General features: G+C 37.4%; 2 protein-coding genes, 3 non-coding genes and 1 pseudogene across 5 annotated transcripts; 1 reads left to right on the forward strand and 5 right to left on the reverse strand.

Moving 5' to 3' along the window:
* Positions 1 to 6033: 6033 nt before the first annotated feature.
* Positions 6034 to 6105, reverse strand: TRNAA-UGC. Its single transcript has one exon. It is a non-coding gene; the product is annotated as a tRNA-Ala (tRNA).
* Positions 6106 to 8398: 2293 nt separating this feature from the next.
* On the forward strand, positions 8399 to 8472 carry TRNAN-AUU. Its single transcript has one exon. It is a non-coding gene; the product is annotated as a tRNA-Asn (tRNA).
* Positions 8473 to 9862: 1390 nt separating this feature from the next.
* TRNAA-CGC lies at positions 9863 to 9934 on the reverse strand. The gene has a single exon. It is a non-coding gene; the product is annotated as a tRNA-Ala (tRNA).
* Positions 9935 to 28425: 18491 nt separating this feature from the next.
* LOC122731424 (olfactory receptor 480-like) lies at positions 28426 to 29370 on the reverse strand. Its single transcript, XM_043971528.1, has one exon. It carries the CDS (start codon positions 29362 to 29364, stop codon positions 28426 to 28428), a length of 939 nt encoding a protein of 312 aa, XP_043827463.1. The 5' UTR covers positions 29365 to 29370.
* Positions 29371 to 55380: 26010 nt separating this feature from the next.
* LOC122731439 lies at positions 55381 to 56321 on the reverse strand (annotated as a pseudogene).
* Positions 56322 to 66712: 10391 nt separating this feature from the next.
* On the reverse strand, positions 66713 to 67725 carry LOC122732049 (olfactory receptor 480-like). Its single transcript, XM_043972243.1, has one exon. The coding sequence runs from the start codon at positions 67658 to 67660 to the stop codon at positions 66713 to 66715; it is 948 nt and encodes a 315-aa protein (XP_043828178.1). The 5' UTR covers positions 67661 to 67725.
* Positions 67726 to 72089: the final 4364 nt, after the last annotated feature.

The following is a 72089-nucleotide window of genomic DNA, read 5'->3' on the forward strand; positions in this document are numbered from 1 at the left end:
CACAAGATTCAAGAGAAGCACGAAAAGGTAAACAGGAAAAAGAAGTCATAAGGGATATCAGAAGATTAAATGGGTGAAAGAATATAGAGAATAGAGTAAATTATATGAAGAGGGAGTAGGGTGGAGAGAAATTCAGTTAGCAACAGTAACTGTGAAAAAACTTTTTTTTTAATTAAAAAAAAAATTTTGCAGGGCAATGAGGGTTAAGTGACCTGTCCAGGGTCACACAGCTAGTAAGTGTCAAGTATCTGAGACTGGATTTGAACTTGGGTCCTCCTGAATCCAGGGCCAGTGCTTTATCCACTGTGCCACCTAGCTACCCCATCTAACTCACTTTTGAATGGAGAGATGCAGGTCAAAACAATTTTGGAGTACTACCTCATATTTATTGGATTGGATAATAGGACAGCAGAGGAAAATGACAAATGTTGTAGGGGATATGGAGAAAATGAGACATTAATGCACTGTTGGTAAAATTGTAAACTGATTCAAACATTTTGTAGAACAATTTGGAACTATGGCCAAAGGGCTATAAAACCATGCATAGTCTTTGACCTAGTAATTCCACTACTATGTCAGTATCCAAAAAGAGATAAAAACCAAAATGTTAAATGACCTCTTTGTACAAAAAATATTTATGGCAACCCTTTTCTGGTGCAAAGAATTTGAAATTGAAGAGATACCCATCAATTGGGGAATGACTGAACAAATTGTGGGTTGAAATTATGATGGAACACTATTGTGCTATATGAAATGATGAACAGGATGCTCTCAGAAAAATCTGGAAAGACATATGAGCAGATGCAAAGTGAGATGCACTGTATACAAAATAACAGCAATATTGCAAGATGATCAGCTATGAATGACTTGACTATTCTTGCCAATGCAATGACCCAAGACAACTCTGAAGGACTTATAAAAAATGCAATCCATCTCCAAAGAAAGAATTGATGGTGTCTGAATACAGATTGAAGAATATTTTTTTTAGTTTCTTTTTCTTAAGTTTTTTTGTCTGTTTTCTTTCATAACCTGATTAATATGGAAATGTTTTGCATGAATACACATATATATCTTATTTTGCTTACATTCTTAAGCGGGGCACAGTGAGGGAGGAAGAGAATTTGAAACACAAAGTTTTAAAAATAGATGTTAAAATTGTTTTTACATGTAATTGGGGGAAAATAAAATTCCAAATTAAAAAAAATATCCATTATACTTTCTGTGATCTCCTCTTTTTCTTGTTTAGTTAGATACTCTTCCTCTATCCATAGATATGGCAGGTAAATTTAGCATGCTCCCCTTATTTACTTATAATATTACCCTTTATATATAAATCATGTACTCATTTTAACCTTAAATGGATATATGGTCTGAGATATTGGTCTTTATCTACTGTGATAAAATAATGGAATTTGGCAGATGCCCAGGGGTCCCACCTGATTGATTTAGTATTGTTTGAGAAACCAACTAAGTACCTACTTGGGATGATTAGATATAGGCCACACCTGTCCTGTCCTGAGTGACATATACTGCTAACATCAGCAGGGGGACTAATCTCCACCATCCAGCTTGAAGGACCTCCCTTTTGGGGGAGGGAGAGAAAAAGTAGAAAAGGAGAATGCTGAGGCTAGGCTCCCCCCTTTTCCTGTTGGTGAGCTTCCCAGAGCAGACTGGAGAGGGGCTGCTCAGCTGAGTCCTATAAAAACTACAGACCCCAGGTTGTGAGTTAATAGAAACGAAGCCAGCTCTTTGAATTAGCTGAGCTGGAAGCAACTTTAGGGATTATTTCAGTCTTTGCTAGAGCCAGGGAGCTTATCCATTTTTCTCTTCCCCTATTCCCTTGTCCTTGGCTTTATTAATTTCACCTTTGTCATATATTTTATTCCCATTAATGAAACCTGATTTGTTTGTGGAAAAGAGGCTGTTAATCTTTCTTATTGGCCTGGGAGAAATAACTAAAAAGGGCAGTTTGGAAGGGAGGAAAGTTTGGACCTAGAAGTCCCTCATTATTTTCTGAACCCCAATATTATGGCAAGCCACCCAATTAACTCTTGAGCCACCCAATTAACTCTCCCCATATTAAATTTGGCCCCTACACTAGTTTCTGCCAAACAGCTTTCCAGCTTTCCCAGAAATTTTTGTCAAGTAGTGAGTTCTTACCCAAAAAACTTGGATCTTTGGGTTTATCAAACATTAGATTACTATGGTCATTTACTGCTGTTATCATGTACCTACTCTACTCCACCGATCCACCACTCTATTTCTTAGCCAGTATCAGGTTGTTATGACGGTTAAAGATTTGTGATATAATTTGAAATCTGGTATTGCTCAGCCACCTTCCTTCATAGATTTTTTTTTGTGAGGCAATTGGAGTTAAGTGACTTACCCAGGGTCACACAGCTAGTAAGTGTTAAGTGTCTGAGGCCAGATTTGAACTCAGGTCCTCCTGAATCCAGGGCCTCTGCTTTAGCCACTGTGCCACCTAGCTGCCCCCATTAACTAGTTTTAACTAGATTTGGTTGATTCTCTGAGGTTCTCTAAGTATATCATCATACCAACTGCAAAGAGTGACAGTTTTATGTCCTCATTGCCTATTTTTATTCCTCCAATTTATTTTTATTCTTTTATTGCTAATCTTTCTTCACCCCTGATTTTACTGGGAATGCTTCAAGTTTATCCTTATAGATAAGACTTTCTTTTGGTTTTAGATAGATTCCACTTGTGATTTTAATAAAGGCTCCATTGGGATTCAACTTTAAGGAGGACAAGTGAATGTAGTAGGATATAGTGAATGCAAAGGTAATGGGCTTACCTTCTAGGGGCTCCTTTCCTGGCAACTAAATGGATTAATGGAAGAGACACCACCCAGGGTGCTTTGAAAAGGTCAAGGCATTTCTTTTCAAAGATAATCAGTAAATTGACCTTATTAATAAGGGGGGAAAGTTTGACATGATCAAAGCATATGGCATGGTTGAGATAGATTCTATAGGATCAGGGAGACCATCTATTCCAACCATTCCCTTTACCTTCATTTTATAGATGAGGAAAATGAGCCCAGAGACTTTCAGTGATTGGTACCAATTTATATAAGGAGAAAGTGTGAGAGCCATGATTCAAATTTAGTTGCCCTACCTCAAAATACAGCAAGTTTTTAAATGGCTGTGCTCCCTCTTCAGATGTTTCAGCAGTAAATTTCTTTGACAGTCAATAGTGGGGAAAGAAAAGAAAGGTATTTGCCTCAATGGATTTTATGCTGATTATAAGACTTCCAAAGATTATGGCCCAATAAGGCCAATACAAAAAAAAAAAAAAGGCACTATTGAGGTTTACTGAAATATATCCATCTGCCTCCAAACTCCCAAAATTTTAACTTTATCAAAAGGCCAAAAGAGTAATCGGACTGTGGGATCTGCTCTCTAAACTCCATTACCTGTCAAGTGAAGAATAAAATTCCTGGTCTTTCTTTGATGTGCTATACAATCAGATTCTATCATAACTTTAAAAAAAAAACACCCCACAATACAGTATGTCATGCCTTTTCATACATGAGTTTAAAAAAAAAATCAGGTTCCCAAGTAAAAGATGACCGATCTATGGTTAGACAGCAGTGTGCCTGGAAAAGTTATTCAAGTTTTGGTGGACCATATGACTGATATGGGTTAACAGTATGATATAAGAATGAAAGGGGGCAGCTAGGTGTGCCTCAAACATCCAGGGCCATCGGCAGTAGTCCTGTTGGATGTATTGCCACTCAATTCAGATGGCTCTGAAGGAAGGAGTGAAGCTGGTGACTTTGCAAAGTGAACAGCCCTGCCTCACTTAAATTCAATTCACTGAAAGTCATGACATCACCTCCTGGTGTTGTGGTCCTCTTCCAGAATGAAGGACAAACAAGAGCCAAAATGCTTAAGACAATATTGGGTTGCCTTAAGAGAGATGTTGCTTCCAGGAGTAAGCGGATGTTGTGTACTGTGCCCTAGTCAGAATATATCTGTTGAATAGTGTTGACTTATGAAAACTAAAGTTGAGAAGGATGTGAACAAACTGGAGACTCTCCAAAGAGGTCACCAGGGTGTTAAAAGCCCTTAAGTCTACCTCATAGGACAACCACTTGAAGGAAATGAAGATATTTAGCCTAGAAGGGAGACATACCATGGGGGACATGACTGATTTCTTCAAGTATCTGAAGGACTCCTAGACTTGCTTTTTTTTTCCTACCACAAACAATAGAAATAGAAACAACAGTAGCATTTTCAGAGAGGCAAATTTAAGCTTGATTTCTGAAAATCTTCCTAACAATTACAGCTAGAAATAGGTGAAATGGGCTTCCTTTAAGATTAGTTCCTCTCATCCCCACTGAATGGCCATTTGCAAATAAGTTAGAGATTCCTTTTGGTTAAGCAGTGAACTAGATGGCTTCTGGAACCTTTACAACTTAAAATGTCCATGATTTTGTATTGTTTTCATATCTGGGCAGCACATTTAAAAAAGACTTTAGAGTATTAGGTGATGCACAGAGAGAGGAAAGCAGGGGAGAAAAAGGACTCCAGGTGGTGCCAAAAGCTGATAGAAACATAAAAGGAACTCAGGGCATTTGTGCTTAGGAAGAGTTGATTTAGGACATGATAACTTTTTCAAGGTGAAAGAAGGATTAGATTAATTCCACTTGGCTGCCACCTGAATTTTTGGAAATGTTAAATTGGAAAGACAGAAGTGTTTATGTGGATTTAAAGTGAATTCCCCATGCTAGGAGTCTGCATTTATTCCAACAAGAAACATCGCAAGGAAAGAGTATGTCAATCAGCTCTGCCTTTGAGAGCTCACATCCAGGCAATTCGGGCTCAGGAATCCTGGGCGCAGCAGACCTCCAGCTATATGAAGGAGCAGAAAAGAAAAGATTCAGTCCAGGGGCGCCTAAAGGTACCAGAAAGGAAGGGGATAGAGTAGCCTTGGAAAGAAAGGGACCCTTTGAGGAAGAAGGGAGAACATCAAGACACAGGGGAGGGAGAGGGAAGAAAGGGAGGGAAGGGAGGGAGAGACGGAGGGAGGAAGGGAGGGAGAGAGAGAGGAGGGAGAGAGGTAGGGATGGAGAGAGAAGGAGGGAGGGAGGGAGAGAGACAGACTGAGACTCAGTCTGTTAAGGAGAATTAAGCTTCTACACCTGGATCTAACTATGACGTTTGGTTAGAGCACTGGCCCTGAAGTTAGGAAAACCTGAGTTTAAATCTAACCTCAGACACTTACTTGCTGTGATTCTGGGCAAATCACTTAACCCCAATACCCTTAAACATCCAGAGCCATCTCCAGTTGTCCTGATATATAAGTTGCCACTGGACCCAGAGGAGAGAGTGAGGTTGCTGACTTTACACAGCCCTCCCTCACTTGAATCCAATTCACTGCAAGTCATGATATCCTTTTCGAGAAGGAGGGACAAACAACAATGACGTTATGAAATCGGAAGTGCAGGCGATGGGAGGAGGTTTTACCAAACCTTACCTGCCTCTAGTCTTTCTGACTTTCTTGGTGATTAGATCATATAACTGAACACCTCCCCAGAAGGCTTGAACAGCCTTGAAGAACCGCGGAGTGCTTTCTTCATTCTTAACTTCGCTTCGTTTTCTGGCCACAATCCCCCTTCACTCTGCGCTCCACTAATGAGCAGAAGCAGTTTTCTGTTGCTTCAGGTGCATTCTTTTGACGCCGCAGGAGAGAACTTTTAAATTCAAACCAGGGCAAAGGAAAAACGCCGCACTCTTCAGGGTAATTATTGGGATGTAGGGAACTTAAATTAGTCTTCTGTTTACACTTTCACCTAACGTTGATGTAACAGAGGTGCTTTAAAAAGTTTAAAATTCAAGGAACTCCTCTTCACTGGAGCTTTTTATTCTCCAGAAATCAATCTTCAGACTTCGTATTCAGACCTTCCTCTAGGGTTGGGAGGGGAAACATAGTGACCGGAAGGAGCGGGGACTGTTGAATCCAAACCTCCTAGTGTATTGTACAAGGTAAATTGGCTTAAAGGAAAACACTCAATGGAGATGCCGGGGATCGAACCCGGGGCCTCACACATGCAAAGCGTGCGCTCTACCACTGAGCTACATCCCCTTCCTCCGAGTACTTGCTCTTTCCCTTCTATTTAGTATTTATGGGATTTTTTTTTTAATCGTGTCATTAAGCTAGGTGAAGTTGGTATTCTTTCAATATCCTGATAGTATCCTCAAAGAACATGCGAGGTCACCGCTGATATGGAAACAAAAACACCATTTCCCTCCATCCTTCCCCTGAGTTCTGAGTTTTTTCCATGGAAACACTAAAACCCCACAAAATCTGAACTTCACTTGGGGGGACACTGAAGGTTTTTGAGCAAAGCAAACTTTGTTTTTGTCAATTTTGTGTCCAACTCTTCGTGACTCCATTTGGAATTTTCTTGGCAAACGCTTTACTATTTCCTTCTCCAGTTCAGTAAACAGAGTTAAGTGACTTGCCCAGGATCACGCAGCTAAGGCCGACTTTGAACTCAGGTCCTCCTAACTCCAGGGCATTCTATCCAGTGCACGACCTAGCTGTCCGAAAGAAACTTTATTCTGTGTGAATGGAAAGGGAAAAAAATTCCAAAACTGAACGCTGTGTAATTATAAAGCTCAAGCTTCAGTCAGAAGAGACAAGAACATGAATTCTCTTCTTTGCAGGAGTTTTAGGACTATGAACCTAAATAAATACACGTATGTGTATATATATACGTGTGTACACAAACATATATGTGTGTGTATATGGGGGGGAGACAGAGAGAGAGACAGAGACATAGAGAAAGAGACAGAGGAAGAGTGACAGAGAGGGAGAGAGGGAAAGATTGAATAGGTTCTATGATTGGTTAGTTTTGCGGCACCGCTTTTCCCCCTTTTAAATTCTTTGTTACTAGGGATGGTTCACCAGAGAGGAGACAAAAGGAATAATTAGGAAGAGCAAGGGAGGTAAAACCAAAGATAAACAAGAAAACTTCGAATTTAAGAAAAGAAGCTTTAAAAAGAAAAGAAAAGAAAAGAAAAGAAAAGAAGCTTTATCCTGGCAACAGAGCAAGGACAGAGAGGGTATGGGAAGATCCCTTGGGAAGATACATAACCTATGAGAGATGATGGAGAAAGGAGAATCAGTGGTCTGCCGTCTGGTACTTTTATTTACCAAGTTTCCCACGAGGTTCCCATGTCCTTAGCCTTCAGTCTTCATCTCCCTTCAGCTCTTAGCCACTTTGAGCTCTATTCGCCATCCCCTCTGCTCTCTGCTTCCCCACACTCTCCTAGAAGTTCTGTGTCCTTTCGTGGGTCCTCCTAGACCCCTTAATGTTCTGGTATGCTTTCTCAGCCTTCTCTTTATTCTCTTCCTGGGTAACAGTGGAACCCCGCAGATGGAAAGAGGAACTGAGTTCTTACTAGGTGTGGGAGGGACGAAAATACAAGCCTTCAATCTGATCTTAAATCCGCGGAGGCGGTGGGGACTTCTCCATGGAGACTTCTTGGTAAATTGAACTCTAGTGTGGAGAGCAAAAAGTGAGGGCATTATGGAGTCGAGCAATGGGGAAAGACGTGGGGGATAACCCGAAGAAGCGGAAGACAAGAGAAGCTGGTTAGTAAAACACTTTGGTAATTATGAATCTGCTTTGCAGAGTCCAAGAGAAACCAACACTTCAGGAATAAAAAAAACGGACCTGGGAAAAAGGCTGGAGCCACTGTCCCTTTGGCTAATAAGCGTTCAAGGGCACTAATGATAGAGATACAGAAAACTGCTCTTTTTGGTCGAGTTACAGCACACCCAGGCCTAGAGGGGATAGCGTGTACCTTGTCTCCAAGGTCCACTGGGCATGGCTGCACTGGGCACCCTGACGAGACTGTTGTGGGCAGGCCGAGATCAACCTCAAAGGAGTCGAAAAGGAAAAGACAAGTCTCCCATTCTAGGACGCGAAACTAGAGAAGGAAATTGGCAGCCCGACTTCCTCTTTGCATCCTACTCCGCTGCCCAGCCCTGAGTGGCTGGCCTCTAGAAGGCATCTGCTCCAGGTTGTCCCCCTCACCCCCAATCGGAAGAGCTGCCTGGCGGCTTACAGAGGGTTTCGGGGTACTAGAGTTTTTAGTTAGGCAGCTCTCTTTGGGCACCAAGGTAAGGAGGGTCCGAATAGCTAGTTTCGCGCATCCCAGGATCCCAGGAGGAAAGACTTGTCCCCTGGTTCTTAATTTGGAATCTTGTTGGGTTTGACTTTGCTCCATATTCATATTGACACTTTGCTGTCTCCTTGAGGTTCCCCTGGAAAGGCGATAATATAATCCATAGTCACTAAACCTTTGCCATTTAAAGAGTTACTTTTTTATCTCTAGTTTGAATTTAACTAAAATTACATAGATATCTGGTCTCTGTGGTGCAGTTGGTTAGCGCGTTTGGCTATTAACTGAGAGGTTAGTGGTTCAAGCCCACTCAGGGACATTTATACATTTTCCTGAATGTTGCCTTCGTCCCGCCTCTTGTTTCTCCTTTTCTTAAATATAATTCGGACCACTAATGTGTGAACCCCTGAATGAGGAAACTCCCCCTCTTTCAATGCAAGTAAGTACCATTTCATTATTAATTAATAAAATTAATTATTAGGCGTTCACCATAGTAAAATTTGAATTGTTTTTTTTTTTAATTAAAAGAGACATTCTCTCATCTAAAAGAGCTTTTATTGTATTAGGGAAGACAACACACTTGGGAAATTGGTGACGAGGGAGGAGTGTTTTGTTCTGGGGAGTGGAGGGGAGAATTGGAGGCTGTGGGTTGGAAGAATAAACCTCATCCCAGGCTATAGGTACGTACTGAAATGGCGTAGGTGGATGGCAGTATGGAAGTGTAGCTAAAGTATGACCCTGATGTCTAGGGACAACCATTAAGCATCCTGGACTAAGGGCCTTCATTTGTTCCCAGTCTCCAGTCACTGAGACTGGACCCTACAGCAGAAGATCCAATGATTAGTGGATGATCATCCCCAGGAGCTATGTCCTGGGTTTTTGAAGATGGCGTGTGGAAGGTCGAGTCGGGTTGGGTGCGTCTTAGAGAGTTACCCAGAGCCCTGAAGGGTTGTGACTTGCCTGCCATGGTTACACAACTACTATGTATTGGAATAAGGCCTTAATGACTCTCAAGATCTGAATCCTTATCCAATGGTACACATAGCCCCTCTGTTTGGTGGCCCCTGGAACCTTTAACTCAATTTGTCCAAAACCGAGAACATTATTTACATTACCACCACTCCCCCAGAAACCTGTTCGGATGTCTTCCTTATTTCTGTCTGTGTCACCCACTTAGCCAGTCTCTTCATGTATCTAATGGATGCAGTAGACAAGGGAGACAAACACTTTAGAGAATGAAAGGGACCATATCAAGGACAGACCCTTGGGAGAAAACAAAATAAGGGGTAGGGAAAAGTATGAGGAGCTCCTTGGAGAGACAGAAAGATAGGAAGAGAACTGGAAGAGTGGGATTGATGTCTCTAAAGCAGAAAGATATTCCTGTATGTCGGTTGTGGCTGCCTCAAATTAGGAAGGACACTGACGTGAGTGAGCATGGGCGAGTTAATTAACCACTCAGGGTCCCAAGCAACTCTTAGAGTCGCTGATCCGAATTAGCAGAACTTTCAGCATTTGGGAGTTTAGTACGTTTCAGGACCGAAAATACCACTCACAAGTTGAGCAAAGAACTGTATATGGCACTGGAAATGACAGAAGCATGTTAATGTGTGTGGGTCAATTCTAGCAAACTGGAAATATATAGCTTGGAGAGATCTAGGGATTCGCATTTTTCAAGGAAATGTTGCCACACAAAAAACTATTATTAAAGCTGGAGATGCCGGGGATCGAACCCGGGGCCTCATACATGCGAAGCATGCGCTCTACCACTGAGCTACATCCCCAACAACGAGAAAGGATGCTGAACGAGAGCCTCAGATGTGCTCTATGTGGTGCTCCCGAACGGTCAATTTTGTATTTCTACCTTCTTGATCATAGAACCACAGAACTGACTGACTGTTGGTTGCTATGGACAGAGGATTACAGTGGAAGAGGAGGTGGTTTGGATCGTTAGAACGGCCTCTCTCAGTCGGATCTGCAGATATCCAATTTCATTCAATTTTGTTAAAAATCCTGGTTACAATAAGAAAGACAAATAAAATCGCGACCTAAAGAAAGAAAATGGAACCGAGGGAATGTATCAGGAAACTGGATTCCGGCTGACATTCACTAGCAGAGGAAGAAAAGCCATTGTTTTGGTCGGGAATCGAACCCGTATAATCAAACAACATATTGCCACCAACACAGACGCTATTTCATTCACAGCTCAGAGGAAAAGGTTGAAGTAAAGAGTTAGTGTGCTCACTTGCCTCCCCTCCCCCAACACTCCTTTCACTCCGAGCTCTTCCATTTATGCTCCGGCTCCTTGCCCCTGGTTTCTGTTCTCCAGAGGAATCCTTTAACCCCCTATGAGGACAGCCAAGGTGTGCAACGTGTAGAATTGTAGCAGCCCTCACAGGCAGGAAAACCTGTTTTCAAGAACTGGCTTTGTCATATAGGAGCTGTGTGACCAAGGAAAAGTCACTTATCCTCTTCTCAGTTCCCTTCTCATCTCTCCCCTCTTACCTCCAACAGTTTTCTAAGATCGTAAATTATATGAGTTGCAGAAATCTGCATCAGTGGGGAGTTCCCACACCTGGAGCTCCCTACTTCTATAAGGTCACAGGTCTGGACCACCTCAGCAAAGGAACACAAAATTAGATGATTCTGCTTTTTGGATCGGCTATTAAGACCTATTGTCTTCCTAGTTCCCTCCCTGGAGAAGGGAGGAAGTTTTGGGGAGGAACTGACGGTACCCAGCTCTTCTAACTTTTTTTTTTTCTTCCATGACAGATTTTGCCCAAATTTCACTCTGGTCTGCCAGACCTTCTCTAAGACTTAGTAGCCTTAACCTGCACTGGGGAATTAGAGGCCAAAAACGGTCTGGTTGTTTCTTAGTTTCTTAGGATCCTTTTGAGTGAAGCCAGAGTTCTTTGTCCCCTCAAGTTCATCAGGAATAGATCCTTTCTTAGAAGTGTAAGAGTGAAAGTGTCAAAGATGACAACCCACTTAAAATGTCTACCCAAACCACACAACAACAGGCCTACTGAATTAAATAATGGACCAAGCAAAAAATATTTCAGCTAAGTGTTTCAGGACTTATATTTAGAATGATTGAGGAGATTGGCCATACACTTTGGGGCTTCTAGAAAATTAGCAAGCTAGCTTACATTTGAGAATTGCAATGTCTGGCTGAAGTGGGATGGAATTAGGGTCACATTTATCTGAGTTGTCCCAAAAGAATTACAAGACTCAGTGACTCAGTTTCCCAAGTTTTATTGCAATACTGAGTGACCACAGGGAGAGAACCAGAAAAGTAGAAAGGTGTCTCTGGAATAGTGAAAGAAAAGATAGTTATATTTATAGTGTGGATAAACTGATTATCAGTCTCATTATAATAATCTCCACTTTAGGGAGGTACAGGGGAGGGCCTATCCTAATTTGGAGTTCCTGGGGTCTTGAGCCAAACCCCAACCAAGGAGGTGTGTTTTGGGGGTTTATATGTCATAAGGTGAATCTGGGGATAAATTTGGCCTTTTCTGCACATGTGTCTTTCGGATTCCCATGGCTAGTTTCAAAATATCTTCATTTTTCATTATGATTTCTATACCCTGTCAGTGTATCATTGTGTATCATTGTGTATCATTGTTATAGTTAAGGACCTGCCTCTTTATGTTCTTGTTATCAGTGCTGATTTATGTGGTTAAGAGAACCTAGGCCCTGACTTGTTTCCCAAATCTTAAGTTATCCATTAACTGGAGTCTGAATCCCTTTTAGAGCTCATATCTGAATTAGAGCTTGGGTCTCAGGTTTTTCTGTTAACCCCTTTTTTGCCTCCTACATCATTTCCTCCATCATGGCCAGCCAGTGGTGTAAAAAGTCCCAGCTGAGAGGAAGTTGCTTAGGGGATGGGAGTAGAGTTCCTCTGTTTCCCTACAACCACCAACAAAGAATGACCTTGTAGACTTCAAAGGGTCAGATAATTTGGGCTTATTATTTCCCAGCAGCATCCCAAATAATGGTTACTGGTTCTAGTGTTTGCATGTAGAGCCAAGGAGAAAATAGAAGAAAAACATCTTCAGAACTCTAGAAAGCCCAGCAGAACATTATACAATACCTAAAGGGAACATCTTGAATACGTTATAAAAAAGCACTTCCAGGACCTATAAATTACCTCCTTTGCCACATGTGCTCCAACACTGAACCCGCTTCCTCTTGGACTCTGTATGTACTTTTTTTTTTTTCAATGAGGCAGTTGGGGTTAAGTGACTTGCCCAGGGTCACACAGCTAGTAAGTGTCAAGGGTCTGAGGCCGAATTTGAACTCAGGTCCTCCTGAATCCAGGGACAGTGCTCTATCCACTGCGCCACCTGGCTGCCCCTTTGTATGTACTTTTTTTTTAAATAGAATTTTATTTTCAAAAATATATGTAAAAACAAATTTTAACACCAATTTTTAAAAAAATTGTGTTCCAACTTCTCTTCCTCCTCCATTCCCACTCCCCACCCACTAGAACTCAAGCATTTCAAAATAAGTTATACATGAGTAGTCATGGAAAACATTCCCATATTAGCTAGGTTGTGAGAGAAAACAGTCTAAAAAACTCCCAAAACTTCAGCTACCTTGACTCTTTTTTTTTTTACATATAAGGTATTTTATTTTTTCCGTTACATGTAAAGATAGTTCTCAACTTTTGTTTATACAAGCTTTACAATTTCAGATTTTTCTCCCTCCCTCTCCTCCCTCCCCCCTCCCCTAGACAGCAGGTAATCTGATATAGGTTATATCTATATATCTATATATCATATCCATATACATATAGATAGATATATATTTTGTATGTACTTTTGATAAAATGTATTGAAGTTTTGGAGGTGGAGGTTGAGTGTATATGTACTAATTGTTCCTATTATATCACCTTAGTAATTACCCTATTCTAAAAGCTAACAAATCCAGGTTGACTAATTTATATCAAGTGATAATCTCAAAGGAAACACGTGGATTGGGGCTCATGAGCTATAATAATATGGGAAAACTCCACCCCTTCTGGATTGCTCCATGGAACCTGAGGGAAACAGCTGACTTTTAAGGGCTTAATTTACCAGTGAGGGTGGAGATTGAAACAGTGGCCCTGGAAGCTCAGAAGGGGTGGCAATAGATTGACAATATTATACCTTATCTATTAAAGCTTTTCTCCTGTGGCTACAGGCACAGCATCCCTGGGCACCCAGTGGGGGAAAAGCCAACTACAGTTACCAAGCTAAATTTGGTTCCTTTTTTATCTTCTCCTAATGGTTAGAGAGAGAGAGAGAGAGATTAAGTGCCCTTTCCCAGAAAAGATCCTTCATGTCTTTATCTCAAGAATAAATACTTTACATGATTATTTTTGTCATTAGAATCAGCATTCATACAGATCTCCTAGGTCATCTACTTCAGTGTGACAGATCAGAACACTCTACAACATTCCCTAAAAGTGTCTAGCTACCCTGACCTCCGGAGGTAACCCATTCCACTTTGGTGATAGCTCCGTTTTAAGGAAATTTCCCCCTAAAGGGAGAAATTTGACTTTTTTAAACTTTCATTTATTGCTCTTAATTTTGCCTTTTGGGGCCAAGAAGAAAAAGTACTTAAAGATAATTATGACCTTCTTAAGTCTTTTTTACTCTAGGCTATGCTTCTATGCTTTTCTTTTCTATCCTATTCTCTCTCTCTCTCTCTCTCTCTCTCTCTCTCTCTCTCTCTCTCTCTCTCTCTCTCTCTCTCTCTCTCCCTCTCTCTCCCTGCCTCCCTCCCTCCCTCTCTTTCTTTCACCAGGCAAAACCAGTTGATGGAGGAGGGTACAACAGGTTAACAGATAACCTATCAATAGTACCTAAAATGGTTAACAGAGAAACTGAGGTTTGAGTTTTTATCAACTGTAACCAAGAGGGTTCCCTATCAACCAACACCATCAACAGAAGCTTAGGGAAGGTAACCAGGGACCATTAACCATTAATAGCCATTAATATTCCTAGATGACAGGACACCTAGAAACCAGATCTTAAAGTAAAGAAATATAATAAAGAGACCCTTGGGTTCTGACAAGTTTAAACAAGCTTTAGGAACATGTGCAAAAAGGACCAAATGTGTCCTTAAGTTCACCTAATGACACTGAAATCCCCAAAACAAACCCCTAGTGAAAAAGGTACCTGCCTTGGAGGACATCTTAGGACCCCAGGAAGTCCAAAATAGGATGTGAACCTGCCCTGAACCTCCCACAAGGAGGAGATTAAGATAATGAGGAAATAACCTACTTTTCTCACTATAAATATAACCATTTCCATCTCCCTATTTGAGACACCTATCTCCTTTGGACGATTCTCCCTGTGGCCTCACAGTCTTTTAATAAAACTTGGGAAACTGAGGCACTGAGTCTTGTAATTCTTTGGGATGCCTCGTGATCAATTTGATCAATTAAATCCATCCCTACAACAGAGTGAGTTACCTTATTCTTTTTTCTAGATTTATGTTGGTTTTGTTTGCTTTTTAAATTTATGAAGTAAATTGTTTTTAAATTTTATTTTATTTTTAATATATGGAATAAAACAATCATCTCCATAACATACTATAATAAAAAAGATGATTGCACATAGAAGTGCAACTCTACTATGCACAACTTGATATTCCTTTCAAATATACAACAAAAATATCATGGTTTATTTATTATCATCAATTTCTTTTTTCACCTTTTTTTCTTCCCTACCCTGGGCAGCTAGGTGGCACAGTGAATAAAGCGCTGGCCTTGGATTCAAGAGGACCTAAGTTCAAATCTGGCTTCAAACACTTGATACTTACTAGCTCTGTGACCCTGGGCAAGTCACTTAACCCTCATTGCCCCGCAAAAAACCCCCAAACAAACAAAAAAAAGTTCTTCACAAGAAGATGAAAACATTTTTAAAAGCCTCTAGGAGAGAGGTTAAAAGTATTGATCAAGGGGCAGCTAGGTGGCACATAGGTGGAAAGAGCACCGGCCCTGGAGTCAGGAGTACCTGAGTTCAGGTCTGGCCTCAGACACTTAACACTTACTAGCTGTGTGACCCTGGGCAAGTTACTTAACCCCAATTGCCTGACCTAAAAAAAAAAAGTAATGATCAAGGACTTTCTCTGGGTTTTCCAGTAATTAGTTCCAGCAGAGTCTTCGAGGTGACTTTGAATCCTTCTAGTGTGAATAGTTAAGTCCAACTCTTGAGAGTGATTATGGATCTCGTGACAATTAAAAATATGAGACAAAGTTTCTGGGTAATTTAAACATTTTATTAATTGACCATCAGGTTATTAATAAAACAAGGTCTATTGGCTGTCTCTCTAAGACCAAAGACCCCTAATGGCAGTGGGGTCTCAGTTTATATACCTTTCTAACTGTAGGAGGCTCATCACATAGCAATCAACTCTAATTGGTTGACGTGATTTGGAGATGTGTTATATTAAAAATGAAGTCTTCGGATACATGACTCAGGTCACTCAAAGGCAGAAGCAGGTCACTAAAATCTTGTTAAGAATGACATCAGAGAAAGAATGTAAGACTCTCACCCAAACTGATCAGAGGACAATAGTTTCCACCTAGATGTGGTTGTACAAGCCAAATATCAGTAAAGTCCTTCAGTTATCTAGATAAATGGATTTCTCTCCATCCAAGACTCCTTTGGCTCAGATAAATTTTACTTTCAAGGAGAATTTGCCTTTGAAGTCAGGGGAGGAGGGATAAGGACTAAGAAAGAAGGGGAGATCACTGGGTCCCCAAAGATATTAATAAATATTTCTCACAATCTCCTTTAGTAGCCTCTACAGTGTTATAGAGTATATGTAATTAATACAAGATTAACTGAAGTACTTTACTATCTATTCAGAATCTCTCTTATAAATCAATCAAAAAAAAGAAGAAAAAAACTGCAAAGGGGGAAGCTTGGTGGTGAAGTGGATAAAGCACCAGCCCGGGATTTAGAAGGACCTGAGTTCAAATTCGGCCTTAGACACTTGACACTTACTAGCTGTGTGACCCTGGGCAAGTCACTTAACCCTCATTGTCCCAGCCCCCCCCCCCAAACAATCAGAAGTTAATATCACATTAAGCAAACTGCTGGAAAGTATGGAGTCTATAAAAACCATCTGCTAAATTGTAGATGGATTACTGTCTGAGTTACAGAGGAAAATGTTCACACCATTGAAATCATAGTTATTTGAAGCCATATTGTCTAAATAGGGATAGCAACAAAAGGTGTAATTTCCTTCATATAGTGAATTCTCAAATAAAGAAAACCCTTCTACCAATGCAGGTCAAAACCTCCTCCCTAATTTATTGCCTTAGAGAACTTCAGAGAGTTGTGAGAGGTTAAATAACTTGTCCAGGGTCACAAAGCCTGTGTTTGTTAGAGCAGGCATTTGTGTGTGTGTGGGGGGTTAATCATAAAAGTATTTTATTATTTTCCAGTTTCATGTAAAGTTTTCAACATTTGTTTTCATAAGATTTTTAGTTCCAAATTTTTCTCTCTCCCTCCTTCCCTTTCTTTCCTCCCCCCTCCCTAAGACAGAAAGCAATCTGATATAGGTTATATATGTACAATTGATGTGGGGATGAATTTGATTGATCAAATTGATCATGAGACATCCCAAAGAATTACAAGATTCAGTGACTCAGTTTCCCAAGTTTTATTAAAATACTGTGAGGCCACAGGTGATGTGTTTGGGGGGGTAGATTTAATTGATCAAATTGATCGTGAGGTGTCCCAAAGAATTACAACACTCAATGACTCTGTTTCCCAAGTTTTATTGGAATACTGTGAGTGACCACAGGGAGACCACCACAGAGGTGTCTCAAATAGGGGGGAAGAAGAATAATTATATTTATAGTGAGAAAAAGTGGGTTATCTCCTCATTATCTTAATCTCCTCCTTGTGGGAGGTTCATGGGAGGGCTTATCCTTATTTGGACTTCCAGTGGTCCTAAAACAATTTCCAAGGTGGGCACCTTTTTCCTTGGAGGTGTGTTTTTGGGGTTTACATGTCATAAGGTGAACCTAAGGACACATTTTGTCCTTTCTGCACATGTTCATAAAGACATGCTTAGACTTGTCAGAGCCAGAGGGTCTCTCTGTTTATGATATCTCTTTACTTTAAGATGTGATCTCTAGGTGTCCTGTCATCTAAGAATATTGAGTATTGATGGTCCCTGGCTACAGTCTAAGCTTCTGTTGATAGCATTGGTTGATGAGGACTTGAACCCTGTGGTTACTATAAGAACACAAACAGTTTCTCTGTTAACCCTTTTAGGTACTATTGATCAAATCTTAGGTTATCTGTTAACCCCTTTTAGCTACAGTTGAAGGCTCAAGTCTTAATTAGAGCTCAGGTCTTAAGTTATCTGTTAACCTTTTAGCCTCCTCCATCACAATCATATTAAACATATTTCTGCATTAGTCATGTTGTGAAAGCAGAATCAGAACACAAGAACAAAAAGTAGAAACAATATGGTTCAATTTGCATTCAGAATCCACAGTTCTCTTTTCTGGATGAGGAGGACATTGTCCATCATGAGCTATTTGTAATTGTCTTCCATCATTGCACTGCTTGAGAAGAGCCAAGTCTATCACAGTTGATCATCACACAATGTGGCTGTTACTGTGTACAGTGTTCTTCTGGTTCTCTGGAGCTGAGACTGGTCCTCTACATCAAGACTTTTTTTTTTGGTCGGGACAATGAGGATTAAGTGACTTGCCCAGGGTCACACAGCTAGTAAGTGTCAAGTATCTGAGCCCAGATTTGGACTCAGGTCCTCCTGAATCCAGGGCCAGTGCTTTATCCACTGTGCTACCTAGCTGCCCCTATATCAAGACTTCTTAAACTTTTCCCACTCGTGACCCCTTTTCACCAGAGAAATTTTGTGGAGAACCCAGGGGGCTCTCTGTCACCCCTCTGACTAAGTTCCCCCTCCCCAGATTCAGGTCATAGTCACTGAAGCAGCAAGAGTTTCCTGGGAGAGTTTTGTGGTCAAAGCTTGAATTGCAGAGACAATGCTTGGCTGGTCTCCTAAGGTCAGAAGAGCTAGTTGTGCTAACCTTGCCCTGTTAAGGCTTGGAACAAGTTCTGTCATGTCAAGGCTGAAAGGTTGAAAAATTACTCTTATTCTCTTAGAATTATTCTTGCAGAGACTTTATTTGATTTTTTTGGTGGTTTTTTGCTTTAAATACTGAGCTATCCTAAATAAAGTTCACACATAGTTATTCACCCACAGGGTGGTGCTGATGTCAATTATTTATCATCTCCGATCCTCAACTCCTGTCTTCAGTCTGAACCCTCGACCCTGACAAAATTTTTATACAATCCCAGGCATATAGGTATATTAAATAGTTATACATAACCTTTTACTGTTGCCAACTTTTTTCACAACCCCCCATATTCAGTTATGTAACCTCATACAGGGTCCTAACCCACAGTTTAAGAAGCTAGGCTCTACATACTACATCTGCTTAGTGCCTTTGCTGCTTCTGCCTTATCTAAATACTTGATTTAAAAGGGGGGAAAAAGATCTTTGAGGATGTCACTTTAAAAATGTAGGAAGGTACACCAGAAAACAAAATCTTCAAATTGATCTATTATACCATGTTTAAAATGAAGCATTATACTTACAAATGAAGAGCATGGGAAGATGAATGGGGCAAACATTTTCTTATTTTAAGGGATTCTTTGTTGTAAGGCATGGCTTTCTGGCTGGAAGTGTTAGAAGAAGTATACTGCTGTAACACCTCCTCAGGGTGTCCTCGGTCAACCCCAACTTATTTTGTCAATTTGGGTTCTCAAAAGATAGCTGAAGATTTTTCTCCTTGGTATTCTTTTTTTGTTTTTTTTAGTGAGGCATTTGGGGTTAAGCGACTTGCCCAGGGTCGCACAGCTAGTAAGTGTTAAGTGTCTGAGGTTGGATTTGAACTCAGGTACTCCTGACGCCAGAGCTGGTGCTCTATCCACTGTGCCATCTAGTTGCCTCTCTCCTTGGTATTCTAAAGGTAACCCTGAGGAATTGTGGCTTCTTAAACTACTTCTCTTGAATTCCATTTCATGTTTTCTCCCCAGTATCATTAAGCCAGATGATATCAATTAACTTTTACAAAGGGATATTTAAGAAGGTACAAAAACAGTAGCTACAAAAACATCTCCTCTCCAAATAGGGACACAGTCCCCTCTGTATTCACTAGGTCATAGAGGAGAGTGGGTTTAAATTTGAAATGTTTGATCTAAAACATTTCCTGCCCTCTATTTAGGGGTACACTCTCCCTTCTGCACATAGACAAGGTCCCTACAGAGAGTGAATTAAAACTTAAAGTACAAAGGTACTGAGGCACATATATAGGAAATGCTTTATGAGTCCCTACCATAGTTGCTTCTGAGTATGGCTTTGCCAATGGATGAATCAATCCTTTGCCCTGGTGAGCTACCTCCTAGAGAGATCTGGGTCAAGCCACAGTTGGGCTGAATCATGCAGGATTCTCAGGATTGCTTTCTCACCAAACTCAGCTATTACTGCTACCAGCTCTGGTGGTCTCTGCTCTTGATAGTGATATAGGAGGCAAAAAAGGGGTTAACAGAAAAACCTAAGACCCAAGCTCTAATTTAAATTTGAGCTCTAAGAGGCATTCAGACCTCAGTTAATGGATAACTTAAGACTTGAGTCTTCAGTAATACAAGTCAGGGCCTAGGTTCTTGTTACCCACATTAATCACCACGATAACAAGAACATACAGAGGCAGGTCATAGAGACCTTAACTATAACAATGATACACTGACAGGGTATAGAAATTCATACTGATAAATGTAAATATTTTGAAACTAGACATGAGAATCAAAAGATGACATGCGCAGAAAATGCCAAATTTGTCCCCAGATTTACCTTATGACATGAAAACCCCCAAAACACACCTCCTTGGAAAAGGGTACCCACCTTGGGGGTTGGCTCAAGACCCCAGGAACTCCAAATTAGGATAGGCCCTCCCCTGTACCTCCCAAAGGTGGAGATTATCATAATTCGACTGATAATCAATTTATCCATAGTATGAATATAGCTGTCTTTTCTTTCACTTTTTGAGAGATACCTTTCCACTATTCTGGTTCTCTCCCTGTGGTCACTCACAGTATTGCAATAAAACTTGAGAAACTGAGTCACTGAGTCTTGTAATTCTTTTGGGATGACTCATGATCAATTTGACCCCAAATTCTATCCCACATCAATAAATACCTACTGCCTAAATGGGTACAATAGCCATTAATTTATAAGTAGCAATATTTTAGAAAACTCAGTCTGGCCCCCAATAATTTAGCTAAAAAAAAATCTAGCCACAACAATAATTTATATAACACAAAGGACTGGAAACTCACTGGTCAGGACCCTATTATATTAGGAAATGATGGAGATGTAAGAGCAAAAGATATAAATAAAACTTTTAAAAAAGGAAATTGAGATTTGCTTTTCATCCTTCCCTAACATATGCAAGTAGCAGCTTTTGAAAGAACTCCACTTGTTTACCTAGAGAAGACTGAATGTTACATGCTTCCTATCTTCAAGTATTAAGAGGGGTGTCCTATGAAAGAGGAAACAGATTTATTTAATACCTTATAAGGCAGAACTAGGATCAACAGGTAAAACAAATTTTGGCTCAACCTAATGAAAAAACCCTAATAATTAAAATTGTTTAAAGTGGAAAAGTTAATGAAATTAATGAATTCCACATCACTGGAGGCTTCATGCAAAGGCCACTTTGTCATGCTCTTAGGGTAATTGTTTCATGTGCATTGAATTGTATGACCACTGAGGTCTTTTCTAGCTCTAAGATTCTATGATGTTTGGTCATATAATTTATTCAAGGCAATGACTGCTAATATTAAAAGCAAATAATAAGGACAACCTGTCTTTTCCAGTGTTCGTTTATTGTAGTTATTGTTGTTACCATCTCTTTATTACTCCTATGAAAATTGGAATGCCACCTTCTGCTGGGAGGGACATTGTGAGCTCTGGCCTGAAAAGAAACCATGTGGCTTTGGCTCCTTGAGATTAAGGACTTTTCCATTTTTTTTTTTCTTTTTATATCCAGTAAGACTCAGAGTTGGGATTTAAACTCAGCTCTCCTGACTTCAAGTACAATTCTCTTTCCACGACATCAAACAAGAAATATATCAGTGGAATTCCTCCAGCCAAAGCCTCTATTTGAGAAATGAAATCAATGACCTATGTATATATGGAGAGCTTTACCTATGTTTCCTTACCTAATCACATTCTCTCAGGCACTTACTATTTGTAGTGAGGTTTCAGGATGTATGATATAACTTGTGGTAGATTAAAATTTTACTTATTAACATGCTGTAATAATGCTCCATATAATTTACTTCCAAATCCTTGATTTTATATGGCACTACAAGGGACCAAAAATATGAAGAACAAAATTAGAATTGAATCATTCATTTAAATGGAGACACAGAGAGAGAGGGGGGGGCAGAGAGGGAGAGGGAGAGAGGGAGAGGGAGAGACTGAGACAGAGAAATATTAAAGCTTCATGTACAATTGAAATCAATACAAAGTCTGGCATGACAAGGGGAATCAGCAGGCCTTCTTGAAATGAGTGCCTACTGATGCAAGAGGATGATAATTTTAGATTCCAAGTCATTATCTTTGCATGGCAACACTGTATTTGTCTTGAGTTTAGTAGCATTTGGGATATCACCATTTAAGCACCTTGACTCCAAATGTAACTTACATTGTTAAAATTCTATTTCAAATCTGCTGGGATTGAGAAAATTGCAAGCATAAAGATGGGTTGTGTGAGAACTTCTCTAAAATCTCTGGGACCTTCATTTATTTTTCCTTGTCTACATTTATCCAGGAATTATTTTTTTTAATATAGTATTTTATTTTTTTCCTGTTATATGTAAAGATAGTTCTCAACTTTTGTTTATACAAGCTTTCCAATTTCAGATTTTTTCTCCCTCCCTCCCCTCCCTCCCCCCTCCCCTAGGCAGCAGGTAATCTGATATAGGTTATATATACATAATAACATTAAACATATTTCTGCATTAGTCATGTTATAAGAGAAAAATCAGAGCAATGACGAAAAACCTCAAAATAGAAAAACAACTATCCAGGATTTTTTTAAAGTGCAAAAGAAGATGAGATAGCAGCAGACTCAAACTCATATGATCTGCTATGAAAGCTCTCAAAAATTGTTCTGTGATCAAAATGTAGCAATTGTAGTTGTGACAATATTGACTAGGTATTAAATCTTTTCCTCATCACCTAACCAGATTCATTTTAGTCAAGCTATAACCCATACTGAGGCTCAAAGACCATCTCTAAAACTCAGCTTAGTAGAAATTGCATATCCTGGAATAGAGGTATTATTCACAGTTAGGACAATCATGCATGTGTTAAGGTAGTGTTGTCAATCTTTTCAAGGTTTCTGATACAATTTCCCTAGAATATAAGGGCATTTATGATGCATGACATACATATATTTCTCAAAAGACAATTGACATGATGAGTCAGCTGAGGGTCAGGAGATAAAGATCATTCACACTTTGATCATAGAAGGGGAAAAGTGGTTCTGTAGCTTGGTAATATGATTTGGTCTTGTGCCCTCTTCCTTTGAAACAGAATCTTGAAAGGCCTTCCTCAAAAAAGACCTTCAAGTATGTTACCCTAACATGTCACAGAACATGGTTGGACAAACTGGAGCTTGGGTAATCAACTGCTTTATATCTCACATTTATATTTGTGTATAAGTATATTAAGTAGAATTTCATTTGAATGAATATTTTTGGAGAGAGGGTCAAGTTAAGGAGGAAATCAAGATGAAGAATCCAATGTGTGGGGATTTTTGAGCCTTGCAAGGTATGACTTACTGGATCCACATCCATAGACAGGAACCCAGGAAGATAGTAGAAAAATATAAAGTCTAGGAGATGTGAGTAAATTGGAGAAAATAAGGTGGATTCTTAGGCCTGGAGCTTTCTAGGGGCTTTTCTTCTTGTTCAGTTTGGCTGATGCACCATATCTGAAGCTGAGATTGCCATTCAGTGCCTTGCTCAGATCCAAAGCTGCCATTTCAGATGTAACATAATTTTTGTTTTATGAGATAATGTTATCTGAAGCTGGCAATTATATTTCAAGCCTTTGGATTCTTTCATTTCTTACTCTTGACCTATATTTCCCAACATAGTTTTCACTCTTCTCACCTATGCTTATTTTTACATCAAAATAACAATTTTAAATTACATGGTCTTATTGAGTTGTTTGCTATATTTCCCTACTGCCTTGTTCTTTGTAAAATATTTTATGTTTATTTTTATTTTTTCTCAATTTCATGTAAATAAACATTTTAACATTCCTTTAAAGAAAATCTGAGCTCCATATTTTCTTTCTCCCTTCTTTCCCTTTCCCCTAAACGAGAAGGTAAACAATTTTATGTAGATTTTGCATTTGCAGTCATGCAAAATATTTCCATATTACCATGTTGTGAAAGAAAATACAGGGCTAGGTATAATAGTGGATAGAGCACTGGCCAATCACAGAAAAAGTGATTGACACAGAGCCAAAGGGCCAGGAGGATCTGAGTTCAAATCTAGCCTCAGATACGTGACACTTACTAGCTGTGTGACCCTGGGTAAGTCTGATCTGAAGAACTAGAAAAATATTAATTGTTTATGGGCAGGTTGAACTAATATAATAAAAATGACAATTACACCTACATTTACTTATTCAATGCCATACCAATTGAACTACCAAGAAATTATTTTATACAGCTAGAAAAAAAATATCAAATTCATCTGGAAGAATAAAAGGCCAAAAAAGCAAGGGAATCCTGTGTGACCCTGGGCAAGTCACTTAACCCCAATTGCCTCACTAAAAAAAAAAAAAAGCAAGGGAATCAATGAAAAAAAGATGTGAAGGAAGATGGCCTAACTATACTACATCTCAAACCATTTTACAAAGTAGTAATTATCAAAATAATCTGGCACTGGCTAAGAAATAAAGTGGTGGATAGGGCAACAGATTAGGTATATAATATACAGTAGTAAATGACCATAGTAATCTAGTGTTTTAGAATCCCAAATATCCAAGAACTCACTATCTGATAAAATGAGCTGAGAAAACTGGAAAGCAGTTTGGCAGAAACTAGGTATAGACCAAAATCTCTCATCCATGTACTGAGATAAGGTCAAAACTGATACAAGATAAAGCTATAATAAATGATCATGAGCAAATTAGGGGAACATGGAATAGTTTACCTGTATGACAAAACAAGATAAAGAGCATTATGTGATGTAGAATAGATAGTTTTGGATGCAAAACTAGTACAGCCTAAATTAGAAGTTGTAAGGGGCTAAAATTCTAGCTAGAATGTCTAAAATCTAGTGAGTGGTCACCTTAAATTAGAAGCTTTAGCAAGAGTTTAAACTTTTAAGCATTTTATTAAGGTGCATTAGAATCTAGTGATCAAAGAGAAAGAGGCCAAAATGCCTTCATCTATTTATCTAACGGAGGCAGCATCTCTGCTCCGGCCAAGCTGAGGTCCCAGGCAAAAAGACCTCACTCGATCCTTCCTCCTCCCAGAAGCCTCTTGCGAAACAGGAAACAGGGCCATCCACATACACATAGCTCCAAGCTAATTGGTTGGCAGCCCTGATTGACAGAACTAACAGGCGGCTCTACAGATGAAAGTTCTGAACACCAAAGTCACATGGCTTCCAAATCACATGCTCTCTCCTCATGGCAGAGTCTCCCCGCAATATCTCTCCAGCAGGGGTGCCATTTCAATTCTCACAAAGGAAAGCAGAAAATTGGGGGAAATTTTTAAATAAAGGACTCATTTCTCAAATTTATAGAGAACTGAATCAAGTTTATAAGAATACAATTCATTCCTCAATTGATAAATATTCAAAGGATATAAACAAGCAGTTTTCAGAAGAAGAAATCAAAGCTATCTATAGCCAAGTGAAAAATCACAATTGATTAGAGAAATGCAAATTAAAACAACTCTGAAGTACCACCTCACAGCTATCAGATTAGCTAACATGAAAGAAAAGAAAAATGACAAATGTTAGAGAGTATGTGGGAAAGTTTTGGACACTAATATAACCATTGGTGGAATTGTGAACTGATCCAACTATTCTAGAATGCAATTTGGAACTATGCCCAAAGGGCTATCAAACTAAGCATATACAATGAAGAGCAAAACAACTATTGCAGGGCAGCTAGATGGCGCAGTGGTTAAAGCACCGGCCCTGAATTCAGGAGTACCTGAATTCAAATCCAGCCTCAGACACTTGACACTTACTAGCTGTGTGACCCTGGGCAAGTCACTTAACCCCCATTGCCTGCAAAAAAACAAAAACAAAAAACAAAAAAAACCCCCCAACTATTGCATCCATACGTCCAAAGAGATAAAAGAAAAAGGAAGAGGACCTGTATGTATAAAATATTTGTAGTTAGTTTTGTGTGGTGGCAAAAAAAAAATAAATTGGAAATTGAGAGAATGGCCATCAATTGGGGGATGGCCAAACAAGTTGTGGTATGTGATTATGATATAATTGTGATGAAATAATGGGATTTAGCAGATACTCAAGGACCCACCTGGAGATTAATCTAGACTGATTGAATCAAGTGAGAGTGATTGACTGATGATTAGCCTACTTCAAGTTAACTGGATTGTAATCAGTCCCATTATTTCATCACATAATACAATTATGCTTTAAGAAATGAGGAGCAGGATGGTTTCAGAAAAACCTGGAAAGACTTACGTAAACCAATGCAAAGTGAAGTCAGAAGGAGAATGACTGAAGTGAGTGAAGGAGAACATTGTATATAGTAACAGCAATATTGTAAAATGATCAACTGTGAATGATTTAGCTATTCTCAGCAATACGATGATGTAAGACAATTCAGAAGGACCTATCATGAAGAACGTTACCCACCTCCAGAAAGAACTGATGGGAATCTGAGTTAGATCACAGCATATATATATATTTTTTTGGGGGGGGGAGGGAAGTCTGTGCTTTCTTTCACAACATGACTAATATGGAAATACATTTTTGTATGACTGCAAATGTATGCCATATCAAATTGATTGCATTCTTAATGAGAGGACAGGGGAGGGAAGGTAGGAGAGAATTTGGAAATCAAAATTTAAAAAAATGTTTAAGTGAAAGTTAAATTTTATTAGTTGTAGTTAGAAAAAAATAAAATATCTTTTAAAAATTAGGAAGGTGACAATTCCACTGAATTCTTTTTCTTTCTTGTGGGGCAATGAGGGTTAAGTGACTTGCTAGTAAGGGTCAAGTGTCTGAGGCCAGATTTGAACTCAGGTCCTCCTGAATCCAGAGTGGGGGCTTTATCTACTGCACTACCTAGGTGCCCAATCCCACTGGATTCTGCCTTTATAAAACTAGATATGGAACACTATGTTCAGTCCTGCCCTCATTTTAGAAAAATATTGAAAATCTGGAGAGCATCTATCTGAGGATAATCAAGTTGGCTGTCAATCAACAAAGATTTTAAAGGCTTACTACATGCCATGATATATACTCCAACTTGTAATACAAAGAAAAACAAAAGGCAGTCCCAGCCTTCCAGGAATTCAGAATCTGTTGGGAGAGATACCAAGTAAATAGCCAGGTTCATACAAATTATAGACAGAGTAGATGAACAGTAATCTTAGAGAGGAAGTTACTATTAGCTAGAGAGGAAATACTTCTGGCTGAACATGGGATTTGAAGTTTCTCTTGAAAAAATCCTGGGAAACTAAGTGGCAGTGGTGGAGGCACAAAGCATTTCAGGCACATGAGACAGGCAGTGTAAAGACAGAAGATGAAGTGTCATGTTTGGGGAAAGGCAAATGTTTCAGTATAACTAAACTGTACAATGCATGGATAGGAAGAAAGTGGGAAAAGAGGGAAGAGGCGAGGTTGTGAAGATTTTTATTTTATTCTAATTATTTTTTATTGATATCATTTGTTTTAACATGACAAATTTCTTCTAGTATCTCTTCTTCCTTACTCCTCACAAATAGCTATCTCATAGAAAAGGAATCTATTTCTTCTAGTATATTATGCCACAAAGATGGTCATTGATAAAAGGAAAATTCCCATATACTCCAAAATTGTTATAACACCACTTTTATGGTAGAAAAGAAGTAGAAAAAAAGCATAAGCCCAACAATTGAGGAATGGCTAAACAAATTGTGGCATATGCACATATGGGAATATTATATTAATGAAGGAAAGATTTACATGACCTGATACAGAGTTATGATTAGTATAACAGGTAAAACAACATACGCTATGAATTTTGTTGTTCAGTCTTTTCAGTCATGTCTGACCTCTGTGACCCCATTTGGGGTTTTCTTGGCAAAGATACTAGGTTGCTCTGCCATTTTCCTCTCCAGGTCATTTTACAGATGCTGAAACTGAGGCAAATTGGGTTAAATGCTTGCCCATGGTCATACAGATAGTAAATGTGTGAGGCCAGATTTGAACTCAGAAAGATGAGTCTACTCTACTTCACCACCTAGCTGGCCACACAATGAATATAACAATGTAAATGGAAAGAACAAGCCCCCCAAATCGATAGAAAATGAGGCCTGTAAGAGTCCAAAAGAAAATCACAGAGCCAAAGAAGAGTTACGAAAAGACACCTCACCCTAGTCCTTGCAGAGGTGGGAGGTCAATATTTTTGGAACATTGCATGCATTTTCATACCTTTGTAATCAAATTAACAAATTTAATTCATCAAAATGAAATTTAAAAAAATTGTTGTTGTTGAGTCATTTCACTTGTGTCCAACACTTCATGATCCCATTTGGTGTGTTCTTGGCAAAGATGTTGGAGTTATTTGCAATTTCTTTCTCCACCTCTTTTTTGGGGGAGGGGGGCAATGAGGGTTAAGTGACTTGCCCAGGGTCACACAGCTAGTAAATGTCAAGTGTCTGAGGCTGGATTTGAACTCAGGTACTCCTAAATCCAGGGCCGGTGCTTTGCCACTGCGCCATCTAGCTGCCCCTCTCCACCTCTTTTTACAAAGGAGGAAACCGAGGCAAAAAGGGTCAAGGTACTTGCCTTTCCTAAACCCATTTATTGATTTCACTTAATCATAAACAATATATCAATAGAATATTAGATCCTTCATGTAAGAGAATGTTTCATCTTCATCCTTGCATCCCTGAAACTGAACATAGTACCTGAAATATAGTATGTACTTAATAAATACTCATTATATTGAGTTGAATTCATGAAAAAAGATGTTTCCTATTCATTAGTTTTTTTAGGGCACTTTTTACTTCATTGTTCCTTAGACTATAGATCAGAGGGTTCAACATGGGGATCATAACAGTATAAAAAACAGACACCATTTTATTCTCATCACTTGAGTAGCTAGACTTAGGCAATACATAATTGAATGTACCAGTCCCATAGAGCAAAGTGACTGTTGTGAGGTGGGAGGTGCAAGTTGAGAAAGCTTTGGATCTCCCCTCAGTGGTGCTTATCTTCAGGACAGAGAAGAGGATGCATACATAAGAGATTATGATAACCAACACTGTGATCATAATTATTGACCCAGCAGAGGCAGCAGGAAGAATTTCAGCAAGATTATCTTGGGAGGTAGAAAGCTTCAAAAGTGGTGAATAATCACAGAAAAAGTGATTGATCTTATTGGGTCCACAGAAGGACCGATTTAATAAGCAACCAGTGAAGATCCAAGCATTCATACAACCAGCCATGTAGGATGTGATGAGTAACAGAGAGCAGATCCTAGGAGACATGTTGATCGAGTAGAGTAAGGGATTACAGATGGCCACATATCGATCATAGGCCATCACAGCCAGCAGAAAGCATTCAGTAGTCCCAAAGATTGCTGTAGAACAAAATTGGGCCACACAACCTCCCAAAGGGATTGAGGTCTTATCTGCAAGGAAGTTGATGAGCATGAGAGGTGTGACAGATGAGGAATATCCAATATCCACAAAAGCCAAGTGACTGAGGAAAAGGTACATTGGAGTGTGAAGTTGGGAGCTATTTCTGATTAATATGATTATGCTAAGGTTACCAACCACAGTGACAGCATAGACACCTAGGAATATCACAAAGAGGATGACATGAAGGGTTGGATCATCTGTTAACCCCAAAATAATAAATTCTGTCACAAAAGTGCAGTTATTGCCTGACATCTGTCTTGGAAAGAGTGCCTGTTAAAGAGAAGGAAAGGATATTAAAACAAAATACAAGATTAAGCTTTGTATATGTCTACTGATGTATTCTGGAAACTTCTTACATGCCACTTTTACTATCTTACTCCAATACTTTGTTCCTAATCACCATGGCAGGTTGCTCACAAACAAAACAGAGATTAATATATTTATAGCCTCCACATTTTTCTCTGTGAACCAACAATACTCTATGATTTGCCAGTTTTGTCATTTTAACATTGTGAAAAAGCCTGTAAGACTATAGAAGATATTTGAATTCTCAACATAGGAACTTTCTTAACTATATGCAGAGATTGTATCCAAAGGTGTAAATGCTGTTCTGCCAAGTAATCACCATTGTTAATCCCTTCCAAAGAAACCAAATCTTCTTTGTGATCCCTCATGTCTCACAGAACAATTTTCCACATTTGAAGATGTTATGTACCTCAAGCTAACTGACTATGAAGAAAGTCCTAGTTTCCAAGATGATTCTTGTGCTCTGAAATAACAAAAGAGAAGGAACAGGGAATCTGGATTCTAAGTCTTTTCATTCTATTTTGCTCCTAGAACTTGACATTACTGAAAAGGGTTATCATTAGGTGAGATATTGCTAGCCTGAAAGATTATGGGATGTTTCCCCTGGGAACCTTTGCTATTTTGGGGTAAAACAATGGAAAGCATTGCTCACCCTGCTGTAACCATATCCTGTTTTCATATTTGTTCTTTCAATTGCAGAATAGCTGAGGAAATTGTGGCATAAAAATTTTGTAAATAAACAGTGTCATTAGAAATGATGAATATGACTGCTGTGATAATTTAAAAATTGAGACATAGTTTCTAGGTAATTTATTAATTTTATTAATAAGGCCATCAGATTATTAATAAAAGGATGGTCATTGGCCATCTTTCTCAGTTTATATATCCTTGAAACAGTAGGTGCTCCATCAAACAGAAATCAGAACTAATTGGTTACCATAACTGGAGGTGTGTGATATTGAAGTGAAGGACTGAGGGTGTCTTTGATTGGGAAAGTCTCTCTATATGATGTCATCAATTCAAAGAATGATGACCAACCCAGACTAGACTGAGAGCACAATAGCTTTCTCCTGGGTGCACAAAAGTGAATCCAAATCTGTAAGTAACAAAGGTCAAGACTAAATTACAGAATTAGTAAAAAGGGGAGGGGGGGAGATCTGAATCTCCCCATGATACCTGCTATTAATAATTATTCCTCACAATCCCCCATTTGATTCTAATTGAGAGACAAAGTCTCCTCAATAAATCACTAAAAGATATTACAAACCCTTTATCAAAGAGTCTTAACTAGGGGGTTTATGATGGATAACAATGTGAAGAGGAAAAAGGGAAAGATGGATGGCACTTTGACAAAATCAAAGAGGAGCAGTCCAATTTAATAAGTAGACCTTCCAAATTACAAAGTACAAAGAGAAAAGGTAAACAGCAAAATAAATTCACATATGTATCTCCTTCTGTTCCTCTGGGAATATCTGATGCAGTCCTGTGGTTTGAGAGTGGTCTCAGAGCAATTCTTCCCTAGCTCACTGTCTTCTTAGACTCAGGTCACTTGTAGAGATCCTCTTACTGAGTTAAAAAGTCTCCTCCAAAATTGATCTTAACACAACTTTAAATTTTTTTTTTTGCTAATAACAAGGTCAGATAATGAAAGTTAACTTAAACCATGTGCCTCTATTATTGGAAAATGGAATTTTGGAACATTTTAGGCCAGGGAATTTTTGATTGTAGGTTGTCCAATTGTTATGTGTATATTTTATATATGATATATGTATATTAATAAATCAATAATTTTATGTTATTCTATTATACAGAATGGATTTTATTGTATATTATATAGTTATATATTATATATGTATGTGTATATAAATCTATGTATATAAAAGAAACTCAGGCACAAACAGAAAATTAGGGCCCAATTTTTATATTTGACATTATTCAATGCCCCATTAGGAATATGAGATTCCACTAGGAAATCTCAGAATCCTTTTTATAATAAAATGGACTCAAATGCAAAAATGAATTCTTGTAAAAGTTGCCATATTAACTTCACCTGTAACAACAGGTTCAGGGATGATATACAAAAATAAATTGAGTAATTTTACAACTGTATATCAAATAAGTTATTTATAGTAAAACAGTTTCAACTTCTAGCCATGTTCAAATGAATAACTTCTAACAAAACTGGATGTCTCTTTACAAGATAGACCACAAGCCATTCCTCTTCTGAGATAACTAATTGTGCTGATATTGTTTTCCTTAACACAGAACTGAGATGATTATGATATTAACTAAATAACAATCATATCCTGGTTTTACAAGACTTTGCATTAATTGCTTAATTATCCCAATACCATTATGAGAAACTAAAGAACCTTAACTTACACAGGAATATATAGGTAGTAACAGATATCAAGGCTAAATATTTAATTCTTAGTTGTTTGGAATATAGAAAGGACTAAAATAAATCTTATACCTGCATCTTACTATAGTAACTCAGATGTGCTCCAGTATTAGTCTATAAGATACATATTTAATATTATGCTCATACTGATAATGTAACTTGAATATAGAAAATTGTCATAAAAGAATAAAAGGGACATAACTATACAGTAAGGGAATAATGCTTCCCTAGCTTCATGTCAATTCCAGGCAAAAGTTATGTAGATGGCCAATTTCATTGAGTCAGGCTTAAAGTCAGCCAGATGGTGTATTTTCTATTCCAAGAAATGTCATGTTCAGGAAATTGAGTGAGGAGAATCCTAACTTAGCCCTTTAACAACAGTCATTCCCCCAGCATTTCGCATGATAACTCTACCTTCATTTTATGTATGTAAAATATATATTGCTTGTTGCTGGTATCATTGATTCATTGGCTCAATAGCATTCCTTGATGATCATACTTGGAGTTAAGCTCAGAATAATGTCAATTAACAGTCCCATAATGTCTTTTTGTTTCATTTTGTTTTATTTTTTTGGTGAGGCAATTGGGGTTAAGTGACTTGCCCACGGTCACACAGCTAGTAAGTGTTAAGTGTCTGAGGTCAGATTTGAACTCAGGTCCTCCTGAATCCAGGGCCAGTGCTTTATCCGATGCGCCACCTACCTGCCCCCATAATGTCTTAAATAACAAATTCCAGCAGAGTTTCAGATGGTTCAGCCCTCAAGAATCACATATCCTAAATAAGTATTGATTATAGTTTCACATTGGTAACGATAAGAAATTCATTGCAGAAAAATCACATCTCAATATGACTAGTACTCATGCTAAGTAGAATTTTTTTATACCTAAATTCAACATTGTACAATGATTTTGCTTTAAGATGCTTAATAACAAACAATAAAAACTTGGGATGGGATGTATAAATATGATAACCTCAAATTGTATATAAATTAGACAGTGTTTCATATAATAGTATATAGTAAGATATATACAGTTATTAACCACCTTCAAATGGACATCAACACAGACCAGGGCTTCTTAAACTTTTCCCACTCATGACCTCCTTTCACCTGAGAAACCTTTATGTGACCCCAGGTATATAGGTATATAAAATAGTATACATAATATTTTACTCTTGCAAATTTTTCATGACCTCCCACATTCAGTTATGTGACCCTATATGGGGTCATGACCCACAGTTTAAGAAGCTAGGACATAGACTACTACTGCCAGAATCTCTTTAAACATCTTTAAGGTGACTCTTAATTAGTTTGCATGTATTTTTTACATGTCTTAATTCCAGATTAAATAATGAACAAGTAAAATCAGATTTCCCATTAAGTTGACACAAAATAGTTATAAGCTATTAGTCCTTACCAACAGAACTATCTGCATTGAAATCCAATTTCTTAAAAGCAAAAGAGGTTACTGACTTTAAGCCCACAACATAATAGATTTACGTCTATGTTTCACAAGCTTGTTTATCCTTGTTTAATTTTAATCATCTCATTATACTTATACATATGACAGGTTCCAACACCAATTTATCTCTTGTTTACACCATGAAGTGACAGCAAATCCAGACAAAAACAGCAAGATCTTTCCCATTTGCAGCTTATTACAGTAAATTTAGATGTTTTAGCATTAATTTAATAACTAATAGATTGAGTATTACAATAACAAACTTCTACTTTGTCCACCCTGATAGTAGAAATTTGCTATGAGAGTTATAAGCAGGGACATAGTTATAACAGCATCAAAACTGGTCCTGAAGTTGAAACCACTATAAGTAGCCTAGTATATGGAACCAAGTGGAAATATTTTTTATATGGGAAAATGAATTAAGAAGAGTCCACCTTAGCCTTTTCAAGGTAGCCTCCCTACCTTATTCTCAGGAACACTAGTCTTAGATCTCAGATGTTTCTTCCATTGAGCTGCTGACTGCTGATGGTCCTCTTAAAGCACCTATTTAAGGATGGTCCAAGCACACAACAAACCTAAGAATTAAACTCAAAAAGAATTTTCAGGGTTCCAGAAAAGCTTTTCCCTCAGACAATAAAGTCTTACTAATCAGGGTAGGTTTGGACATAATTGTTATCAATATCATATTATTGTAATAAATTAGCTTACAAATAAAATTTAGTAGGCCTGGAAATCACACAAAAGATCTTTTACTTAAACATATACAAGTTTTGGGTTTTTTACAAAAGATTTTTTTAACTTAAATGTTTCTTCCTAAAAGTATTTCTCTTTCTTAAAAACAGCTTAAAAGTTATCTTGATGTTATATATATATATATATATATATATATATATATATATATATATATATATATATATATATATATATATATATATATATTTGGTAAGGCAATTGGGGTTAAGTGACTTTCCCAGGGTCACACAGCTAGTAAGTGTTAAGTGTTTGAGGCCAAATTTGAACTCAGGTGCTCCTGACTCCAGGATACATGGTGACAATTCCCAGCTCTGTATAAACTAGGATCTACTGCCTCCTCCTTTACCTTTGAGTGTTACCAGATAAGGAGCTGTCTTAAGCATCAAGTTCCAGTATCTACTCCCCTGAGAATTCTAAGCTGGCTTTTACTAGGAAATACATAAGTTTACAATACAGTGTGAAATCACATGTGTTATCATTTTACATTTCAAAACTCTTCACTATCATCCCCTATTGTCTTAGCAAAAATCTCTGAAAAAAGATAGTCCTTTACTCCAGAGACAACCTTTCTACTTGTTCCATTAATCTCATCCCTCTTATTTCAACTCTAAGCTTTCCCACTGAAAACTCCCTTTCAATTTTCAATGTTTTTATCTATGTGCTTCTTCCTACAAATAGGCTCAGATCTTTCCAATTCTTAAAAAACTTTCATTTGGCCCTGGCATCTTTTCAATTATCATATTTTATATCTTACCTTTCCCAGTCAGATTGGGGTGGAGATTGTGCCTTTGTTAAATCCACTCACTCCCTCTCCTCCTACTCACTTTTTAACCCCTTCCGATCTGATTTCTGGCCTCATCACTCCACTGGAATTCTGTGGATAATTATTAATTTCTAAATCCCAACATTTTTTATCTTCATTTAAATTCCAAGGTAGGGATTGTTTCAAATTTTGTATTTGTATCATTTTTGTTGTTTAGTCATTTTCAGTCATGTCTGACTCTTTGTGACCCCTATTGGGGTTTTCTTGACAAGATAGTGGAAGGAAGTGGTTTGCCATTTCCTTCACCAGCTAATTTTATAGATGAGGAACTGAAGCAAACTGTTAAGTGACTTGCCCAGCATCACATGTAGTAAGTCTTAGAGACCAGATTTGAATTTAGGAAGTCTTATTGATTCCAGCCTGGGCACCCTAATCATTGTGTCACCTAACTGTTCTATTTGTATTATTAGCACCTAGGAAAATGCCTGAAGAATAGTAGGTGTTTAATAAATACTTGTTGATTGATTGATTCTTGGCCTCTACCCAGAACATGACAAGGTAGACCATCTACTCTTCATGGATACTTACTCCTCTTGAGTTTTTATGACACTGATTCTGCTAGTATTAGTATTGCTCCTACCTGGCTGACCTTCCCTTCTCAGCCTCCTTTGGCAGACTTTTATCCTTGTGCTGCCTTGCTAATTATACATGTGCCCCTTGGATCTGCCTGGGTCCTCTTCCTCTTTCTATACCTTCTCAATGAGCTCATAAACTTCACATTAACACCTCCATTTAGATGACTACTAAGTTTGTGTGTGTGTGTGTGTGTGTGTGTGTGTGTGTGTGTATGTGTATGTTCAGCTCTGAGCTCTAATCTACTCATTACTAGTATTTAAATATTTGTACCTAAATAAACTCATTAGCTTCCACAAATACCATTAATATCTCCACTTAGATGGCTACCAAATACTTATCACTAAACTCCAATCCACACATAAATAATAGGTGGACATTTATACCTTAATGTCCCAAAGAGATTTCAAGCTCAACAAGTACAGAAGAGAATTTATTTTATCCTTAACCTTTAATTTGAAAACTGCTCATCTCCATAATTTTTTATTTCTTTTCAGGGCTCCACATCTTTCTAGGTACCCTGGTTTGCAATCCTGGAACCAATCTCTACTCTTCTCTCCATTTTCCCTTCCACAACCAGAAAGTTGCCAAATCTAGTCACTTCTACATCATATATCTATATATAGATATATACACACATACATATATACATACATACATACGCACACGCAGTTCACATTTCCTCTCTAACTCAGGTTTGCTTCTCCTCTCACTTGGACTATTTCAAAAGCATCTTAATTAGAAGTCCAGTTTCTCCTTCCTCTAAACTATCTTCTAAAAACTTACAAAAATGATCTTCTGAAAGCAAATGACTGACCATGTCATTTGCTTACTAAAGCCTTGAACAGATCCCTTATTGCCTTAAGAACAAAACAATAATTCCTCAGCTTGCTATTTAGAATTATACACAATTGTAATCCAGTCTCCCTCTAAAGATTTTTTTTCACTTTATTCTCTTGCACATGCTCTATGTTGCAGCCCAACTGGCCTATTGTCTGCTCCCCAGATTCAGAATTTAATTCTCATCTCTGTTCCTCTGCACAGGGTGTCCTCCACTTGGAGGCCTTCCTGATTCTTAGAATCTAAAGGTTCCTTTGTTTTTCAACTAGTGGGTCACCACTTACCAGAAGCCTAGTTTCCAAAACTGTCCTCCTCAATTTATCTTGTATTTAGTAATCTGTGTAAATATGTTATCCCTTCCTCTTCAATAGAATGTAAACTGCCTGAGATTAAGAACTGTTTTGCATTTTTTTCTTTATATCTCCAGTACCTAGAACAGGGCTCTATGTATAGTAGGCACAGAAAAATATTAGTTAAAAGGAAGATGACAACTTTTTTTTTTAAACCTCAACTATCATTTTTTATTGGTAACATAAGCACAGTAATCTGATAAGAGGAATTCTAATAACTCAAGAGTACAATTTAAATCTCATCAATTATTTTCCTCCCACAATTTTTGTCATTCTTATGTTACAGATAAGGCAACTGAAGATTACAGAGGTTCAGTCACTTACTTGCAACTACAGGCAAAGCCAGTATGAGTCAGATGTGGGATTCAAATCCAGCTTTCCTGACTTCAAGTCCAATCCTCCTTCTACCGCATCAAAAAACAAATATATCAGTGAAATTCTTCACCCTAAATCCTCAATCTGAAAAGTGGGGAAAAAGTAATGCATGAGATAAATGCACCTATGTAGACACAGAGACCTTTACCTAAAGTGTTTTTTCCTAACCATGTTCTATCAGGTACTTACTGTTGTAGTGAGGTTTTAAGATATGTGATATGACCTATGGTAGATCAGAATATACTTACTACCACACTGTAAAAATGTTGCATACATATAGCTGACTTCCAAAATTTTTGCCTTTGTATAACTCTACAAGGGACCATAAATTTGATAACCTGAATCATGAATGGATCTTAATCACTGAGAGGGAGGGGGTGGGGTGGGGAGAGAAATGTTTTAAAGCCTCATATAAAACTAAAATCAGTATGAAGTCGGGCATGGCAAGAAGAATGGACAGGCCTCCCTAAGTGAGCTACAAATAAAAAATCAAATCTTATTATTTTTATAGCAAAACCAAGAACAAAAGTGATACTTTTTGATGCCAGATCCAAGGAATCACAAGGAATCATCTTTGCAAGGTAGCACCAAATTTATGTTGGACTTAGTAGCATTTGGGATATAAGCCTTTGAACACCTTAACTCCAAATGTAACCTACATCATTAAAATGACAATTGTAATCCGATGGGAATGAGTAAATTACAAACACACAGAAGAAGTTTCTAAGAAGTTCTCAAAATTCTCAGAGGCCTTCATTTATTTTTTCTTTGGCTATTTTTATCCAGGACTTTTAAAAAGTGAAAAACAATATTGGGTAGCAATATACCCAAATTGCTATGATATGCCATGGAATCTCTGAAAATTGTTCTGCAACCAATATGTGGAAATTGTGATTGTGGTAGTTTCCACTAAGTATGGAAGTTGGTCCTCATTGCCTCACCAGATCAATTTTGGAAGTTCCAAAACCCATACTGATTACACACACACACACACACACACACACACACACACACACACACACACACACACATATATATCTCAGGCTGGAAAACATTCTATGAAACTCAGCTTAATAGAAATTGCAGAACCTAGAACAAAGGTACCATTCACAGTGAGGACAGTCACTAATTGTGAAGGACAATCATAATTCTGGAATAGTTGAATCATATCATGCATTTTTGCTAGAAATCAAACCAGAATGCAAAAGGAAGTTATAACTAAATGGAAAGTGATTCTGAAGCTTTTTTGGAGAAACAAGTTGGTGGAGCTGATATTACCTTATGCCCACAGGTAACAAACAAGAAACATTTCATGGGATATTTTCTCATTTCATAGTGCAGAAGTTATTAAAATAATTTTCAAAAACCCACTATGAAAATAATTGTAGCTTATGGGCTGATATCTTTTACAAAGAATGAGACAGTGAGGATAGTCACATATGTGAAGGCACTATTGAAAATCTTTTTAAGGTTCCTGATAAAAGTTCTGTGGCATACAAGAGCATTTATGATATATGACAGATTTCCATAGGATAGTTGACATGCTGTGAGTCAGCTGAGGGTCAGGAGATAAGGATCCTTTACTCCCTAGTTATGAAAGGGGACAAGAGAGTCTGAAGCTTGGTAAGATGATTTGGTCTTGGGGCAGCTAGGTGGCGCAGTGGATAGAGCACTGGCCCTGGAGTCAGGAGGACCTAAGTTCAAATCTGACCTCAGACACTTGACACTTAGTAGTTGTGTGACCTTGGGCAAGTCCCTTAACCCCAACTGCCTCACCAAAAAATTAAATTTAATTAAAAAAAAAAGATGATTTGGTCTTGTCCCCTCTGTCTTTGAGACAGAGAAGCTTGAAAGGACTACCTTAAAAAGACCTGCATGTTTGGGGGCAGCTAGGTGGTGCAGTGGATAAAGCACTGGCCTTGGATTCAGGAGGACCTGAATTCAAATCCAGCCTCAGACACTTGAAACTTAACTAGTTGTGTGACTCTGGGCAAGTCACTTAACCCTCATTGCCCTGCAAAAAAAAAAAAAAAAAAAAAAAGGCCTGCATGTGTATTATGTCACAGAACACCATAGGATAAGTTGGAGCTTGGGTAACCAACTACTTTAAACCTCAATACTATATTTTTAGTTTGCTTTCGTTATATTATGCAGAATTCCATTTGAATGAATTTTTTTGGAGGGAGGATCAAGTTTAGGAGGAAATCCATATGGAGAATCCGATGAGTGGTGACTCAAGGCAGGCGAGTTAGGAGTTATCAGACTAAGGAAGACACTAGGGCAATATAAAGGTTGGGAAGGCCTAGGAGATGGAAGTACAATCTGCACATTTTTAGAAAAATAAGGTGCATTCTCAGGACTGGAGCTCTCCAGGGGCTTTTATACATGTTCAGGTGGGTGATGTAGTGTGTCTGAAGCTTAGATTGCCATCTAGTGGCTTGCTGAGATGTAGCATCCAAAAGCACTACCACAGATGTATGTAGCCTCTTGGTTGCTATATAAACCATACAATTATATCACAAGTCCTTGCACTCTTTCATCACTTCCTCTTGAACCATATTTTCCCAAATATTTTCCATTAGTCTCACCAATTCTCAATGAAATAACCTAATTTTTAATGAGATGGTGTTATTGAGTCATATATAATATTTCCCTACTGTCTCATTCTTTGTAAAAGATGTCAGCACATAAGCTACAATAATTTTCATAGTGGGTTTTTGAAAATTATCTTAATAACTTCTGCACTATGAAATGAGAAAATATCCCATGAAATGTTTCTTGTTTGTTACCTGTGGGCATAAGGTAATATCAGCTCCACCAACTTGTTTCTCCAGAAAAGCTTCAGAATCACTTTCCATTTAGTTATAACTTCTTTTTGCATTCTGGTTTGATTTCTAGCAAAAATGCATGATATGATTCAACTACTCCAGAATTATGCTCACTTCTTGATCACTAGAAAAGCACCCCTTAACAGTTAGAGTTATAATAGTTGTTAATATTTATACATGAGCATGGTCTATTTCTTTTTACAGCCATGTCAACTACATCTTCCCCTCAGTTTTCTAAGGCACCACTGAGTGCTTATGTTTTAAATTGAATTCTATGCACTGAAGCCTCCCTGCAATGTGTTTCTCTACTGTTAGCTGACAGTGATTACTGCCTCAAGTTACATTTGTACAAATAATATCAATGATATTTTATATGGGGATGTTTACTCAGAAGATATAGCAAGCACAGAATTACCAATATTCCCCACTCCCAAATTCCTAAAGGACAAGCACTTTCTCCTCTCTACTACCTTGGTCCCTGTGGAGAGTGGGCTCAGACTTTCCACAGTTTCTACATAGATTCTTTCCTACCAAGTTCACTTCAAAATGTGGCATAGAAACTGGCTGAGTATGAGACTTGGATAATGCTAGACTGGGTTCTGAAGGTTCTTCCTCAGAACCCGGATGCTAAGTTTACTACTCCACTCCTGGACCTCCACATGGTATACTCTTTTGACCCTCCCCTTCCCTTGGAAAAAATTTTGTTAAGAAGCAAGTTATGTACAGGGTGAGAGGGTGAGCCTCCATATGCAAGAATTTCAAGAGAGACTGGAGCAGATATGGTGGTGGATGGCACTGCATTTGAACAATAACTAGATTTCTATCCATTTTGCTCAGAATAGTGCCTGAGAATCATCTCTGGGAAGACCGGTCATTATTACCCTTCCACTTAGCATAAATTATATCATTGATTTGCCAGTTCTTCACCTCTTTCTCCCTAGATGGGATGTCTGTGTTAACTTAAAATTTTTCTTGTTCTGTTCAATTTGTTTACATTTTTCTTCAATTATCATATAATATATCATCAGTTAAAAGTGTGGTTGATCGCAGCAATTTCTAGTTCACATATGTTTAATTATTGGGAATAAGATGCAAGAGAGAGGGACAGTGACAGTTTACCCAGAAAATATGACAGAGAAAATATAGTATTGGAAAATGTCAGGATCTTCATGCCTGAGAACAGTGAGATCAATTAAAGACCACATTGATCTATAACTTCCCAAAGTAGGATAAAAGCATGAATCTATGAATTTCCTTAGGCAAAAGGCAAGCTCAACAATAATTTCTGTCTGTGGAAAGAATTGCCAAACTTACACAGTCGTGTACTTGGCCATCCTTTTTGTATCCATGCTCAGAAAGAGAGCAAGTCTCATCTGGTGGTAGGAGGAGGGGTGTACTGGAAAAGACTCAGTGTCCACATTAGAGGGGCGAGGACCAGTCAGGGATAGATAAAGAATCCTAATGCTTTGTCTCCTGTTGAAGCCTAGCTATATCATTTCACTTTCTACATACAATTCCCCCCAGAAGTGCTGCTTCACATTTTTCTTTGTTTCATGAGTTGGGACAGCTACAGTTTTCTTCCCAGGTGGACAGTCTACTGGTGATGAACTTCTTTGTACTTAGCTTGGCAAAAATGCAGATATGGTCTTTTGCCAGCATTATATTTCAAGACTTTCTAGCATAGGGGAACTTTGGAAAGCTTATGCTCTAATGGCTCATCCTCTGAGAACTCAGGAATCCCACTTTGGTAGAATGAGGAATTGGAGTTGGGTTTTCTGCATTGTTGTTGTTCAAACTTCATTTTCAAAGAGGCCAATGACATCAGAAGAGTGATGTCTTGACTTCCGCATGAATTGGATTTAGGTGAGGCAGAGTTGTACGAAGTTGTCAGTTTCATTCTCTTCTCCAGAGTCATCAAAGTCCAGCGGCAAGACAAAAGTTAAGACTATTGGTGATGGCCCAAGATGCATTGGATGACATTGGCCTTTCTAAATTAAGGTCTTTCCCAAGTCTCAGTTTATCTGTGGCAATGCCCATTCAATGACTAAGGGCTGGGTAAGAACTGAAATAAAAGATAGTCTAATTTACCATCACAAAAACCTCAATCTTATGTCCAGTCATTCAACCAATTCTGAAGTCACTTAACTATTCTATTATCTAGTATCTGCCACTCCATTTTTCCCACAAGAATAACAAGAAGGGGTGAGCCAAGTGATTTACTAAAACAATAATAATGACAAGAGCTAATTTTTACATTGGTAGTAAGTTTTGCAAAACATTTTATATAAAAATGTTGACTCATTTGATCAAGGTAAAAACAATATATAAAAGAATTAAAAGACATCAGAACTCTGATTAACAATTCAATAACTAATCTTGACCTCAGAGGAATAAGGATGAGAGAATAAGAACTTAGCCTAATGTTGCAGAGCATGCCAAACAAACAGTTCATCTCCTTAACCACTGATCTCCTGACTTTTCTTGGTAAATCAGGAATTGCTGCATCATTGAATTTTGGAAAGGAACTTGGGGGATTCAAGCTTCCAAGACTGTTCTTTCCATTTTATCATGCTGCCTCCCTAATGAGAGCTTAGCGGTCAAAGCTTTAAAATGGTCATTGAGCATAATGATTCTTTTTCTTTCTTTCTTTCTTTCTTTCTTTCTTTCTTTCTTTCTTTCTTTCTTTCTTTCTTTCTTTCTTTCTTTCTTTCTTTCTTTCTTTCTTTCTTTCCTTTCTTCTTTCTTATTTTTGAGGGGCAATGAGGGTTAGGTGACTTTCTCAGGATCACACAGCTAGTAAGTGTCAAGTGTCTGAGGCTGGATTTGAACTCAGGCTGGTACTTTATCCACTGCACCACCTAGCTGCCCCACAATGATTCTTTTTCACTGTCTTTCACAATGAAAGACTATAAAGGAGTTCTCATCGATTGGGGGAAAGATTTTTTTTCTCTCACTCTCAAGTGAAACTAAAATCTCCATATACAACCTTATATGGACTCCCATGAATTGTGTGAATGTGTGCATTTCTGTGTTCATCTCAGAAGTCATTTGGGTTAACAAATTAAGGAGTAGATATAGGGTCAGGAAAGAGGGAGATGTTAGTCATCTTGTATTCTGCTCTTTCCAAAACACATTTCGAATGCTATGTTCAGTCACAGATACAACATATTAGGAAGGCTATTGATCTTCTGAAGTATGTCAGAGGAAACAGGTCAGGCTGGTGAGAAGAATGAAGATCATTTCATAGAATTGGTGTAAGAGGTAAAAAAGGGGTTAATAGAAAAACCTAAATGCCAAGCTTTAATTTAGATATTAGCTCCAAAAGGGAGTTACACCCCAGTTAGTGGATAACTTACAAGTCAGGATGCTAGGTTCTCTTATCCACAGTAATCAGTACTCATAACGGGAACAAAGGGAACTAGGCTGTGAAGACCTGAAACTATAACCATAAAGGAATTGACAGACTATGGAAACTTAGACTAGAAATAAATGAAAAATGAAGATATTTTGAAACTAGCCATGAGAACCAGAAAGAGACATGTGCAGAAAAGGCCAAATTTGTCCCCAGATTCACTCTATGACATATAAACCCACAAAACACACCTCCACTGAAAAAGGTACCCATCTTGGGGGTTGGCTTAGGACCCTAGGAACTCCAAATTAGGATAAGCCCTCCCCTGTACCTCCCAAAGGTGGAGAATATTATAATGAGTAGGACAGGCCCTCCCTTGTACCTCCCCCATGGTGGAGATTATTATAATGAGACATAATCAATTTATCCATACTATAAATATAACTGTCTTTTCTTTCACTATTCAAGAGATACCTTTCCACTATTCTGGTTCTCTCCCTGTGATCACTCATAGCATTGCAATAAAACTTGGGAAACTGAGTCACTGAGTCTTGTAATTATTTTGGTATGACTCACAATCAATTTGACCCCAAATTCCAGCCCACATCCAAATAATGGGTACCCTGGAAGACACATGGTTTAGAAGGGACATGAGAGCTTTCTTTGAGCAGTTGAAAAGCATTTATGTGGAAGGTGTCTACTCCTTGGCTCCAGAGAACAGAACCTGGATCAAAAAGTAGAAATTTCAGGAAGGTAGATTTTAGCTTGAATGAGGAAAAGCATCCAAATAATCATGTCTGTTAAAGAGGAATGATTTTCCTTGAGAGAAACTTGTCATTCTTAAAGAAAAAAATTCCTTATAGGTTAGAAAATCATCATTAAACATTACTATTTCCATAAATAGAAAGGTCACATATGAGAATTGTATATGAAGCTGTGAAATTATTACATGAAGCTTGTTACATGCCTTTCCTCTTTTCTCAAAAGGTGGTGTTTCAAAAATTCATCTCAGAAGACTAATAGTAATCAGAGTCCTTCCCATTGCTCCTCTACTCTTGTCATGATTTGGCTTTGTTGGGTGTCCTGACAAGCTGTCCTTGGTTCCAGGGTCTAAATGCAAGCATTGGATAGGTGATGAGTCTTATTTCCTAACATTTAGAAGCAAATGCCCTCTAAACAAATAGTTCTCTGGTAAATGTTATGGCTGTAAATTTATAATCTATGCAGCTGCCTGGTGCAGTGGATCCAGTGCTAGGTCTGGGATCAGGAAAACTTGAGTTCCAATCCAGCCTCAGATATTTCTTAGCTATGTACCCTTGAACAAGTTACTTCATCTGTAAAATGGATACAGTAATAGTAGCTATGTTACTTAGTTGTTTGTAAGGACCTAATGATCCACTTTGCATAGGGCTTGCCATCTACCACATAAAAGGTGCTTAATAAATGTTTGTTCCCTTGCCCTTGTAACACTTAAAGGTGAAAGAAAAGCTCAACATTCAAATTGTATATGCACCAAAGTGATTTATTGCAAGATATGAAAGACATATAGTAAGTATAAACAATGAGAAAGCACCTCCTCGAGATGATTCCAGATGAGGACCATGCTTCTTCTCTAGTGTTGTTAGTCTTATGTCTGCCATTGACATGCCAATTAAAAAAAAGTACAGAATTGGCCACAGGACAAATATTTATCTGCAAGGCAATTTGAGTATGAATTATTTTTGTTTAATTAAAGAAAATGCTACCTTATTACCTTATTTAGTGTCAAAATCTTGCTGTACAACAGGCCGCTACAGTGCTGATAGGCCACAGAATGCACAGCTGAGATTGTGAACAATTTGTAAGAATTCAGGCCTTGGCATACATTCACCTACTTTTTTTGTTTTGTTTTGTTTTTTTAGTGAGGCAATTGGCGTTAAGTGACTTGCCCAGGGTCACACAACTAGTAAGTGTTAAGTTTCTGAGGCCAGATTTGAACTCAGGTACTCCTGACTCCAGGGCCGGTGCTCTATCCACTGGGCCACATAGTTGCCCCCATTCACCTACTACTATGACTTTAGAAACATGTTCCAGTTAACTAGAAGGAAAGCTTCTAATGTCTATTTTCTCATAATTAGCCTAAGGATGAAATATATTTAATGACCATGGAGTGTAACTCTTATGTATAGGTGGGCAGCATCTAGGTGATGTGGGAAGATGCTTGGATTAACTTATACTTGTTATAGATTGAATTCACAGTTAGAAACATAGTACATTCAGGCTTATTTTTCACAAGTTATAATGAGAAAAAATTGTTGACCTTTTAACATGCAACATAAGTGCAACTTACAGAATTTTTCAAAGAAAACTGAACTCAACATTCAAGTAAAAATGATTATAATAAACTCTACTCAACATTAATATTTCTCCTAGTTAAGAAGTTTCCATTTGAGTAATCAGTAATCAATAATTAATAATCAATAATTAATGCCTCAGTTGTTCCACTATATCAAGCCAACCCAGCTCCAACTATGCCTGGCCATCTCCTCAAAAACTAAATCCCCACCATATATACCTCCGCAGTACCCCACTCCACTTCCTCACTTGCCTAATCTGGAACCATAATCAAAACAATACTGCTCCTGCTCCTCAAGAGTGTGTCAATTTACTCCCCTAAAGCTCCACTCAACATCCCTTTGTAATATCTGCAACAAACATTATTTCATTTGAAGCCTGTGGTATAATTTATTATCCCCAAAGGTCTGTATGGTTCCCTCTTTTTCAGCATTAAGGTGTTTTTGAGATAATAAGTAATAAGCTGAGTCACTTTTTCTCTAAGTCTCCAATCAAGAAAATTCTTATCATTCCAAACACACAGTCAGTGGCCTCATCTCTCCACCCAGGTTGGCATGAATCCATGTGCACATGGCTCTGTGGTTGCTTCTTCCTTTTAGTGTCTATTATGACCTGTTCCTAGGTAAAAGGACAGTTAGAGAAGGCTGAGACCATGTGAGTTTCAAAAGGTCAGAAGAGCAAGATGCCAGAAATTTGGAGACTGGAGTCTGTACTAGACTCTTTGGGAAACCAATTCCAGACCACCAGGAGAACACTAAGAAGAGACTGGAACCCTGATTTCATAATCAAGATGCCAGTACCTATAAGCCAGGAAAAGACTCTGTATTGACTATGCTATATTTGGAAGTGTAGTAGTTAGAGCCAATGCTTTGGAGCAACTGCTCTGTCTGAGTCCATTCTCCCAGGGACTGGGTTGGTAGAGGGGACACTATGCTCATGATCCACTGGCATGTGTTTCCAACTTTTGGTTGTGCTTTATATTCTCAGGAAATATCTCTTGGTGAAGCTAATTGATGATGATGATGGGTTAAATAACACTGGAAAACTAAACACCATAATGAATTTGGGGAGATATTAATTGGTATTGGAGGTGGGTGTTGGGGAAAAAATACTGACATGGGGATGGAGGTTCAAGCTGATAGTGTTAGAAAAAGGCAGTATTCCTTAAGGTTGAAGCTGGTGAGGGCAAGGACCTTAGTGTGAGGGCAAGAACCTTGTTGTGAAGCCCTGACTCATTAGTGTTTGCGTGAGTTGGGATATGTACCCCCGAGAGGCTATATTAATTGCACAGCAAAACAAAGGGAAATTATGAAGAAAAAAGAGGAAGAGGGACTAACACTTTTAGATTTCAAATTGTTCTATGAAGTAATTATGACCTGATTGTATAAAAAAATGTTTATTTTCCAGAGAATGTCATATTGGGTAAAAGGTAGAAAAGGGAGAAGTACAGCACAGAAAAGGCAATGAAGAATTATAATCAAAGATAAATGTTAAAGTAGTGCTTGAAAAAAAAACAAAGATTACAAAGGAATGGGAAAAGTCTTCATTTTTGCATAGTGTAACAAGTCAGCTAATAGGACAGATAGAAATTTAGGCTGAATTAAGAGAAGCAAAGGATCCAAAATTAGGAAGCTAATATGAAATATCAGAGTCAGGTCAGGCCTCCTCATTTTAGCAAAATATTGAAAATCTATAGAGCATCTAGAGGAAGATAGCTAAGTTGGTGGTGAGGGAACAAAAATTTTAAGTGTTTATTATATGCCAGGTTCTATGCTATAACTTGGAGTATAAAGAAAAGCAAAAACCAGTCCTAGCATTTCAGGAGCTCACATTCTATTGGGAGAGACATCATGTAAATAACCAGGTACATACACAGGAGATAAAAGGTCATCTTAGAGAGGAAGCTACTATTAGTGTGCGAGGCCAGAAAGTGAGCATTGAGCTATCTTGAGGAAAGCCCAGGAAACTAAGTGGGAGAGCAAAGCATCTCAGGCATGTGAGAGAGCCAGTGTTAAGACATAGAAGATGGAGTGTCATGTGTGGGGAAAGGCAGAGTCCAGTGTTGCTGGATTGTACACTGCATGTATGGGATTAAAGTGTAAAACTGAAGGAGCCATTTTGTGGAGATTTTTATTTTTTTAAATGATTCTTTATTGATGTCTTGTTTTTCATGACCTCAGTTTCTTCTAGTATCTCTCCTTCCTCACCCCTCATGAAGAGTTGTCCCATAGAAAAAAGGATACATTTTTTCAAGTGTATTATGCCATAAAGTAAGTCATTGACAAAAGGAAAGTCCCCTCCCACCCCCCGCCCTGCCCCAACCTACCCCCGTGCACCAAATATTTATAACACCACTTTTCTGGTCACAAAGAATTTGAAGTAAAGCAAATGTCTAAGTCTTCTAAGTCTTCTCTTTTTTTTTTTTTTGCTCCTAGAACTTGGTATTACTGTTACCATTAGGCTAGATATGCCTAGCCTGAAGGACTATGGCAAATTTCTCATGGGAACCTGCTGTTTCTAGGTAAAACAATAGAAAGCACTTGCTCACCCTGCTGTATGTAACCACATCCTGTTTACATATTGCATCTTTCAGTTGCAGAATAGCTGAACTGTAATATATGAAGATGTTGGCAATTTTATGTGCGGTGAGAACTGATGAATATAACTGCTTTGGAGTAAAATGGAAATGCTTTTATTAACTGATGTAGAGTAAGCAAACTCGGTAGAACTTGTAGAACTATTTATGTGATGACCACAATAATCATGAGAGAAGAAACCACTTTGAAAGATATTAGAACTTGGACCAAAATAATGACAAATCATATCTTCAAAAGACTAATGGGAAATAATACCCACCAGTTCTTGGCAGAGAGGTGATGGACTAAAGGTACAGAACGAGACATGCATTCTCAGACATTATCTATCTGTTTATTTCTGTTCTTTGACTATACATATCTCTTACAAGGGAAGGATTTCACTGTGAGTCAGGAGAGGTAGATAAAGAGATACACAAGGAGGGAAAGAAAGAACAACATTTGCATTTCAAAATGCAAAAAAACCCAAAATGGAAGTATAACTTGAATTGTATGTATATATAATTACGTATATATATGTACACACATATCTATATATATTAAAAACCAAACTACTTTGAAATATTTGTACTTGTTGATGCTTTGTAAGTTCCAAATAAAAGAAATCATTTTAAATATTAGTCTTTCCTGGAATGTTCTTATTACTCGCAAACTTGAACTCATTTTTCTACTTTTCTAAGTCTAATAAGAAAGAATATAAAATATTGAAATAATGTTCAGCTCAGAAAGAACCTCACTATAACATTCATTTATGGGTCTATGGTCCAACTCTTTCTTTGTGAACACAAGAAAAAAGAATACTTTAACTAAACAAAAATTTGTAGTGTTGAGTGAATTTTCAATACCTATTTTACCCTTTCTTTTCAAGAGAGGGCTTTGCATCCTACTTTCCTGACAAAAGAAAGGCTGTCCCTGTGGGTTCCCTTTTCTTTCTTCTATAGTTGAAAACTCATCAATATCATCCCCCTGTTGTCTTTGTAACAGTCTCTGAAAATGAGACAGTCCTTATTTTCTTCAGGGCCAATCCCTGTACTTGTTCCATTGATTCTATCTCTCCTGCTTCAACCCTAAACTTCCCCCATTGAAAAACCCCACTTTAATCTTTTTATCCATGAGTTTTTCCCCTCCTTCCTACAAATGGGCTCAGATCTAATCAAGTTTTTTAAATCTTTCATTTGACCATAACATCCTTTTGAGTTATCATACTGTATCTCTTCCTTTTCCCAATCAGCTCTCAGGGAAAAAAATAAATTTACCCTTGTTTAATCCACCTCCTCTCTTCCTACTCATGTTTTAACCCCTTATAATCAGGTTTCTGATCCTATCACTGCACTGGAATTATTTTCTGCAAAGTTGCCAATCATTTTTTGATTGCTAAATCATAATATCTTCAAATCTTCATTTAAATTCCTAGAAGGTAGGGATCATTTCATTCTTTGTCTTTATGTCATTAGCACCTAGCAAAATGGCTGAAAAATTGTAGTTGCTTAATAAATACTTATTGTTTGCTTGATTCTTGGTCTCATTGCAACATGTGCTTTGGTTGACTACCTACTTTTCATAGATAATTTCTCCTCTTAAATCTTCATGACAATGTCTCTCCTGGTAATATGCATCCTACCTGTATGACCTTTCCTTCTTAGCTTCCTTTGCAGGATCATGATCCCTCTTTTCTTGGTGGTGGCAGTGTTCACTTGTTGCTGTGGTGGTGACCCCATTTGGGTTTTCTTGGCAAAGATACTAGAGTAGTTTTGCCTTTTCCTTTTCCAGCTCATTTTGAAGATAAGGAACTAAGGTAAATAGAGTTAAGTGACCTCCCAGGGTCACATAGCTAATAAGTGTCTGAGGCCACATTTGAATTCAGGAAGATGAGTCTTCCTGATTCTAGGCACCCAACTTTATGCACTGTACCACCTAGTTGCCCCATGATACTGGGGATGCCTCCTGAGGCTACATATTCCCCTAACTCAGTCCTAGGCCCTTTTCTCTTTTTCTATACTTTTATAATGAGCTCATTAGTTTCTACTACCATTAACATCTTGATTTAGATGAATCCCAAGTTTATATATCCAGCCCTGAGCTCCCATAAATAAATCACCAATAGGTGGACATTTGTACCTCTATTTCCTAAAGGCATTTCAAAATTAACAGGTCCAAAAGAGAATTCATCTTGTCCCCAACTTTTTTTTTCCAGTGAGGCAATTGGGGTTAAGTGACTTGCCCAGGGTCACACAGTTAGTAAGTGTTAAGTGTCTAAGGCCGGATTTGAACTCAGGTACTCCTGACTCCAGGGCTGGTGCTCTATCCACTGCTCCACCTAGCTTCTCCTTGTCCCCAACTTTTAATCTAAAACCATTTATTTTTGAAATTTCTTATTTATGTTCAGGACCACACCTTCCTTCCAAGGGCCTTGTTTATAATCCTGGAATTAACCTCTACTCTTCTTTCCATCTTTCCTTCCCCAACCAGAAAATTGCCCAATCTCGCCACTTCTATACCATAACATGTATCACATCTCTTCTTATGTCCACTTACACAGCCACCTCCCTAACTCGGGTTTACATGTCCTCTCACTTGGACTATTGCAAAAGCCTTTTAATTAAAAATTCAGATTGTCCTCCCTCTAAACTATCCTCTAAAAATCTACTAAAATTGTCTCCCTAAAGGACATGACTGACCATATGAATTGCACTCAAGCCTTGAATAGATCCTTGTTTCCTTGGGGATCTTTAGACTCCTGCTCAATATGAATCCTGCTTGTTCTTCAGATTTATCTTACTATATTCCTAGGCATGTACTCCAAATTCTAGCCCAAGTGGTCCTGTCTGTTCCTTAGACTCAGAATTCTTCCTTAATTTCTGTCCCTCTGCCCAGGCTAATTTCCAAATCTTTGATTTATATGGCACTAAAAGACACCAGAAACATGAAAACCCAAATTAGGAATGGAGGGGGATGGTAATCATAGTAATCATAACTGTGAATGTGACAAAGACAAAGAGAGACAAAAAGAGACAAACAGACACAGAGTCAGAGTCAGAGACAGAGAAACAGAGACAGAGAGAGAATGAAAAACAGAGACATGCTTTAAACCTTCTTGTGAAATGGAAATCAATACAAAGTCTAACTTAATAAGAGGAATAGACATACCCCCCTGAAATGAGCTACAAATAAAAATGTACATCTAAGTATTTTTACAGGCAAACCAAGAACAGCAATGGTACCTATTGATGCAAGAAGATGATAACTTTAGACTCCAGGTTATTATTTTTGCATGGAAGAACAGTCTTTATATTGAGTTCAGTAGCATTTGGGACATAAGCCCTTGAGAACATTAACCCCCAAGTAGCCTACATCATTAAAATGCCATTTGAAATCTACTGGGATTGAGAAAATTACAAACACGAAGATGAGTTGTGTGAGAATTGATCTAAAATCTCAAAGGCCTTCATTTATTTTTCTTTGTCTATGTTTATCCAGGATTTTTAAATAGTAAAAAACAAGATTCTATAGCAACATAGTAAAACTAATACGATCTGTCATGGAAGATCTCAAATTGTTCTGGGACCAACATGTGTCAATTATAGTCATGACAATGTTGACTAGGTATGAAAACTGGTCCTTCTCACTTCATCTTATTCATTTTGGTCAGGACATAACCCATACTGATTACTCATGTACACAACTTAAGTTGGAAAGAACATCTGAGAAACTTGGTTTAATATAGAAACTGCAGATCCTGGAACAGAAGTGCTATTTAGAGTGAGGACAAACATTCATGTATGAAGGCATTATTTACAATTTTTCCAAGGCTCCTGATAAAATTTCCCTGGAATATAAGATCATTTATTATATGTGACAAAGCAATTTGCCATAGTACAGTTGACATACTCTGTGAGTAAGCTGAGGGCCAGGAGATAAGGATCATTCACTCCCTGGTCATGAAAGAGAAAAAAGGTTCTAGAGTTTGGTAAGATAATTTGGTCTTGCCCCCTCTGTCTTTTAAAAAGAGAAGCTTGATAGTATTTCCTTTAAAAATGTTCACATGTGTTAAGCTATCCTGTCACAGATCACTGTAGGACCATTTAGAGCTTCTGTATTCAACTGCTCTAGAGCTCGGTGTTATATTTGTGTTTCATTTTCAGTATATTTAATAGAATTTCATTCGAAAAGAATGTGAGTGTGACCTGAGAAGATGCTAATAGCATCTTAAATTTGTAACAGTTTTAGTTTAGGGGTAGAAACAGCCTACTCGGGCTTTTTAAAAAACAAATTTTAAAGAGGAAATAAATATTGAACTTTTAGCATGTAATGTATACATAGTATCAAAAGGTTTAAAAAACCCTCAACATTAAAGAAAAAAGGATGATAAAAATAAATTCTACTCACTATAATATTTCTACTACTTGGGAAACTTCCATTTCATTATACACTAATAAGTGCCTTACTTGTTCCACTAAAGCAGATCAAGCCACCTCCAGCTATGCCTCACACTAACATCTGTCCATCTCCTCCAAGGCCACATTTTCATCAGATATACTCTCCACTATATCCAACCCCATCTCATGACTTGCCAGTTTTGTAACCATAATGAAAACAATATTGCACTTGCTCCTGAATAGTGGGTTAATTTACTCTTCTGAAGCTCCATTTACCATCTCTATCTAATATCTGTTACAACAATTATCTCAGTTTAAGCCTCAGAGTTGATTTGTAGTCCTCAAACATCCATGTTGTTCCCTCCTTTTCAACTTTTATTTCCAAGCTAATTTATTGCAGTAATTTCATAGTATTAATGACAATTGTGTCCAAACCTACAGCGATTAGTGAGATTATTATTTGAGGAGAAAGGGTTGTTTTTTTTTTAGGGGACCCTGAATACTCTTTCTGAGTTTCATTCTTAGGTTTGCTGTGTCTTTGGACCATCCTTAAATGGGTGCTCTCAGAGAAATTGAGTCAGAGTCAAAAGCTCAATAGAAGCAACATCTGAGGTCTAAAGCTAGTGAATATCTGTCTCTGGGAATAAGGTAGAGAGGTTACCTTGGGGAAGGTTGGACATTCCCATACCATTATACTCTAAGAAATGAGAAGCAAGATGGTCTCAGGAAAAAAACCTGTAAAGACTTACATGAACCAATGCAAAGTAAAGTGAGGAGAATAAGTGAAGTGGGTGGAGGACAACATTGTAGAAACAGCAATATTTTACAATGATCAACTGTGAATGACTAAGCTATTCTCAACCACACAATAGTCTAAGGCAATTCAGAAAGACGTATGATGAAAAATGTTATCCACCATCAGAAAAAACTGATGGAGTCTGAGTACAAATCACAGCATATTTTCTTTTTTACTTTATTGTTCTTTTTAGTTGGTGGAGGAGTCTCACAACTAATATGAAAATATGTTTTGTATGACTGCAAATGTATAACCTGTATCAAATTGCTTGTATTCTCAATGAGGGGATATGAGAGGGAGGGAATTTTTAAATCAAATTTTAAAAAATGAAAGTTAAAAAGTTTTAAAATCTGTAATTACAGAAAATAGATTATTTTTTAAATTAGGAAAGTGATAATTCCACTAGATTCTACCTTAATAAGACCATATATGGAACACTATGTTCAGTCCTGCCCTAATTTTAGGAAAATATTGAAAATCTGGAGAGCATCTAGAGGAGCATAACCAAATTGGTTGTCAAATCAAGAATTTTAAGGGCTTACTACATGCCATGCTACATACTATAACTTGCAATAAAAAGAAAAGCAAAAAGGAGCCCTAGCCTTCCAGTAGCTCAGAATCTGTTGGAAGAAATACCATGTAAATAATCAGGTGCATACAAATTATAGGCAGAATAGATGAACAGTAATCTTAGAGAAGAAGCTACTATTAGCTAGAGAGGAAACACTTCTTGCTAAACATGTGATTTGAGCTGTGTCTTGAAAAAAGCCTGGGAAACAAAATGGAAATGGTGGAGGCACAAAGCATTTTAGGGACATGAGAGGCAGTGTAAAGACAGAGGATGAAGTGCCAAGTTTGGGGAAAAGCAAATATTTCAGTATAGCTAGACTGTACAATACCTGAATGGGAGGAAAGTGTAAAACTAGAAAGGAGGGAAGAGGCCAGGTTCTGAAAGATTTTATTTTTTAAATGATTCTTTTTAAAAATTTCTTTTGTTTTAACATGACTTGAATTTCTTCTAGTATCTTACCTTCCTCACTCCTCATAAAGGACTATTCCATAGAAAAAAGAATCTGTTTCTTCAGGTGTATCATGCCTAAAAGGTGGTCTTTGATAAAAGAAAAGTCCTTACATACACCAAAATGTTTATAGCACCACTTTTGTGGTAGCAAAGAACTGGAAACAAAGCAGATGCCCAGTGATTAAAGAACAGCCAAAGAAATCGTGACACATGAAGATAAGGTAATATTACATTAATACAAAAGCATCAAAAATATTTACATGATGATTTACAGAGTGATAATTATCATAACCAAGAAAATAATACACAAACAAATCATTTTATTGTTCAGTCTTTTCAGTTATGTCTGACTCCTCATAACCCCATTTGGGCTTTTCTTGGCAGATACTGGAGTGGTTTGGCACTTTCCTCTCTAGCTCATCTGTGAAATGATCACACAGCTAGCAAACGTCTGAGGCAAGATTTGAACCTGGGAAGGTGAGTCTTCCTGACTAGGACAAATACTCTATCCACTACAGCACCTAGCTGCCCACACAATGAATATAACAATGGAAATGGAAATAACACCCCCCCCACCCCTGAACCACTAGAAAATGAGTCTTATAAGAGTTCAAAAAACAATCACAGATCCAAAGGAGAGCTATGAGAAGACACCTCTCCTTAGTCCTTGCAGAGGTAGGAGGTCCATGTTTTTGGAAAATCGTATGTATTTTCATACCTTTGTAATCAAATTAACAAATTTAATTCATCAAAATGAAAATCTTTTAAATTGTTGTTGTTGTTGAGTCATTTCACTGGTATTCAACACTTTGTGACCCCATTTGGAATTTTCTTAGCAGATACTGGAGTGTTTTGCCAATACCTTCTCCACCCCACTTTACAAAGGAGGAAACTGAAGCCAAAAAGGTTAAGGTACTTGCCTTTCCTAAACCCATTTATCAATATTATTTAATCATGACCAATAAATAAGTAGAATATAAGATCCCTCAAGCAGAGGAATGTTTCATTTTCATCATTGCATTCACCAAACTGAACATAGTGCCTGAGATATAGTATGCACTTAATACTTGTTGTATTGAGTTGAATCATGAAAAAAGATGTTTTCTACTCATCAGTTTCCTCAGTGCCCCTTTTACTTCATCATTCCTTAGACTGTAGATCAGGGGGTTCAACATGGGGATAATTACAGTTTAGAAAAGAGGTGTTACTTTATTCTCATCTGTTGTGTAGTTGGAATTTGGCATCACATAAATGAATGTACTAGTCCTGTAGAATAGAGTGACTGCTGTGAGGTGGGAGGTGCAAGTTGAGAATGCTTTAGATCTCCCTTCAGTGGAGTTTATCTTCAGGACAGAGAAGAGGATGTACACATAAGAGATTATGATAATTAACACTGTGATTATAATTGCTGACCCAGCAGAGACAGAATGAAGAATTTCAGCAAGATTAATTTGGGAGTAGGAAAGCTTCAAAAGTGGTGAATAATCACAGAAAAAAAGTGATTTATCATAATGGGTCCATAGAAGGACCTATTTAATAAGAAAACAGTGAAAATCCAAGCATTCATACAACCACACATATAGGAACTGATAAGTAACAGAGTACAGACCCTAGTAGACATATTGGTGGAGTAAAGTAGGGGGCTACAGATGGCCACATACCAGTCATAGTCCATCACAGCCAGCAGGAAGCACTCTGTGGTCCCAAAGGTGGCTGTAGAACACATCTGGGCCACACAACCTTGAAGGGGTATTGAGGTCTTATCCGCAAGGAAGTTGATGAGCATAAGAGATGTGACAGATGAGGAATATCCAATATCCACAAAAGCCAAGTGACTGAGAAAATGGTACATTGGAGTGTGAAGCTGGGAGCTATTTCTGATCAAGATGATTATGCTAAGGTTACCAAATAAGGTGACAGCATAGATACCCAGAAAAGTCACAAAGAGGATGACAAGAAAGGCTGGATCATCTGTTAATCCCCAAATAATTAATTCAGTCACAGAAGTGCAGTTATTGCCTGACATCTGTCTTTGAAAGAGTGCCTAGTAGATAGAAGAAAAGCAGATTAAAATAAAATGCAGGATTAAACTTTGGATATGTCTATTGATGTATTCTGGAAACAACTGGCCACCTCCTACACACCATTTCTACTGTCTTACTCTAATACTTTTGTTCCTATGTCCCATGGCAGGTTTCCTATAAACAAAGCAGAGATGAATAAATTTGTTGTCTCCAAATTTTTCTCTATAGACCAACAAAATTCTGTGATTTGCCAATTTTTTCACTTTTATAGTTTGAAAAAGCATGTAAGAGTATAGAATACCGTTGAATTCCCAACACAGGAACCTTTCTTAACTATATCCAGAGATTGTATCCAAATGTGCAAATGTTGTTCTGCCAACTAACCACTGCTGTTATTCCCTTCCTTTCTTTCTTTCTTTCTTTTTTTTTTTTTTTGGTGAGGCAATTGGGGTTAAGTGACTTGCCCAGGGTCACACAGCTAGAAAGTGTCAAGGGTCTGAGGCCGGATTTGAACTCAGGTCCTCCTGAATCCAGGGCTGGTGCTCTATCCACTGTGCCACCTAGCTGCCCCTATTCCCTTCCAAAGAAACCAAATCTGCTTTGTGATCCCTCATCTCCCAGAACAATTTTCCACATTTGAAGATGTTATCCACCTCATGCTAATTAACTATTAGGAAAGTCCTGGTTTCCAAGATGATTCATGTGCTTTAAAATCACAAAAGAGAGGGAATGGGGAATCTTGATTCTGAGTCTTCTCATTGTATTTTGCTCCTAGAACTTGGCATTACTGAAAGGGGCTACCACTCAGTAAGATATTGCTAGCCTGAAGGATTATGGGAAATTACCTATGGCAACCTTTGCTATTTTTTAAGTAAAATAATGGAAAGCACTTGCTCAACCTGTTGTAACCATATCCTGTTTACGTATTGGTTCCTTCAATTGCAGAGTAGCTGAACAAATTGTAGTATAGGAATTTAGTAAAAACTATTGTATCAAAAGAAGTGATGAATAGGCCTACTTTAGAGTAATATGGAAATATTCTGATTAACTGATGCATAGTGAACTCAGTTGAACTAGAAGAAATATATATATATGTATATATATATATATATATGTGTGTGTGTGTGTGATGACCACAATAATCATGAAAGACGAAACCACTTTGAAAGACTTCAGAATGGACCAAAACAGTGATGAATAATATCTTCAAAAGAATGCTGTAGAAATATTAAATACCACTTCTTGGAAGAGGGTTATAGAATAAGACAGCCATTCTCAGACATGGTGGATCTGTTGATTTGTATGCCTTAACTACATACATATCTTTTTTTTTTTGCCACATTCTTTTTTGTTTGTTTGTTGCTTGCTTTTTTCAGGGCAATGAGGGTTAAGTGACTTCCCCAGGGTCACACAGCTGGTATCAAGTGTCTGAGACCTGATTTGAATTCTGGACCTCCTGAATCCAAGGCCAGTGCTTTATCCACTGCACCACCTAGCTGCCCTCTTCAACATACATATCTTTTACAAAGGAGGGCTTTCACTGTGAGTGGGGAGAAGTAGCTCAGTGGGTAGTAATAGACATGGGGAAAGGGAAAGAGTAACAACAAAACATTTTCAAAATTCACAAAAGAGAACAGGGAAATACAACTTTACATATGTGTGTTTATGTGTGTATATATCGATATGTACATCTATCTATCTATCTATCTATCTATCTATCTATCTATCTATCTATCTATCTATCTATCTATCTATCTATCTACACACACAAACACAGAAACATGCCAAAATATCTTGAAATGTTTGCATTTGTTGATGCTTGGGAAGTTTCAAACAAATCATCTTAGATACAAATTTTTCCTGGTATATTTTTATTACACTAAACTCCTTTTTCTTCTCTTCCAAGTTGAGTAAGAAAGAATATAAAAAATTCAGATACTGTTCAACTCAGGAAGAACCTGACTATAAAACCCATTTATGGATGGTCCAGCTCATTCTTTGTGAATATATGAAAAAAGGATGCCTTAACTAAACAAATATTTGTAGAGTGCTGAGTCAATTTTCCAATACCTCCTAATTCACCCTTCCCTCTCAAGAAAGGACCTTGCATTGTACTTTTCTAGCAAAAGAAAGGCTGTCCCTGTGAACTCCCTTTTCTTTCATCTTTTACTGTCCCAAACCCTTCAATATCATCCCCTATTATCTTAACAAAAATCACTGAAAAAGAGATAGTACTTTTCTCCAGGGTTAACCCCTCTACATGTTCTATTTTTTTTTACAATTTATTTGATAAAGTATTTTATTTTTTTTCCTGTTACATGTAAAGATAGTTCTCAACTTTTGTTTATACAAGCTTTCCAATTTCAGATTTTTCTCCCTCCCTCCCCTCCCTCCCCCCTCCCCTAGACAGCAGGTAATCTGATATAGGTTTTATATATATATATATATATATATACATACATACATATACATATACATATATATATACACATATACATACATACATAATAACATTAAACACATTTCTGCATTAGTCATGTTATAAGAGAAAAATCAGAGCAATGACAAAAAAACCTCAAAATAGAAAAACAACAGCACTCAAAACAAAAGTTTGGGAGCAGTGTGGTGGAACTTTATAAACGGCCCACATTAAATTAACGAAGTCAGATAGCCAAATAGTCAAAAGTCCCCAGATTAGTCCTCCACTCAAAGTTTAGTCATCCATAGTTTAGCCCCCCAAAATTAGCCCTAGTTAACAAAATATTTTCACAATGCACTGTACCACCTAGCTGTCCCTGCTCATCATTTCTTACAGCACAATAGTATTCCATTACATTCATATACCACAACTTGTCCAGCCATTCCCCAATTGATGGGCATCCCCTCAGCTTCCAATTCCTTGCCACCATGTAAAGAGCAGCTATAAATATTTTTGTACATGCGGGTCCCTCTCCCCTTTCCATGATCTCTTTGGGAAAAAGACCCAAAAGTGGTATTGCTGGGTCAAAGGGTATGCACAGCTTCATAGCCCTTTGGGCATAATTCCAAATTGCTCTCCAGAATGGTTGGATCAGTTCACAGCTCCACCTACATGTTCTATTAATCCCATACTTCCAATTTATTTTTTTATTATTTTTATTTTTTTTTGCGGGGCAATGGGGGTTAAGTGACTTGCCCAGGGTCACACAGCTAGGAAGTGTCAAGTGTCTGAGGCTGGATTTGAACTCAGGTACTCCTGAATCCAGGGCCAGTGCTTTATCCACTGTGCCACCTAGCTGCCTCCCCCTCTTTGTTTTTGAAATAGAGAACCTTGGTACCGATTTCCTTTAAAAATTTTTCAAATGTGTTAAACTATCCTGTCACAGAACACTATAGGAGCAGTTGGAGCTTGTGTATTCAACTGCTTTAGAGCTCATTACTGTATTTGTGTTTTGCTTTCAGTATATTAAATATAATTTTGTTTGAATGAAATTGTTGGAGAGAGGGTCAGATTAAGGAGGAAATCAAAATGGAGGATGCAATCAGTGGTGTCTCTTGAGCCCACCAAGTCATTAGAATATCCAGAAGCACAGAGAGAAACCCAGGAAGACAATAGAAAAATATAAAGACTGAGAAGGTCTAGGAGATGTGAGTAAATCTGCACATTTTCAGAGAAAAGAAGGTAGATTCTTAGGCCTAGAGCTCTCTAGGGGCTTTTCTTCTTGTTCAGTTGGTTGACAGACTGTATCTGAAGCTTAGATTGCCATTCAGTAACCTGCTCAGATCCAAAAGTGCTATTCTGGATTTAGCATCTTTTCTGTTATATGAAATACTGTTCTAAGAACATGGCAATTATATCACAAACCTTTAGACTCTTTCATTTCTTACTTTTGAACCATATTTCCCAACATGTTTTTTACCTTTATCACCTATGATCACCTTTACAATGAAAAACCTAATTTTAATTTTGATGACCTTATTGAGTTATTTGTAATATTTCCCCACTGCCTCATTCTTTGTGATTTTTATTTATTTTATTTTTATTTTTAATTTATGGAATAAAAAAAGCACCTCCATAACATAGTATAATAAAATGTGATTGTATATGAAACTGCAAATCTACTATGTAAGCAACTTGCTATTCTTTTCAAATATACAACAAAATGATCATGTAACTTTCTTTTTTCTTCCCTCTTTCCCACTCCCCATATTAGAGACATTTACCATTAGACATAAATATGTGTGTATGTAAAATCATTTTTTACAAACTTTATTTATACTTTCTCTGGATGCAGATAGGTTTTTTTTTCATATGTCCTTTATAGTTAATTTGGGTATTTATGATAGAGAAGATAACTTATTCCCTCAAAGTAATTCTTAAAACAATATTGCTGTTGCTATATAATGTGTTCTCTTGGTTCTGTTCATTTTGTTTTTCATTATTTCATGCAAGTCTTTCTATGTTTTTCTAAAATCATTGAGTTCATCATTTCTTGTATCACAGTAGTATTCCATCACAATCATATACCACAACTTCTTTAGTCATTCCCCAATTCATTTCACATTCACATTCAAAGTTGTTATAATTGCTATTTGTAAATTTCCCTTCATCTTATTTGTATTCACTATTTTCCTTTTTAGCCTATCCCTGTTACCTTATATTCTCCCCTTATTTATCCTTCTTATTTCTTATTTTACCCTACCCTCTAAAAGTCTCTCCCTTATTTTTATTTTACTTTTTCTCAATTTCATATAAACAGAATTTTTTAACTTAATTTTTAAAATTTCATTTTTTCTCTCCTTTCTTTCCCTTTGCCCTGATTGAAAAGGCAAGCCATTACATGTGTGTGTATACATACATACATGCATATATACATATATGTGTATATATGTATATGTGTGTATATATGTATATGTGTGTATATATATATAAGCTCATATTCCAATTGGATAGACACTGTGTAAATAATTATATAGGACATATGGGGTGTTCAGGGAGAACTTGTACCTTTTGTGAAAGGGCTTGTCAAACACTTTTCAGATCTGCTTATCCACCTTTGGTGCCCACCTGTCACCCAATTCTCCCCTGTGACTGCAAGAAATTTAGTATTGCACAATGGCTACATCCCAGCAAAACCATTTCAGCAGATGCACTAAACCAGGTAAGAAGTGACAAACAGGACTCAAATCCATTGGTGAGTTGGGGGATGTCTACTCTAAGCATGTAAAGACTTTCCCTGGCAGAATAGGTGGATGAGAGCCATGGCCATGATAGTGGCTGAAGCAGACACTGTGGAGTGTTTAGAGCTGGGTCAGATTTTGAAGATGCCAAGAATACCACTACATCCTGGACATTAACAATCATCTTGACTTTTATCTTGTCATTGGTCTTCAATGACTCTAGAAGAAAGAGTGAGGCTTGGGGAATGGCTAAACGAGTTGTGGTCTATGAACGTATTGGAATACTATTGTGCAATGAGAATGATGAACAGGCAGATTTCAGAAAAACCTAGAAAGACTTGTATGAACTGATGCAAAGTGAAATCAGCAGAACCAGAAAAAGATTATACACAATAACAGCAACATTGTGTAATGATCAACTATGAATGACTTAGTTCTTCTCAGCAATAAAACGATACAAGGCAATTTTTAAGGACTCATAATGGAAAATGTTATCTACATCCAGAGAAAGGCCTGATGGACTCTGAATGCAGACTGAAGCATATTATTTTCATTTACTTTATATTTTCATGGTTTTTCCCTTTTGGTGTTTTTTTCTTTGGTCTGTTTCTTTTACAACTGACTAATATAGAAATATGTTTTACATGCCTGCAATATATAGATTATGTCAAATTGCTTATCATTTTAGGAAGAAGAGAGGTGAAGGAGGAAGGAGGAAAAATTGTAATTCAAAATCTTGTAAAAATTGATGCTAAAATTTTCTTTACATATAATTGGGAAATAATATAAAAAATTAAAAGTGAGGATGATGACTTTGTGCAGCTCTGCCTCACTTAAATCTAATTCACAATCAAATCAAGGCATCACCCTATGATGTCACTGAAAATGAAAGATGAACAACAAATAACTAGGTTCATACAAAATATAGATATAGTAGGCGGCAGGTAATCTTAGAGAGGAAGATACTATTACTTTGAGAGGCCTACAAGGCTCCTTGCAGAAAGTAGGATTTGAGCTTTCTGGAAGTAAGGCAGGAAAACTAAGTGGTGGAGGTGGAGGAACAAAATATTTTAGGAATATAAGACAACCAGTATAAAGACACAATAGATGGAGTGTTATTTGTGGGGAAAGACAAATAGTCCAGTGTAGCTAGTTTGTACAATTGCATGGATGGGAGTAGAATTAAAGACTAGAAATATATGAAGGGGACAAGTTGTGAAAATCTTTATTTTCCAAATGATTCTTTGTTGATAGTGTTTGTTTTTACATGACTTAAATTTCTTTTAGAGTCTCTTTTTCCTTACCCTTCCCAAAGAACTATCCCATAGAAAAAAGAACACATTTTTATTGGTTTATTATGTCACAAAGGTATCCATTGATAAAAGGAAAGTTACTGCATACACCAAAATATTTATAGCACCTCTTTTCTGGTAGCAAAGAACTGGAACATGTATTTTCAGACCTTTGTAATCAACATTTAAATTTACAAATTTAATGCAATAAAGGAAAATACACTTTTTCTAAAGGTCATTTATTTATATAACTTGATCATAACCATTACAGCAGTAGAATATTGGATTCTCACAGGCTGGGACTGTTTTATTCTTGTCATTGTATTACCCAAATATAACAAAGTACCTGGAACATAGTATGTACTTAATGAATACTTGTACTGGCAAAACCAAGATGGAAGATTAGGGGTAGCTGTCCAACTGAACTATCTCAACATTCCACTCCAAACAACTTTAAAATAACATCTCAAATCAAATTTTGAAGAGGCATAATTGACAAAAGGTCAAGGTGAGACACTTTTCCAGCCTAAGAAAACTTAAGAAGCCAGCAGTATAAGTCTGTGACACCAGAGTAGAGGCCTGTCTAAAGCCCACATGTACTACAGTGGTAACAGTGGCTATAGCAGCAGCAGCAGCTTTGAAAGCTCTCAGCCCAGAGTCAGTAAGGAGAGCTGGATAACTGGTTACACAGAGATTAGAGGAGACCCTTTGCTGGCACTGGGAACACATGGTACTAATTACCATCTATATTATCCATATGCAGTTCTGGGTTGTAGTTCCAGGATAGAGAAGAGTGCTGGTGGTTGTTCATAAGGGAGCAGGAGCCTTGGACACAGTTCCAAAATGCTTCCAGTTGCAGGGGACTAGGGGCCCTTCCTGGGAGACATAGACCAAGAGAGCAGTAACCACACATCTCCCAGGATCACACCACTTTGGAAGAACTAAAACATAGACTCCCAGTACTAGTTTTGAAAACAGCAGCACACACATACACACACACACCCTGAAACTTTGGACAGGGTCTCCCTCCATCCGCCAATGGTGAGCATAGCCCAACATTAACATAAATTCAAAAGTCAAGAAATATGCTGAAAAAATAAGCAAACAACTATAACAACAAAAGAATTTTACCATAAAAAGCTACTACAGTGGCCAGGAAGACAAACACAAACTCAGAAGGAGAAAATAATGTGAAAACAGCTACCAAAAAACCTCAAAGAAGACAGCTAATTATATCCAAATTAAACAAGAATTTCTGGAAGCATTAAACAATGAAATAAGAGTAATAGAGAGAAAATTAGGCAAATAAATGAGAATCATACAAGAAAATTATGAAAAGAATTAACAGCTTGGTAAAATGGGCACAAAAATTACTGAAGAAAATACCTTAAACAGAATTGGCCAAATCTTAAGAGAGGTAAAAAAAAATCCACTGATGATAAGAACTCCTTAAAAAGAAGATTTGGCCAAATGGGAATAGATCCAAATTTTACTAAGCAAAACAATTCCTTAAAAATTAAAATCGGGCAAGTGGAATCTGATAACTCCATGATACACTGAGAAAAAATAAAATAGTAAAAATGATGAAAAATGGAAGAAAATGTGAAATATTTCATATGAAAAATAATTGACCTGGAAAATAGATCCAGCACAGATAATTGCAGAATTATTGAACTACCTGAAAGCCATGATCCAAAAAGAGCCTAGATACAAGGAAAATTGCCTGATGTAAGATATCTTAGATCCATAGGGTAAAATAGAAATGAAATGTAAAGTTTAACTTTAATTTATCCATTATGATTTCTCTTTCATGTTTACATTTTTATGTTTCTCTTAAGATTTCTGTTTGAGTGTGAAATTTTCTATTCAGCTCTGGTCTTTTCATTAGGAATGTGAGGAAGTCCTCTATTTCAATGAATACCCATTTTTCTCCTGAAAAATTATTACTGTTTTGTGGGTGGGGTATTCTTGGTTATACTCCTAACTCCTTCACCTTCAAAAATATCATATTCCAAGACTTCCACTCCTTTAATATGTGAGCCACTTAATCTTATGTGATTGAGACTGTGATTTTTGATAATTGAATTGTTTCTTTCTGGCTGCTTGAAGTATTTTCTCTTTGACCTGTTTTTTTCTCTCTTTTTTTGAAGTCACAAAAGTGTTTCATTATTTTACAGTGACATGTAAAGATAGTTTTCAACATTTGTTTTCATAAGATCTTTAGTTCCAAAATTTTCTCCTCTCCCTTCCCTCCCCCCTCCCCGAGACAGAAAGCAATCTGATATAGGTTTTATATGTACAATCACATTAAACATATTTCTGCATTATTGACCTGGGTTTTAGAAAGGGAGAAAGGGAGGAGGATAACAAAAGAGAAAGTGAATTAAGGGAAGCAGTGGTTACAAGCAAAATAGACTTGAAGTAAGAGAGACAGAAGAAAATGGGTTGAAGGGAAATATACAGTAATCATAACTGTGAATGTAAATGAGATGAGCTCACCCATAAAGTGAAACTAGATAGAAGAATGGATTAAAAACCATAGTCAATAATATATTGTTTACAAAAGACATACTTGAAACAGAAAGGCACATACAGAGTTAAAATAAAGGGCTGGAGCAGAATCTAATGTGCTTTAGCTGAAGTAAAAAAGGCAGAGGTATCAGTCATGCTTATATAAAAGTAAAAGCAAAACCAGTTCTAATTAAAAGAGATGATCAGGGCAACAACATTATGCCAAAAGGCACCATAAACAATGTAAGATAAAAATGATTACTTCAAGTTTCCTTGGTAAAGGCCTCATTTCTCAAATATATACTCAGTATAGAACAGAATCAAATTTATATATATATATATATATATATATATATATATATATATATATAAAGAGCCATTCCCCAATTGATAAATGGTCATGGGACATAAAGAGGCAGTTTTCAGAAGAAGACATGAAAGCTATCTATAGTCATAAAAATGTGCTAAATCACAATTTATTAGAGAAATACAAATTACAACAATTCTGAGGTACCATCTCATACCTATCAGAAATGACAAATGCTGGAGGGGATGAGGGAAAAATAATGAATTGTTGCTAGAATGTTCAACTAATCTAATCATTCTGGAGAATAATTTGGAACTATGTTCACAGGGTTATAAAACTGTGCATGCCCTTTGACCCAGCAATACCACTACTAGGAAAAGGACCTGTCTGTACAAAATATTTATAGTAGACTTTTGTGGTGTCAAAGAATTGGAAATCAAGGGGATGTTCATCAATTGGGAAATGACTGAACAAAAGTTGTAGGATATGATTGTGATAGAGTACTATTCTACTCTAAGAAATGATTAGAGGATATTTTCAGAAAAACATGGTAAGAACTATATAAACTGAAGCAAAGTGAAGTAAAAAGAACTGGGAGATCATTGTGCACAGTAACAGCAATGTTGTAATGATGATTAACTGTCAAAGACTTGGCTGCTCTGATCAGAACAATAATCCAAGAAAATTTCAAAGGACCCATTGTGGAAAAGGAGAAAACTGATAAACTCTGAATGCAACTGCAAAAAATACAAACTTTTAAGTTTATTTTTTTGCTACTTTTGAAATATAGCTAATATGGAAATATGTTTTGCATGATTTCAAAAGTATAATTAATATCATATTTCTTGCCTTGCCAGTAGGTATAGGAGGGAGTGGGAAGGAGAAAGAGAATTTGAAAATAAAAACTTAAAAATAAAAAATGTTTAAAATAAACAATAAATTAAAAGTTTTTTTAAAAAAGAAATACTTGCGTTAGAGCATCAGCCCTGGAGTCAGGAGGACCTGAGTTCAAATCTGACCTCAGACACTTAACACTTAATGGCTGTGTGACCCTGGGCAAGTCACTTAACCCCAATTGCATCACCAAAAAATAAATAAAATAAAATAAAATAAATACTTGTATTCAGTTGAATTCATGAAAAAAATACTTCCTACTTATCAATTTCCTTAGTGCCCTTTTTACTTCATTGTTCCTTAAACTGTAGATCAAGGGGTTCAGCATGGGGATCATTACACTGTAGAAAAGAGAAATCACTTTATTCTCATCTGTTGAGTAGCTAGATTCAGGCATCACATAAATGAAAGTAAGGGTTCCATAGAACAGAGTGACTGCTGTGAGGTGGGAAGTGCAAGTTGAAAAAGCTTTGGATCTCCCCTCAGTAGAGCTTATCTTCAGGACAGAGAAGAAGATGTATGCATAAGAAATTATGATAATTAACACTGTGATCATAATTACTAACCCAGCAGAGGCAGCAGGAAGAATCTCAGTGAGATGATCTTGGGAGTAAGAAAGCTTCAAAAGAGGTGAATAATCACAAAAAAAGTGATTGATCTTATTGGGTCCGCAGAAGGACCGATTCAATAAGCAACCAGTAAAGATCCAAGCATTCACACAACCACCCAGGTAGGATGTGATGAGTAACAGAGTACAGACTCTAGTAGACATATTGGTAGAGTAGAGCAGGGGGCTACAGATGGCCATATACCGATCATAGGCCATCACAGCCAACAGGAAGCACTCAGCTGTCCCAAAGGTGGCTCCACAACACATTTGGGCCACACAGCCTTCCAGAGGGATTGAGGTTATGTCCTCAAGGTAGTTTGTGAGCATGAGAGGGGTGACAGATGAGGAAATTTGAATATCCACAAAAGCCAAGTGGCTGAGGAAAAGGTACATTGGAGTGTGAAGTTGGGAGCTATTTCTGATCAGTATGATTATGCAAAGGTTACCAAGTAAGGTGACAACATAGACACTGAGAAATATCACAAAGAGGATGACTCGAAGGGTTGGATCATCTGTTAACCCCAAAATAATGAATTCAGTCACAGCAGTGCAGTTATTGCCTGACATCTGTTGTGGAAAGAGAGCCTATTAGAAAAAAAGGAGATTAAAATAGAATACAGAATTAAGATTTGGATATTTATATTAATGTATTCAGTAAAGATTCACTGCCTACTGCCCATTTTGCTCTCTTACTACATTACTTTGCTTCTATGCACCATGGGGGGTTGCCCATAAGCAAAGCAGAAATGAATAAATTTGTTGCCTCTAAATTTTCCTCTATAGACCAATGATACCGTATGATTTGCCAATTTTTCCATTGTGACAAAGTGAAAAAGCATCTAAGAGTGAAGAAAATAGTTGAATTTTAACCATAGGAACCTTTCTTATATATATACAGAGATTGTAACCAAATGTGCAAATGCTGGTCTGCCAACTAACCATCACTGTTAATTCCTTCCAAAGAAATAGAGTTTGATTTGTGATCCCTGACTTCTCAAAGGACTACCTTCCACAAGTGAAGATGTTAGCTACCTCATGTTAATTGACTATGAGGAAAGTCCTGTATAGTCATCCAAGGTCACCAACCTCACTCTTTCCTCCAGTCATCTGGGTCCAGTGGCAAGATATGTTATCAGGATGACTGGAGATGGCCCTGGATATTTAAGGCATCCACTGCACCACCTAGCTGCCCATGGTACATGGTCAGCTCCAAATAAAATAAATGATCTTAAATGCTACATTTTCCTGAATATTCTTATTACTCCTAACTCTAAACTTATTTTTCTTTTCTTCTAATTTCAGTAAGAAAGTATATAAAATAGGGGGCAGTTAGGTAGCGCAGTGGATAAAGCATTGGCCCGGGGTTCAGGAGGACCTGAGTTCAAATCTGACCTCAGACACTTGACACTTACTAGCTGTGTGACCGTGGGCAAGTCACTTAACACTCATTGCCATGCCCCCCCAAAAGTATATAAAATATTGAGATGCTGTTCAGCTCAGAGGAGAACCTGACTTTAAATACTCATTTATGGGTCTATGGTCCAACTCTTTCTTTGTGAACACAAGAAAAAAAGAATACTTTAAAATAAATGTATAGAGTGCTGAGTGACTTTTTCATACTTTCCACTTCAGTCTTCCTTCTCAAGATAGGACTTTGTATCCTGCTTTTCTAACAAAATAAAGGCTTTCCCTGTAGGCTCCCTTTTCTTTCTTCTACAGTTCAAAATTCGTCAATACCATCCCCTGTTGTCTTTGCAACAATCTCTGAAAAAAAGACAGTCCTTTTCTCCAGGGTCAATTCCTCTACTTGTTCTATTGATCCCATACTTCCTATTTCAACTCTAAACTTTCTCCATTGAAAAATTCCCCTTTGATCTTTAATCTTTTTATTTATGGGCTTCTTTTCTTCTTTCTACAAATGAGCTCATAACTGTCCAATTCTTAAAAACCTTTCATTTAACCCAAACATCCTCTCAAGTTATACTATATCCCTTCCCTTCCCAAATCGCCTCTGAGGGGGAAATTAATCTACCCTTGTTGAGTCTACTTCCTGTCCTCCTACTCATTTTTAGCCCATTATTTTCTGGGTTCTAACCCCATTACTCCACTCAAACTATTCTTTACAAAATTATCAATAAAATTTCTTAATTTCTAAATCATAGTATTTTTGTAATCCTCATTTAAATTCCTTGAGATGAGAGATTGTTTCAGGTTTTGTATTTGTATTTCAGATTTTATATGTTGTGTTGTTTCAGATTTTGTAATTAGCATTAGCACCTAGAAAAAATGATTTTAAAATAATACTACTGTTTTAAATACTTGTTGACTGATTGATTCTTGGCCTCTTTGCAACATATGACAAGGTGGGCCACCTACTTTTCATGGATACTTTCTGCTCCTGAGTTTTCTTGACACTGGCTCTCCTGGTACTAATCTTCCTCCTACCTATCTAACCTTTATCAGCCTGCTTTGCCAGATTATGATCCTTGTACAGCCTCCTAGACATACATGTTTTCTCTAGATTTGCCTTAGGTCATCTCCTTTTTTCCCAAGCCTTCTCAATGAGCTCATTAGCTTCATTGCCTTTAACAGCTCCATTCAAATGAATCCCATCTATACATATCCAGCCTTGAACAATAATATACACATTGCCAATAGTTGGACATTTGTACCTCCGTGTCCCAAATTTTAAATTAAACAATTCCAAAAGAGAACTTATTTTATCCCCAACCTTTAATCTAAAATAACTTATATCCATAAATTCTTATTTCTGGTCAGGGACCCACCATCTTTTAAAGTATATTTGTTTACAATTCTGGAATTAACTCTACTCCTCTCCATCTTTCCTTTCCCATCCAGTCAATTGCCAAATCTTGCCACTTATACATCCACAACATATGCCACATCTCCTCTCAAGTCCATTTACACAGCCACCTCCTTAACTCAGGTTTGCACCTCCTCCCACTTGGACTATTGCAAAAAGTCTCTTAATTAAAAGTTCAGTCTATATGTCCTCTGAAGTATCTTCTTCTTTTTTTGCAGGGCAATGAGGGTTAAGTGACTTGCCCAGGGTCACATAGCTAGTAAGTGTCAAGTGTCTGAGGCCAGATTTGAACTCAGGTCCTCCTGAATCCAGGGCCGGTGCTCTATCCACTGTGCCACCTAGCTGCCCCCTAAACTATCTTCTAAAAACCTACAAAAATAATCTTCCTAACTGACCGTATCATTTGATCACTCAAGCCTTGAACAGATCCCTTATTGACTTGAGGACAACATACCAATTCCTCAGCTTGATATTTAGTGCCCTGGACAATCTGAATCCAGCCTCCCTCTTCAGATTTATTTCACTTTGCTCTCAGCCATATACTCTATATTCCAGCCCAATTACCCTACTGACTGTTCCTCAGACTCAGAATTCCAACCCCATCTCTGTCCCTCTGCACAGGCCATCTTCCATTCTCAAAATGTCCTATTTCAAATCTGCTTCTTAGAATCTCTGTGTCTTAGCTAGTGGGTTACCACTTACAGGAAAGCTAGTTTCTAAAGCTCTGTTTCTCCTAAATTTATCATGTATCTACTTATTTATATGAATATTTTATGTCTTCTTCTCCAATAGAATGTAAGATCCCTGAGATTAAGGAATGATTTGCATTTTATTCTTTCTCTACCCAATACCTAGGACAGGGTCTTGTGCATAGTGAGCATATCAAAATATTAGTTGAATGGAAAGCAACAACTCACTTTTAAAAATCTCAAGTCTCATTTATATTAGTAACAATCATAATAGTTAGAATAACTCAATATCACAATTTAAAATTCATAAATTACTTTCCTCCCATATTTTTTTTTTTGGTGTGGCAATGAGGATTAAGGGACTTGCCCAGGGTCACATAACTAGTAAGTGTCAAGTGTCTGAGGCTGGATTTGAACTCAGGTCCTCCTGAATCCAGGGCTAGTTCTTTATCCACTGAACCACATAGCTGCTCCCTTACCATATTTTTTAGAGGAAAATATTATTACCTTGTTTTATAGATGAGGTTACTGAGGATCACAGAGGTTCAATCACTTACCTGCAATCACAGTGACAGCAGTAAGATTCAGACTTGGCATTCAAACCCAGCTCTCCTGACTTTACATTTAATCCTCTTTCCACTGTTATTAACCAATAAATATATCAGTGGAATTCTTCCTCCCACTACCTCTAATTGAGAAGTGGTAAGCAGGATGAAAGTAATACATGAAACAAATACACCTATATATACACAGAGACCTTTACCTAAGGTATCCTTACCCAAACATTTTCTATCAAGTACTTACTGTTTGCAGTCATATATTTCATGATATGACCTGTGATAGATCAAAATTTACTTACAAACATGGTGTATTAATGCTCTATGCATATAGCTGACTTCCAAAGATTTGACTTTATATGGCACTATGAGGGACCAGAAATATGAAGGCCATAACTGCTGTAATCCCAAATGAGAAAGAGACAGAGACACAGAGACAGGGACACACAAAGAGAGGAATTAATAAAAGTGAAATCACTATAAAGTCTGGCATGACAAGAGAAATAGACAAGCCTCCCTGAAATGAACTACAAATAAAATATTAGTTGCAAGTATTTTTATACCAAAACCAAGAACAGCAATGGTACCTATTGATGCAATAAAATGATGATAACTTTAGACTTCAAAGAATTATATTTGCATGGCAGCACCCTATTTATGTTGGGTTTTGTAACATTTGGGATGGAAACCCTTGAGTACCTTAACACCAAATGAAACCTACATCATTAAAATGCCATTTTAAATCTATAGGGATAGAGAAAATTACTAAGGCAGAGATGAGTTGTCTGAGAAGTTTTCTAAATTCTCAGGGGTCTTCATTTATTTTTTCTTTGTCTATGTTTATCCAGTATTTTTTTAAAGTGAAAAACAAGATTGGAGAGTAATATAACCAAACTAGTATGATCTGCCATGGAAGCTCAACAATT

Source organism: Dromiciops gliroides, chromosome 6 (genome assembly GCF_019393635.1).
Source record: "Dromiciops gliroides isolate mDroGli1 chromosome 6, mDroGli1.pri, whole genome shotgun sequence".
In the NCBI taxonomy this organism is placed as follows: Eukaryota; Metazoa; Chordata; class Mammalia; order Microbiotheria; family Microbiotheriidae; genus Dromiciops; species Dromiciops gliroides.

Bases quoted from the DNA above. Each gene is read 5' to 3' on its own strand.
- LOC122732049 (XM_043972243.1), bottom strand. From the start codon at position 67,660: ATGTCAGGCAATAACTGCACTGCTGTGACTGAATTCATTATTTTGGGG.
- LOC122731424 (XM_043971528.1), bottom strand. From the start codon at position 29,364: ATGTCAGGCAATAACTGCACTTTTGTGACAGAATTTATTATTTTGGGG.